The following is a 65,705-nucleotide window of genomic DNA, read 5'->3' as shown; positions in this document are numbered from 1 at the left end:
TTTGGACAACTTTTTAAATTAATATTCTATTTAATATTCAGTAATCTTTTAACATGGTAAGCTTGTTCACATTCTTCATCTGATTCAGGTCCATACTTATTCTGTTCTTCCTGTACACTTTGTTCTCTCATTGATATCCCCTTTCTCCTTTCGCCCACTCTTCCAGCTCCCTTCTGTACTCTCACAATGTCCCCTTTCTTCTGTTCTCTCTTTCTCTTTCATTTAGTTCTTTTTATGTCCCCAGATTAACAACAACTTAATAAAGCAAATATCGGTGTTCATAAATGATTATGCTGAAAGGTATCACAAAAACATCGATAAAAAAACATTTCAAGTGTTATTTTTACGCAAACAGCGATATTGATGCTTAAAATAAGGGAATTCCTAAAGGATCCGCTCCTATAGAACCTAAATCTCATTGGCTAGACCCCCCCCCCCAAAAAAAAAAATTATCAAGGTCAGTACACATGATGGATAAATTCATATTGTGATGTTGACATACACGAAAAATAACTGATATATGAAAATGTTCAAATGTTAACACACGACGCACTACACACAACACACAACACACGACGACGGACGAAAACGGATAGCAATAGGTCACCTGAGTGACACAGGTGACCTAACAATCTACGACTCACTCGCGTACGGGCTTATATCTCTCGGTTTATACGATACCCAAGAGCATTATTTCGTAACGGTATGGACAGTTTTCAAAACGAAGTAAGTTTTTGACAAAGAAAATGCTGAAGCAAGAATATCAGCAGTTTCGTTAAAAGGCTTCATTTCGTCAGAGTTATGGTCGGCACAATGACCTTGTCAGCCAGTACAATTTATCATGAAGTCATGTTGAGTCCTGCATGAAGTTTTTCATACTTAATTTTGGGCAAACTGAATTGACAAAAGATTTTTCCGTCCTTTAATGATCATGACAAGGAACACAAGGCGGGTGTGTCCGGTCGGCAGGGGATGCCCCATGACACATGATCCCACCTCTGATGTTTTACAGGTCCGCGTTTGCTCTGCTCCTGTTCTGCATTGTTTAATGGACTGTAACGTGTATGGGTCCGTGAATTTGAGTATAGATCCTTAATCAAGTCAATGAATTAAACAAATGATTATGTAGACTAGAGATAGATCACTGATTAAGCAAATGATTCGAAATGATAGATGACAAAGCATATGAAAAAAAGAACGAGTCAATATATACATATATCATTAGGATTTCCTATCCTTAACATAACAAAAACAACTAATGCCTAGGTCACATTTCCCGGCCGGTAGCCGTAGACCGGTGGTAATCGTTGGTAATCTGTGGTGTTAACGATGCCCTAACATCGGTCCACATCGGCCTAGTAGTCCTTACAGAATCAGTCACATTATCCAGCGATGGGTATTCGATGGGCAACCAATGACTTTTATGATAAAAATGGCGTGGTTGCCGGCCGGACTTTTAAAGGCCCAGCGAAGCATTGCTAATCATAAAACGATGTTACAGGATAATTGGTCGATGTATATTACATCGCTCATACGTTGGTGAACAGTTGACTACGGGCCAATGTTTGGTCGAACATCGACCGATGATCGGCCGTTATCTGTTGGACACCACTCAACCCCCCGATGACCTCAGATTCAACGGATATTGGACAAGGCTCGGCCATACATCGGGCGATCCGTAAAAGATGTGTTCATGATGGGTTGCCGATGAGGAGCGGTGTGAGGCATCGTTGGAGACATCGCTGAATTTTAACTACGAATTATTTCCTACCGATGACCCCACCGATTCGCAACATGGCCTCAGTCACCTTCCAATTACTAGTGATGCCCGGCCGGCAACCACACCATTTTCATCAAAAAACGCATCGGTTTCTCATCGTATACCCCATCGCTGGATAATGTGACTGATACTTAAGGCGTATAGGTCTTGTCCCTGATGTATGCAAACCCGGGATGTGTCCTGTACTCGGACACGTCTATGACAGGTACGTTTTAAGTTTCTGTCCTATACCCAGACAGATTTAAGTATTTATTATGAAGTAAATTATCACTATATTCCTTCAAAATATATTTTAAGCCCAGTATACTAGCCACCGTATACTGTATCCTCTTAAATCCCGTACCTTGCTATTTCGTTTTAGACGTCCTTCTGTTGTGAGCTCCGACTAACAACTGCCAGCTTTCAGCAAAACGCTCTTATATACAGTGATGATCACCCGGACTACCCTTGGCCGCTATCGTAGAGCAATACGATAAAGTCCGGGTGACATAATTCAGCAAGCATCCCGAGCCCAATCTGTCACAGGACTTTTTAGCTTGAATACAGTTCGTTATCTGAATATATTTTATAGACTGTTAATTAGCGTGATCAAATTTCTAACAGATTAATTAAAAATTCCTTTGTTAAAGGAATTTAAAAATAGTTCTAACATCTTTTCCAAATTAAGAACACTTAGAACACAAATGAAATAACATTTTTTTTAATTTATAATACAACGATATACGTGTGTAAACAATACAAATCTTGTTTCTTTAAAGTAAATTAACGTTCAAATATATTACCGAGAAGTTTTAATGATTAATGTCATTTATGTGAATTCTCAATTGTCAATAATTATGAACTATACAATTCTTAAAATGCTACTTTGGAAATTAAAGGTACTTGGAGACAGATTTGAAGTTATTACATGTATTTTCTCTATAATATTACGACTTATATATTTTAATAGTATTTCACACAAAAATTAATTAAAAATCTTATTTCGTTTAAAAGATATTGAAATTTCAATTTTTTCGGCGGGTTTGATTGACATATCCTTGCACTCTCACAAATTTAATTTTATTCTTAATCCTTAGGAAAAGTGGCAATATCGTTTTGTATAAATGAAAAATATTAGTACTATAATCCAGGGGCCCGTTTCACAAAACTATCTTATGACTAAGATCTGTCTTAAGACCGAAAATTATCGTAAGATTGCACCATAGCCGTTTCACAAAACTATCATATCTTATGATAATCGTAAGATCAATCATAATTTTAAGATAACTAGATACATGTCTTAAGTTTAAAGTGAAACTTGCAACAGTATATATTTTGCCTAAAAACCAAAGAATTTTTAAAGAAACGGTAGAGATAGAACAATCCTTTAGACTATATCAGGCCAGTCAGAACAATGTCAACCCCCCCCCCCAAAAAAAAGCCATAAAATATACGATAGGAAAAACTAAAATGTAAATACTTTATGTTTTCCCACTTTATTCATTTCAAGACATTTCTCTCCCAACTGAAATTGCACCCCCCCCCCCAAAAAAAAATTACTTTTGTTTATTTTGTTACATTGCGGCAGACAATATATAAATGGTTTTTATATGTCTCTAATTGTGATAATTTAATTTCAAAGTAAACATTTTATTCGGTCGTACAAAATTAGATAAAAATCAAATACATGTCGTTCAATTTCTGAGGCATCCTCTTAAACCACAGGAATATGTATGACAATTCAATATGCTGTAATATTTGATGCTGTATGTACATGCTCTCTTTATGTTTTTTATGATAGTATTGAAACAGCAAAATTTTGATTGGAATTTTTTCTTTCGTTTCTCTTCTTAGTCTGTTAGCAGTGATATATTGTTGCAGTAAGTTGTAGCGTTTCAAAGACACCTGTATTGAATAGATTTTATGAACTAACTTTGAACACGATTTGCTGTTTCAAGAGGAGTCATTGTTAAAATCGTTCATAATTTGCAAAGCTTCAGATATAGTAGTAGTTTTAATTAAAAGTAATCACATGCATTTTGTCAGAAACTACTATTTCCCGAGCAAGAAACATTTAAGGAGGAACAGGACTTTTAGCTTAAAAAAATCCTGTCAATGAATTTTTTTCGTATTTTTTATATTACTAATTTAATATATACTTAACATTTTAAAACGGTCCTGTCATGGGATTTCTTGACTTATTTAAAAGATATCGCCCGACAAATACCGCCTTGTGTAGAGTTTGTATGGAGTTTAGATACTTCAAGTTTACGGGCCCATAACGGAGTCCATCATGCGAATTTTTACGCACAAACGATAAATATTACAGATAACACTATATACTCAAATATTTCAGAATATTCATAGTATTTAAATTATCTAAAAGCAATTGTTTTAATTTTATATAGTATTTGGGTGGGATAATTTCTGCATTTTTCAAGGCAGCTTCAACGACAAAAACCTCATTGGGAAAAAATTCTGTCAATAAATATTTCTAAATTTACGACTGAATGTCAGTCCTTCATCGTAATTATTTACTGCATAAATATCACAGGGTGAAGCTTACCTCAATTTCGCACAGGACATCGTTGAATTAGACGTAAGCATGATAAAAACGCTTTACGTTTGTATTTTCCGAGTGCGGGAAATCAATTGTGACGTCACAGGAAAACATAAACATTCAAAATTATTAAATAGAGAGAATCTCTGCTACTAAACACGAAAAATATTAATTTAAAAAAATCTGCTTCAGAAATTTATCACGATACATTGACTGTGACCTGTTTATTATGAAATTAAACTGATCATGACGGGTGTGTGTACTTGATCTCGCTGCACTGAAAATTCAAACACTACGTCTATGACGTCACTGACGTCAAACTGCAGGGTAAAGAGAAACAAATGTGTGGATTGGGCAACTTCACAATATCTAAATGATGGCAAGATCTTTAAAAATTTTATGAATAAAATTAAACATGTTAAATGTTTAAACAACAATTTTAGAATTTAGAATAAACAAGAACTGTTGACTTTAACAACGTTTAACATGTATATCATCACCGATTATGACGTAATGTCTTTTTAGTCATGTGACATGTGCCCTGTCTCCCCTTAAGCAAATTTTATTTATTAATTTTTTGTAATGAAATTAATTCAATATTTAATTTAATGACCTCCTCCCAACACACACACACACACACCCTCTCACACCCTCCCTCACACACACACACAAAGTACATTAAAGTTGATGCAATAAAATGTTGTTTTTTCTGAGGGTATAAATGCAAAACAAACTATATGAGACACACATTATTTCAACATTTCGAAGAAAATTACAGAAAAAAACTTCGCGAAAACATATTTGTTTAAAAAAAAATCCCTGTGATACTGAATAATGGAATTTGTCTTAAGACTTGTCTTAAGATATCTTATACTTAAGATAGTTTTGTGAAACAGCAGTGACAAATCTTACGATTGTCATAAGTCAGATCTTATATGATCGTAACATCTATCTTAGGACAAATCTTACGATAGTTTTGTGAAACGGGCTCCAGAAAATTCAGAGTAGACACGTTCGAAAGCAAAACAAACACACAGTATATTGTCAGTCCGTGCAGTTGTGGTAAGCAGACTGTGACGATTGAACGCACCCGGTGAATTCTAAATATAAACAATAACAGATCTCGAGCCCTGTTTACAAAAACTGTGTACATAACACGAGTGTGCTCGATTTGCTAAACTCTGTACGCATCTCTTAGTTCGGAATGACAATACTTGTGAAGGTGTTTTGCTTTCTAACATTTCTACTCTGAATAAAATTATTTTTCTTGATAAAAGTTTTAATATTTCTCATTAAAACACATCAAAATTGCCACTTTTCCTAAGGATTAAGAATAAAGTTAAAATTTGTGAAAGTGCAAGGATGTGTCAATCAAACCCGCCAAAAAATTGAAAGTTTTAATAACTTTTAAATGAAATAAGATTTTTAATTAATTTTTGTGTGAAATGCTATTAAAATATATAATTCGTGATATTATACAGAAAAAATATTAACTTCAAATCTGTGTCCAAGTACTTTAAATCAGATTTGACTGAAGGGGCACATCATCATGAAAAAAATAAGCATCAGTTTACAAGGATGTTAATAAATAAGTTTATGTATGATAAAATGTGTCAAAATGAATAAACCTTTCCTAATGAACAAGGCAAGAGAAACCGCGTCATATAATATCAACTTCGACAATAGATAAAACATCAACAGGTTTAAATTATTCACAAGTTAAAAGTTTCATTGCTGGTACTCTAATTATTAAAATATATGATACACGAATACTACGCAAACAATTATTTTGTTGAGTGCATTTGAAAATTTTAATTTCATAACTTAAAGATGGAATTCTAGATAAAATAGCATATATCAATACCTTCTATCTTAATTCTTAAATGAAAATTATATACTACTTTGGAAATATAAATGATTGTAAACTACCTTCATTTGGTTTCTCAAGACCTTTTTCTAAATAATAATAATCTATTTTCACACCTAAATTAGCACTTCAATATCAAATCTGTCGTTTATAGTCGCACTAATTTTCTACAATCTCGGGGCACGAAATCAATTTTTTGTCCTGTAAGGATTGTGGGATACTGAGCGCAGGCGCAGACATGCGTCGTCCGCGCAGGCGTATTGCTCTGTCAATAACTGGCGGGACATCGTAAGTGATGGAGGCTCGTGAACCACGGCGACGATGCACATAAATAACAGTCGTTTCTGATTGGGATTCATCTGAATCCACGCTGTTCAAAGACAAGGTGCTGCTGCTTGTATTGGTACCAGTCCCACTGCCATTGTTGTTATTGATTCCGTTCGAAATACCAACTGACACCTCATTCTTATGATTCTCTGCAAACGCGCGAAAAGCTTCTTCCAAGATTTCTTCTGAAACCCCTCGGTTTGCCCAAATGCAGGTGACACCTAAAATGTCATATAAAATGATATCGGGAGAAAAATACACTTAAATGAATATGCTTTTTTTCAAATAATAATACTATATAATGTAGAGCTGTGAATAAATATTAAGCACAACGTTATATACGTTATAAGAAATTGATAAAATTACATGTATGTAAAGGTTTTTCTGTAATATAATATTAAATAGATATCAATAGAGTCCCCTCCTAACTGCAATATCCGTAGTCCAGGGGCAATGATATTCAAAACTGAGAGATCCACTGTAAAAATGCTCTTAATTTGCATTACACAGACGGGAAATTTTTTTTTATTGTGTGCACTATAAATTCATCAATGGCCCGCCCAGAAACCCTGATGAGTTGGCCATGAATTTTACCATTAGAATGTGGATGCAAAGGAACCCTTACTCATCATAAATAGCATTATATTAACACACGGATAAGACAAGGAGTTTTTAGAGGATGTATGTATTTTTGTTACAAATTTGATAAGTAGAGCCCCATTCTAACTCGCCCCAGAACCCCTAACCCTGATGCCATGATGAAATTTCACAATTTTTTTAGAGGGCGAAATGCCCTCTAAATTATCAACGCAAACACCTTGATGTATCGGGGGAAAGATGATTTTAAACATAGGAATATTTTTTACGGTTATAGCTCCCAATCCTCAGAGACCATGGAACTCACAGCATTGATACCCCTTTAGTCATTATACATCATGGTTGAAATTCGTCATGTGGTTAAGAGAAGAAAGCTGACGATGTTCAAAAGTTACATGTAACGAACGACAAAGAACAAAAGCAAATTGCAATACATGTAGGTGTTTCTCGAGATTCGGTTGACCTAAAATGCTGCATTTAGAAAATACTAATTTTATTATTTTGTTACCAAGAGTTACATGTATCATTAACCGAATATTAATCGTTTGTGTTTAATAGATTGCATCATTTGGTGTTGCAAAACAAATTGTGAGAAACAAATAGCGTTTATCTAGAAATTTATAAATCAGGGAATGGGGATAAATTTGTGAGATATAGACTAAATAAATACATGCATTATTGTTACCTAAGCAGGTATGTGCCACTTCTGAGAGATGATCTCGCTCGTCATCGAAAAACATCATGTCAGGAAAAGCGATCCCGCTGTCTTTTTTAATACTGAAACAGACAAAGAAATTTGAATTTCCACTCGTGACATTTCTGTCGGCTTTAAATTGCATCCCCCTCCTATCCTTGATTTTCATCAACAATCAAATCATTAGATTTAAATTAAAAAAATAATTTGGAATTTGAGCCATTGCTTCCTTTTTTTCTGAAATATATATCATTTTTAATCAAGAATTCAAGATATAAGAAAATTATATCTCTACACAAAACTGAAGATACGAAATTAAAAGAATGAAGTATGATTCCTCTTGATTCTGATGGCGTTTAACTTTTCAATCTTCTATTTCCCTTATTCATGTAGCAATGTTCCCTTGTCATCATATTTTATGTCGAACATCTTCTAAATACTGTAGATTCCTTATTTTTCGCGAGTACTTATTATCGCGAATGAGCTCCACAACGTTAAATCGCTAGAATAATAAATCGCGAATGGACGGTTGGTCAAGAGATTTTACTTAGATTTCAGCACCATAAAAATAAAGGCGAGTATTTTTATTTCGCGTGTGGTGCTTCTCGCGAAATTACGCGATAATTAATTCCACGCGTATATTAAGGAATCTACAGTAGATAGGAGTTATTTACACACAAGTTGATGAAACGTAAATATGAACAGTTTTCTTTAAGGTCATCATTTCGCGAATTCTACAGTCGATACATTGACTTTGTCAGAAAATATACAATATATCATTAAGCAAATGCTGATTTATAAATGTTTTGATTCCAATGGTTAGGCACTATTTACACGCTTAATTGCCTACAATAAAGTTATTATTTTTCAAACAATATATAGTGAATACCCTGTAACAGAAAAAATTATCTTAGTTTGTATCCATTTGTTAATTTATAAATAAAAATAGGAAGAATGGGTGGATCTTAATTCGTATAATAGACGTGTACATGTATGCCTGTCAAGATGGAATGGGTTTCCTAGCACATTACAATGTTTAGATGTTGCGATTCTATGTACAGATGTGTCCTTGTGATTTAAACACCTCAAGCAATTAATTAATTTATTTATTGAAATATTTTTATGATGTTTCAAATAGTAATTAACAATGTTAACAAAGATGTTTACAGATTTATTACAAATATCAACAAATATTAATGACCCCACCATTTGCCATTATGATGATCTGAGCTGACAAGTAGCTGTCGACCACATGCAAGAAGAATGCATACTACGTGAAACACGTAATAAAAAGCTATGTGTATTCATCTGGACGGGTTAGTAAGGTCAGTTGAGTTTACGCCAGGTAAACAACAATCGTTTTTAAATGGAAATGCCAATTTTGAAAATACTTTTAATTACCTAAATTGAGCTAACTGAGGTACAATTTTCTCCTTTCATATATAGGTAGTTCTTAATTTTTAAAAAAAACTGACCAGCAGAAAATTAAAAGTGAACTCCACTGTGCTCACGCTCTTTTATGCGTGCGTGTTTGGGGGGAGGGAGGGGGTCTGGACTAAAATGAATGGCAGTTGGATGTTAACTGATTTTAAGTTGTATATTTATTTTCACTTACTTGTATTCCTTGATGGTACATTAATCCAAGATTAAGTATACATGTATATACCAATTCAAAACTTTGATTATCCATTTTGGCCCTAACTTACCTTTAGGGGACATAGCTTGAGCAAACACTACCTTACATGTAGAACGCTTCAATATCAATATGTACCGTTCTTAAGAAAAAGATTTTTCCCTCTAGATTCCCATGTAAAACGGTGGCCCCACCTTGGTTGTCATAAATAAACTTGAATCTACATTATGTAATAAAGATTTCATATTAGTTTTAACATATAGTGTATCCAGCCCAATAATTTTTGAAAAGATTTTTAAAAGATGATACCGAAGTTTTACCGAGTCTAAATTATCTCCAATTGGAGGAAGGTCTGGCCCTTTATTTAAACAAACTTGAATCTCCTTCATCAAAGGATGCTTTTTGGCAAGTTTGTTCGAAATTCACCCTGTGGTTCTTGAGAAGAAGTTAAAAATGTGAAAAGTTTGCAGACGCCAGACAAATTGTGAGCAGAAAATCTCACTCGAGTTTTCAGCTCATGTAGGCTTTTAAAGGAGTATTGTGTGTTTCAGATAATAAATATGGATTGAAAGATAGAAATTGAAAAACTAATAATTATAATTATGTTTTTTTATTTTCTTGTTTGCCGAAACATGGGCATTTTTCACCTTTTGTTTGTCCGTTTGCCTTAATTCTTTTTCTCATTTTTCAAGAAATGATTTATCACTGCCTTATTTATCTCAACCATTTTCGTAGGATTTGAACATGCCTTAATACAGAATATATAATATTACTTACTTTAGGAAATGTGTTATTTTGGATCCAGGATAGATTTCTATGTAATCAAAGAATTTGTTCCATCCAAAGAAATTCACAAGGCGTTTCACCTCCTCCTTGTTGAAAGCTCTGAAAAAATAAACCAATTTTTTTTTTAATTAAACAATTTGTGTGATGGAAACGGAAATACTTAATCGTAATTCATTTAAATATCCTTTTTCGTATTTTCAGATCTTGAGTTTGTATTGGAAATCTTGTCTGTAGTTAAATGAAAATAGTTTCAATTTTTTGGGCAACCATAACGCTTTAATCTTGATTATACAAGGAAGTGTTCAAAAATGCCCATGAAAAAAAAATATTCACGCGATATGTACCAAAATGGTCATTTATTACAAATAATAATATTTCTATATCCCTACTTCTAGATAAATCCTGTTACTTCTACATTAAGCCTATAAAAACGTACGAGTTTTGGACAAATTATCTACCTGAGTAAGGATATAGTGATTATGAGGGATTAAAGAGGTTGGGTGGTTGTGGCCATTTTGATACTATTATGATCTCCTTTAGAAGAAGAGCTCCATATAAAGATATAACAAAATGATAAAATTTTAAAACTAAAATTTATGAATTTTTTCTTTGTCAAATGATAGTTGACAGCTTAAGATATCATATCCCAAAATTTAAGTTATATCTGGTGGTTAATAAACAAAAAATTTGTTGACCGCCTAGCCTCCTTAAGATTAGAAAAAAATTATTTAAGCTGTCATTTTTATATGAAACATGTTGAGTTTATCGATTATAAAGAGTTATTTGTGCTGTGTTTTTGGAATTCGGAACATCGAGTAAGTATCACCAAGTAAGTGTCGATAATGTATGTGATTAATTGATTTAATTTCAGGTGATGTATTAATCTTAACCTTTTTAATTTATTCCTTGACTTTGAAATCATTCATTACAATAAAGATTTCCTATTTAATTGAAAGTTTTAATTACAAATCCATTTCAAGTCTAAAAGCGCACCAGGTTTTGATAATTAAGAAAAAAGTGCATTTTCGTGAAAAATCACAAGATACATGTATTTCTGAATATGAGGGACTTACTCATTCTAATAAAGATTAAGCAGCAGCTTAGTATCATGAAGGGAAAAATTTATTTCATTTTTTTAAAAATATATAAATAAGTTATAACTATATCCTTGAAGGATGTCAGAAACTCGGTTATTTGGTTAAATGTCTATATGCTGCTGCAATGTGTATATGCTCAAATGCATGATTTAAGTATTTCCCTCTAACTGCAGAGAATAAAAGCGCATCTCTGTTTCACATCCAACTTCTTTCGCTCCCTGTTTATGAGTCATTTTCTGCAGAAACATATGCGAGTTCATCAATCACGGCAAAATCATCATTGATATTCATTGACAATGATTGCATACTTTTACTTTTCTTTTAAACATTCACAATTTGTTTAAATGCCACATCATAACATTTGCTATTTATTTAAAAGAACAAAATATACATTTGGCAATCCGAATGTTATATAATTCAAGTGTCATTTGTTTAAAATGAAGAGTGTACAAGTGTACTTTTAGATTTTTATGCCCTTCGTGACTATCAAGGGCATCTTTCAAAGTCTCTAAGCACAAGTAACGCATGTCTGAAAAAGCAACATCCATAACTTAACTGAGATGTAAACACTTCAACAGTTGTCCTATTGCCTCACTGATACAATATGCTCAAACAATCTTGTGTAATAAAACATAATGACTATGGAATAGCTGGTTCACAAATGAAGTTGTTATGCAATTTAGCGTATTTTTTGTGACTTGCTTGATTATTGTTAAGAGAGAAGATATTTTTCCCCAGAAGAACGCTGGTCATTTAACTTACTCTGATGCTACAGCGAGTTTGTAACCCTCATTATGAAGTCTGTGTAAAATTGGATCGATGTCTGGGAATGCTTTTACCTCTCGACTGCAGGCGTCAAATACTTTACCATCTCTGAAAAGACATGACACTTTACAAATGAACTATATCAAATATTGCAATTTCTCGAAATTTCCCTTAGAAAAACGAAGAGTTTATGCTCTTAAACATGTACAGGAATTGCTGAAAAATATGTTCTTCAGTTTAGTACAAGAACTGTGTAATTCTAAAGTCATTTTAAAGTAGGACAACATTTTTGGTTTTAGGGCATACAGGATTGTTAGGAACCCTTTAAGATAAAGTAACAAGATGTACAGCATTTTTTTAAACAAGAGGCCCATGGACCTTATAGGTCACCTGAGTATCATGTATCAACTTTCCAACTAATGAATTTGGTTTGTGATTTAAACTAGGTGCCATGAAATTCACGATTTTGAAATAGGCACGATTTTTCATTTTAAATATACACGTAGCATGTTTTAAGCTTGATTTCTTAATAACAGGAGGTAGAGTAGGGGAGCAAAGAAAAAATCCATTTTCATTAATCAGCAATACTAAACAATAATCAGTAGTGCCCTCACCCCATAGGAACCCCTGTCCTGGCTACACGTTTCAAAATTTGGAAAAGGCACTCTTGCTCATAGATTTCAAAGCATTAATTCATTTTCAGTATATAATCATTAGATCCCCCAACCCTCGGTACCCTTGACCTAGGGGTTTCGCTATTCATAATTCTGGAAGGGCCCTTGTTCATCATAAATAATATACTGAGATCATCACAATAATACCCAGGAGCAGAGAAGATTTTCAAAGAATTCATGCAGTTCCATTATACAATCATTAGACCTCTGCCATAACACCAGAACCCCTGACCCAGGGGCCATGAAATTCACAATTTTGGAAGAGTTAAACTTCTTCGTCATAACTACTGTAGACGTACTTTTACCGCAGGGTCATAATTCCGCGGAATCTCAATTTCTGTTTAATCCGCAGGTAGAAAATTAAGCGGATTTTCTAGATTGTCATTATATGCCTTACATTTATACTAAGTACGCTTGGACAAATTTCCGCGGAAAATTTGTGACCGCGTACATAGCGTAAATTGATACCATGCGGAAAAAAGTACTTCTACAGTATGTGCAAAGTTAATTTGTTTAATACCCAGGAGCAGAGGAGATGAATTTCAAATAATTTATGCATTTTCACTTAATCACCATTACATCCTCACCCTAAAACCAGAAAACCTGACCCAGGGGCAATGAAGTTCACTATTTTGAAAGAAGCATTCTTCCCTTTTTTAACTATGAAAATAGTTCATTGGTTTAATACCAAGGAGCAGAGAAGATTTTCAAACAATTCATGCATTTTCACTATATAATCATAGAGCCCTGCCTTAACACCAGAGCCTTAGGGGCCATGGATTTCACACTTTAGGTAGAGGGCTCAATGCATGTTACAATCAAGCCTATGCTTTGACTAATTGATGTCCAGGAGTAAAGTGGAGGTTTTTTTAATTAGATTTTTACCCCATCCAAAAGGCCGAGGGGGGGGGGGGGGAGACATGAATTTCACAGTTTTTGTTCTTCTTCACCCATAGTTGCTCTATTCCAAATTTGGTTGAAATTAATTCAGTGGTTCCAGAGATTGACGTTAAAATTTTTCGAAAAGTTTATGACCGATTAACAACGAACAAGGCATCGAACCTTGTTCTCTAGCTTTCCTTTCAATACTAGAAGAACAATACGCTTTTGAGATAAATTACATTCAAAACCCCCTCTTTGAAAATAATGTTTGCTGGAGAAGACAACCTATATCATGTTCTTCATTTGAACATCAAGGTTCTATTTGTAATTTACCTATGAAATTAAATTGAATATGAAGTCAAAAACATGATTAAATAGTAACATCATCGTCGAAAGTCCTGTCCAGTTATGGAATTCTCAAATCAGGTCATTAATGATCTGTTTGCACTGAAAAAACGAACCTTTCAGGCGTAATGTATTTTAGAAGCTCTGTAACTTTGCTATTTAGTTAATACGTTCATTTTGTTTTTCCGTTCATTTTAGTATAAAAATTATACAGATCAACCCGAGAGTGAGAGTTTTATAACACGCCTTACCTCGTTCTGTTAAAAGGTGGCTCGACATTCACTTTTCTATCCACCCAGAAAGGCCATAATGTGTAGTCTGAAACGATGATCAAACAATAGGAATACAATCATATTTATTAATTATTAAATATTTTACAGGGTATTGGATATAAATTGCAAAAAAATGATCTTCAGAATAATCTATTATCTTTCATGCATCTGCTTGAGGTTACAACCAAGAACAAAGGCATGTTTATTGTTTCTTGACATGATTCTTCTTAATTGTTTTGCTAACTTTGACTAACTATCCAAATAAAAACACTATCAAAAAATATGCATCGCAGTAGATGTGATAATTTCAAGATAAGTAAGCAGGACAAAAGAATTTGTAAAGTGTGTTGACCCGCTGTTAGAGTATTCCAGCATGCTGCAGTTCGCCCACACCTACAGTTGCCATCATCGTCTGCTAATCGTAGCCTTCTGGTAGTGATCATTTATACCAGTGGGTTGTAATGTATTAAGCTCATTTCGCCATACTCCTAATGATGGTTGTCTATAACTCAGTCTTCAATGTCCAGCGTAATATTTAGCACTAATTAACATTAAACTATGTTGCTTTCTAAGTTAAAAAAAAAATAGTCCTAATTGTATATATATTGTTAGTTTGCTTGACGAAAATTTTCCACTCGAATGCTTGCCGATGGAAAGCTGCAAATTTTAATCTATAATGGCAATTGTGCAGTAGGGGACCTTTTTCGTGCCAGCATATACTTTGACTTGGGACCTCGGAAAATGGTCTCATCCGTAGGACTATAACTATTTCGAAATATTGTGTGAATGATCAAGATCGAGATGCATCATAAAGACGTTTCATTGATTGAATCGGAATATACATACATGTAATACCTTTGAGACCTCAGCTTGTTTATTGAAAAAATCTCAAAACTTCAGAACACTTTAACAACTTTTACAAAGATTTTATATAATTTGGTTTAAGTGCAAATCGAACGTTTTTGATTTATATTTATGTGGTTTGAACTTCGATTGCCAAAAAGGTTAAACAAGCACTGTAGAGCCTTACCACAATTATTGATAATTCTATAACGCTAATATTTCAAAGTGATAAACAACTCGTTAAGCAGTTTCTCACAGGCCACCGGGAGATCATTGCATTGTTTACAGAACACTATGTGGTACTGCCGTTTATCAGTGGTATTTGAGAGAGCATATAACTTTGGTGGGAAGTACTTGATAAAAATAATTCTCTTACACATTTATGCCAGATTAAGTCAGTGGCGGATTTATAATTCTCACAATATTTGACAAATCGATGTTTTTTGGTGTGGCTGTGGGCCCCCATGCCTCAGATTTCTGGATCCGCCACTGTAAGTCATGTGAATTCGCGTGAAAATAACTTACGATACAACGATACTATATTTTCTAAATTGAAGTGAGCCAGAAAATATGATAGTATATTGGAAGGAAATAGGTACATATTTATGATGGGGAAACACCTCGTTTTATATGATGCATTGTAAACGGTTTGTGTCATAAAAATAAGATGGGCTCAATTTTCAAGACAACGAACAAATTACTAACATATGCTTATTTTGTCAAGGTACCAAACTATTCAACGTATGTCTTAGGGAATAAAAAAACAGAAGTCTCTGTCGAGACTGTAGCTCTACTGGTTTGTACTTATAACAAAGGATGAGAAAAGAAGCCATTGCCATTAGACCAAAACTGTAGAAGGTGTAGCGTTTTAAAGGAATTTCACAGAAAATTCTATTGTTAGTAACAATGGCAACACCGTTCATCGATGAAATCAAAGTCTGATGAATTCGCATGTTTTATTACTCATCTGCTACAGGTGTATGTCTATGTTGTTTTTGGAGACCAGGTTTTCCAACAATCTATTGGAATTCCCATGGGTACCAATTGCGCTCCGTTATTAGCAGACCTATTTTTGGAAGCAAAATTTGTGCAAAATCTTAGGCGTTAAAAGAAGAAAAACACTTGCTGTGGCCTTCAACTCGACAATTAGATATATCGATGACGTACTGTCAATTAACGATGGTAATTTCCATTCTTATGTCGCTACGATATATCCTGGTAAGCTTCAGATAAAAGATACCACATAGTTTAATAAACTTTTACACTAATTTTGTATATGTTTTATATATAATTAGTCTTGTTTGATTTTGATTGTACATATATTCATACAGAAGTTCGTAATGCTTGTAATATGTGTGAAATTTTCAATTAAAAAAAAAAGATACCACAGAGTCTGACATATCTGTTTCATATCTAGATATTTTACTTGAATGAAAGAAAAAGTGAGCAAGCTCACATACCCCACGCTCACCCAAAAGTCGAAGTGCTGAAATTCCCGGAAAAAATAAAGGAATCGGAATTTCCTGGTAATATGCACATCTACACATTGTGTCCTAAATATCTGCAAAGTTTGACGAAATTGTGTGCAGGAAATTGTTGTGCTGACAAACTGTTCATCTCTATATTCAAGATATAACCGAAAATCTAAGTGGAAAAATGCAGAAATTCGCAGAATATAAAGAAATCGAAATTTCCTGGTAATATGCACATCTACACATTGTGTCCTTAATATCTGCAAAGTTTGACGAAATTGTGTGCAGCAAATTGTTGTGCTGACAAACTGTTCATCTCTATATTCAAGATATGACCAAAAATCTAAGTTGGAAAGTGTGAAAATTCCCGGAAAAAATAAAGGAATCAGAAATTTCCTGGTAATATACACATCTACACATTGTGTCCTAAATATCTGCAAAGTTTGACGAAATTCTGTGCAGCGGTTTATGAGGAGTTGCGCTGACAAAAAAAAAAGAACTGACTGACTGACTGACTGATGGATGGGTCAAAAACATTATACCTCATGCAACTTGTTGCGTGGGGTATAAAAAGACTTAATGGTAATCTAACAACCAAGCTCTATGATAAACGTGATGACTTTTCTATCGTCAACTTCCCTTTCTTATGCAGCAGTATACCTTCATCACCTGCATACGGAGTTTACAAATCTCAGTTGATTAGATACGCAAGAGCATGCTCCACGTATGAACAATTTCTACAACGAGGTAAATTATTTGCAAACAAGTTGATGAAACAAGAATTTCAGCAAGCTCGTTTAAAGTCATCATTTCGTTAGTTCTATGGTCGATACTATGACCTTTTCAGCAAATACAATTCATCATTGAGTCAAATGCTGACTGACGTTTTTATACTAATTGTTAGTCCATTATTTATACACTGAATTGACGACCCCGTTATTTCCCGATCATGACAAGGAGCACACGACAGGTGTGACCGGTCGGCAGTGGATGCTCACTCCTCCATGGCACCTGATCCCACCTCTGATGTTTTAGAGGTCCGTGTTTGCTCTGCTCCTACTTTGTATTATTTTATAGACTTTTGATCTGGAATACTGTTCGATATCTTTATATGTTTCATAGTATAGACCAGTTAGCACTGTTTGCTAAATCGCTGCTGTGCATACTCTTGTACAGAAGTTTAATAGCAAAGTACTTTGTTTACATTGAAAATGTTATCATACAACTTTTAACATCAATTTTGAAGGAATCACATTTAGGCATTCCACGCAAATGAACAAAGACTGGTAACATGGATTTAAGTAATTCAATTACCGTCCATTTCCCATTTAGACACATTAACATCAAGACGAATCTTTGATGTTGTTTAAATCTGAAGACAAAATGCATTCTCAGAAACTTGTCTTTGAACTAAGCCATTGTTTAATAGATATCAAGGTTAAAGCTCTATATTTAACTTCGCGTATCTAGGACAATTATTTTGGATATCGGGGTGACCTAGAAGTCTAAATGTCCGTAGAAACCTAGATTTGAAAAAGCACATAACTCTTATGTTAATCGCGATAAACGGTAAGGAAACGTCTTAACAGGAAATGATAATTACACTTTATCTGATAACACGTTTCTATCAATAGTAATTTAACTAATTATGGATGGGTTTCATTTGACTCAGATATATTATGTTTTGATTTCTCCAATATTATCAATTTATCATATCGTATTTAGCCTCCACCTAGCGTGCCTCCAAAGATGCGGAATATGGGTCATTTAGTTTGAGTTTTAGAAATTATCAATAAAACTTAACAGACTGTAAAAAATTCTGAATGGATCGAAACTGTCACCATATGTTACACAGACTCGATGAGAATGTTTATTTAAAACAAAAATATTGATAAACAACAACAAACAAAACGTCATATACTGAAGATAACTTAATTTTCGCGACACCTTATTTTCGCGAGATTGTCATTCATTCTTTATTAGCGAGACAAAATTTTCGCGAAATGTGTCATTGCTCTATACAATCTTATGGAATTTTATTATACGTGAAATTTTCGCGAGCATTCCCTCTCGCGTAATAACGCGAAAATAAAGTTCTCGCGAATAAAAAGTGATTTACAGTATAACGGTTAAAGAATTGTACATGTAGGACATTCATACTCTTAAGACATCTTCGCTAGCCAAGGGTTTAGGTCCGAAGCGGTGCGGACCGAAAACCCTTGGCTAGCGAAGATGACAAGAAGACTCATGGCAAATTCAAAGAAATTCATATACGAGTTATTAACTATCAACTTTCTTAGTTTAATACTCATCAGAACATTGTTATCTTTATAAGTAAGAAAGAGGCTTGTAGTATGAATATAATAAGTAACAACTTCTACTTTGTCTCTTTATGCCTGTGAAAACGACATCAAATATACTTGTCTAAAACATCTTTTTCGTCGAGTATGTGCCTGCGACCTTTCTTTTTGATTTTGTTAAGTTAGAACTTGAAAAATATTTTTGGAGATGTATAACACAATTGCAAAAGGCCATATATACAAATGATAATGTCTTTACAGTCCCTTGAAATACGAAGGCGACCTACTGCTGTTTTCGTCCAATTCTTCCTGTACAATTTAACTTTCTGGCTTCTTCTTTGGAAGTACCAAACCTTACCAATTTCAGCATGTGGCAAAAACCATCTAAGGGTGAAAGGGAATACTATACCTCAGTATTAACAAGGTCCCCGCCCCACCCCTAATTTGAATCCCTTGCAGAACGTTGAAAGTGGTTCTTTCAATGACACCGTATAAGTCGAGGTCTAGGCCCCTATAGCTAGTTTCGCAGCAGGTAGTTGTCATAAAAAAAGATCTTTTACATGAACTACTAAATAGCCCACCGAGCCGAATATTAGTTTAAGTTTGCAATCTACCTACGACAAGTGGTGATGTCTCCATATGAGTGAAAATGTTTAAGAGGGAAGTTTAACAACAACCAAACGACACATTATAACCAAATGTAATGTTTTTAACGCAATGTCTTTCTCGAGATTGACAGAAGGTATTTCTCTTTGGATTGACAAGAAATCGGTAGGTAACTAATAACAGTTTACTACCAGTACCAAAATTCCAGACGATGTTGTCGAGGTTGTTGCAATGTTCCCTGCTCGGCTTTATCCTCTAAATGACCCGTCAAAAGCGCTTATGGGCTTCTGTTGGAGAAGTGAGGGTACGCCACGTGCTGAATTAGTTTTTCAAATTGGGCAATAAAGAAGGCATGTGTGTCTATGTTATCTATGGTTTTGTCATAAAAACTCTTATCTTTTATAGATTACATGGATAATTCTAATGGTATCGCAATGAGTGTCTGATTTAATTATGACCTTTCCGACAGTTCATGGCGAACAGGTGACCTTAGAATTTTGTTTTCTTAGTTTCGAACTAAAAACAATCTTCCTTGGCGCCATTTTTTTTTTTAATATTTCAAATGTAAATATTAAAAATAACTTTGATTTTTTTTAATGCCGGTAGCAAATAGACAATTTTTTTCACCGGTTGATTATGGTTCGAGAAGAGTTTGGGGACATTCCAACTGATCGCTTCTCAATACATCTCGTTTAAGTGTTTTCGTGAACATTGCTGAATCTTCCGTCTCATATTTGCCGTTCATGGCCAAAGGTAATTTGTTTGTCAGCAAACACATTAAACGATCATCATTGTAATAGACAAGAAACAGTTATTCTGCCTTCAGAAAAGAATCCAAAATACTTTTGGAATGAAGATGGCTATTCCAGAACCTTTGATTTTTCAATACCTTTAAGAGTTTTCCGATGCAAGAATAGCAGCAAGATTTTTGATCGATGAAATAGTTGTTCATTTTAACCTTTCTTCCATATTCTTCATGTTGGTATTGCTTTTGCTTGCCGACGGATTAAAAAGTTCAGGGGAAAAATTTTGTTGCTTGCCTATAATTATATACAAAGAATAATTTACATATATGGCCAAGAGGAATGATCGATTAAAAAAAAAAACAATTGAGGCAATGACCACGACTAGAAATCAATTGAGTTAAAAACACTTTGGTATCCATTTATCATTTAAAGAAGTATATTAATATTCATCTTTATTATATGTATATCTGTTTATTAGTATTTATTTCACATATTTTCAATGATGACAAATATACAGAGGAACACTTTAATGGTGATAAATATTTTGCCCATTTTATGAATGGGGAAGTAATTAACTGCTACGTACCATGTTCTTAATTCCTTTTAATAAATGTGCAACTCAAATTTAGTTTCACAACCTATTTTGAGTAAATAAACAATCCTTAGATTAGCATAAGAGTGCAGCAGGCATTTTTAGCTCTACTGGTCAGAGACCAGAAGAGCTTATGCGATAGTAATGCGTCCGGCGTCCGTCTGTCTGTAAACAATTTTTCAAAACGCTACTCCTCCTACAATTTTAGTCTGATTTCAATATTACTTGGCACACAAGTAGACTACACTTAGATACATAGAATAGTGCATCGGTTTTTAATTTCGATGAACGGTGTTGCCATGGTTACTAAAAATAGAATTGTCTGTGAAATTCCTTAAAAACGCTACTCCTTCTACAGTTTTGGTCTGATTTCAATATAACTTGGTACACAAGTAGACTACACTAAGATACATAGAATAGTGCACGTTTTTTAATTTCATGAACGGTGTTGCCATGGTTTAAAAATAGAATTTTCTATGAAATTCCTTTATTCCTCCTACAGTTTTGGTCTGATTTCAATATAACTTGGCACACAAGTAGACTACACTAAGATACATAGAATAATGCATCGGTTTTTAATAAAAAATAGAATTTAAATTCCTTTAAAACGATTTTTGGTCTGATTTCAATATAACTTGGCACACAAGTTTACTACACTAAGATACATAGAATAGTGCATCGGTTTTTGATTTCGATGAAGGATGTTGCCATGATTACTGAAAATAGAATTTTCTGTGAAATTCCTTTAAAACGCTACTCCTTCTACAGTTTTGGTCTGATTTCAATATAACTTGGCACACAAGTAGACTACACTAAGATACATAGAATAGTGCATCGGTTTTGATTTCAATAAAAATAGAATTTTCTGTGAAATTCCTTTAACACTACTCCTTCTACAGTTTTGGTCTGATTTCAATATAACTTGGCACACAAGTAGACTACACTAAGATACATAGAATAGTGCATCGGTTTTGATTTCGGTGAACGGTGTTACCATGGTTACTAAAAATAGAATTTTCTGTGAAATTCCTTTAAAATACTACTCATTCTATAGTTTTGGTCTGATTTCAATATAACTTGGCACACAAGTAGACTAAAAAAAATTTTATTCAATATGTGCTCAATAAAATAGTTGATTTCATTTCTAGACACATTTTATTTAAAAAAAAAAAAGAAGATATTTCAAATGGCCATTTTTTTTTTAATTCATTATCGCGTTACTCGATACTAAAATATTTAGATATTATATTTATCTCATTTAACTATATTTTGTAAAGATACTTAATCTTTTTTGGAACAAGGAATTTAAGATGTTTACCAACACGTGCAATAAAGTATCTTGATGTTTCCCATGTGCAAAATTTCTTATGCGTCTTAAAGTTATTACCAGTTATCAAATAATTTATAGTTAAAACTAGTTACAGAGCTGCATGTTCGTAATTGAAACATGTAAAGGATATAGAGAATCACAGGGAGCATTCTGCAGAAGGTGAGGGATCTATCACCAATCCTGCACGGTCAAATCGTTAGATCTGAATCGTTTATGATAAGTAGGTAAAGCCCCTCTTTTCCTTATTCTTTAATCATCAAAAATAATCAGTTTCCCCTTTATCATTAGCAACCGAAACAGAATGAGGCCCAGCTGTTGTTAATTCGTGCTTGGATGAGGACGTATTCGCGGCTATAGTCTCCTAAATTATGTAATACTTTGCAGTAAAAAAAAAATATTTTATCAAATCAAGCCTACATTTCTATACTCTGTTCATTTTGAATTTTTTTTTTTACAAAAATGTTGCTTCTGGTGAATCTAATCCTAGCCGATAATTTGCGATGATGCGACATACCGGAATGTAATGACCGTTACGACTCTGAAGGATAAGCACGCTAGTCTCTATAAATTGTATGCCAGAAAATATCAATTTAGGTCACAAAATCAATTTCTGTACATTGGCGTCGGAAGCAAATTGAAAGTGGGGGGGGCTAAGTGTAATAAAAAAAAAAATTTTTGTACCTCCAAAAAAACCTGACAAGCAAAAAAAAAAAAAAAAAAAAAAGGGGGAAATGTCTATTTCCCAAATACGAAAATCCTATTTCGTAGGGGGGGGGGGGGGGGGGGTCACTCAAGCAATAATTTTCTTCCAAACACCACCACTTTCCCCTTTTTTAACCTATACTAAGACGTATCAGTGGAAAGTGGGGGGGCTAAACTTACGAAGAAATGTTCAATGTCTATACTAAGTACATATTTGAAAAAAAAAGTGGGGGGGCAACCCCCCCCCCCCCCCCCCCCCCCCCCCCCCGGTTCCGACGGCTATGCTGTATCTCTGACAAGCTGAAATCAACGATGTACAGAAATTAAGAACTTACAATATTTTCCATTATAACATACATTATACAAGTCTAACGCGCACTTTGAAAATTTGAATTTTAAGATCAAATTTAAAAAAATTACCTCGACAATACAAGTACCAATCTAATTAAAATTAGCTCGCTAGCGATCTAGTTGGAGGGGCTCAAAGATCTAATTTTAATTAAAAGTGTACTACTTAGTGGTTGTATTTCTCCCCAGAACTTCGCACTCTCCAAATAAGTAAGGAACCGGTGTTCTTTACATTCCAACGAGATTTTTCACTCGTGTAGAACGCCAGTGGCCGGAGGAAGCGAGCATAAGCACCAATACTTGACACTTATAACCAATGAGGAATGAAGAATCTTGTTTTATGCCAACATCTACTGCAATAGGAGTTGTCTTATCTTTTTGTACAGTGAAATATGTGGAGATTGTGCATTTCGAACCAATGTGCTATATCAAGATCAACACTCTAAGACGAAACTCTCCAACCACTGCACCACGTGTGAACTGATAACATAATATATATGTATAGCAAATATAAAATTTATGTTATGAAAACGAATGTCAGGTATAGATTTTATTTATGGCAAAACTATGTCTTACTCTACGATAGAGAGACAGACAGCAAGGGTGTATGCAAACATGTAGGCTAAGACAAGGACAAAGCAATTCACTGTCAATCTTAGTTCACCTATATTCCTAGACAGAGTTGTATACAAGAAGATACTAAATGCCATTGTTCATAAACTTTATACAAGGGAAACAAGAATCATAGCATACCAATATCAAGAGGTACAACAAAGTTTAACGATAAAAAAAATTCATCTTTAATATGATTAATTGCGAAAAATAAATAACTTACCAAGATCAAAGACAATCAACTTCGGTTTACGGACATTGTTGTTTTCTTGGTCCATGTCGAAATTCTGTTTAGATTATTAAGTCTGTACAGTCATATAATTTTACTGCCTATGTTCCAAAACACTATCTGCAAAAACAGACCATAATACAGCAAAGGTTAATTATTGATGGTCCTCCGAATTTTTATTTCCCTTCATATCCAACATTAAACTTTAACACTCAGGTCCGTTGATGACGAGAATACGAATTTTCTGCATGACAATATCTGTTTCCCCCACTGCAGTGACTGGAGTTTGAGATGGCGCGAAAATGAATATATCATTGAGGAATTGATTGAACACGTGATCACTAGAAGCGTTATGTCCAAAACAAACTTCCTCGCCGGATTTGTGAATGAAAGGAAAGAAAGTAATTATAAAAGCAAGAATAAGAATAAACATGAGCTCTGTTTTTAGTAGCATAGCCACAAGTAGTACTGTGGTCTTTCTGTTCAGAAACATTAACTTATAATGTTAAGTCGAATTTATGAGTAAACTAGTGGCTTTTTGTTTTCTTTATAAGAATTGAATATGTTCATTTTTCGTGATCCCGTAATTTAAATTTCAAATTGATGAATATTACTTGAATCTTTTAGTAAATCGTTCATCTGGAAAAGCGAATCTTACTTTTTTTTCGGTCATTCTGTAAAGGCAAAGCCGACAACGACCTCTTATTCCTGTGCTTAAATTAATTTTTCAAGGTCATTAACTGGTCCTGCAATCTCTGCCCATGTTGAACTTACTGTAAACAAGTCTACCGATAAGAATTTATATATCTTGCTGATTGTAAAATTGCTTTTATTTCTTCAAACGACTACTGCTTTGAATATTCTTTTTTCGTCTTTCAACAGTTTTAAAGATTAAAGGTTTGCTATGGTTCCTTAACAGTTTTGCATTGTTAAAGGAAAGATTTTCAACAAACCATACTTCAAGTTTTAAGACTGTTTTCTGTATAAACGAAAGTGAGAGAAAAAGATGAAGAGAAAAAGCAGTTTTCGTTGAATGAAAAAAATTGAATCACACTGATTTTCATCTGAAACACACCAGTGTTATATCAATATGCTTACTTTTAGCATTTCAAAATTAATATGAATATTAATTTTGTTTTTCGTCCGTTTTGGCACAGTAGTTAGAGCCTATCGTTTAGAATTGATCCTTCACGTCACGGGTTCGAATTCCACTGTGACACGCGTCCTTCTAATGAGACCATTTACATTTGTAAACCGAGGACCCGTGTTGCAGTAGCTGCTGGCATGAAGGGATCCCTAATTGCTCAATGGCTGCAAGTGCTGGGTATAGGACAAAATTTGCACCCCATATGAGTAAGAATTTCTATAGAGGTACGTTAATTAAAAACAAACGTATCACATTAAACGAAATAAATCTTGAAATTATCCTTGAATTAATATAACTCTTTCTTTTCAAGTATAATACTATAAAATAAAACTTTAAATTTAAGGACAATTGTATAAATAATGGACCTTTAAAAGAATAAGAACAAATTGCTGAACGGTAAAAAAGATTTTTTTACAATTTATGTGGAAAATTTCTCTGGAAAATCTCCTCAAGAAAACAAATTAAGTTCAAAACTATTAAGAACGGTGCCTCTTTCTAAATTTTGAATGCCATGGCCTTTGGGTAAAGAAACGTTGCACTGTACTGACAACACCCACTAAAAATCCATTATTTTATTGAAAATTTCCTCAGCAATAAGTATTATGCAAATGAACCAAGTGTAAAGTTGTGATGAACAATGATTCCTCTTCTGAATTTCATGGCCTCTATGTAAACATTTCTACTAATTGTTGTTGTTGTTTTTTTTTTTTTTTTTTTTTTTTTGGCATTTCACTATTTTTATCTTAAAAATGACATTCATGGGTCGGGTGTGTTGGTGGAAGAATAGGGCTATATATTGATTGAATAGTGAAATTCCATTAATGATTTGAAAGTCTCAGCGCCACAGGTACTGTACCTCTTCCAGAATTCGAATTTCATGGTCTTTAGGTCAGAGTGTACATGTAAGGACATGCAGTTTTTGTTAACTTTGTACTAAAAATGTATATTTTCAATGAAAATCTTCCGTTATGTATACCGAAATATTAAGCAAAAATACAAAATGCATTGTTACGAAGAAGGTGTTAATTACAAAATTGAACTCAGTGGTCCCTGGGTCGTGGATAAGGATTTTGCAATCTTTAACATACAGTGCAATTCTTTTTTGAAAATGTTTTACTTTAGTGCATACATGAAAAAGATACGCTACAACTGCAATTCCAAACAGACGTGTGTACTGTACTGTACTTCCAAAATTGTAAGTTTCACTCGCCGTGGATACTGGTTGTGTTGTTAGGGACGGGCTGTTTTGAATTTATATTGAAAATGCAGTATTTATTTGGAAATCGTCATCTCATTTCCGTGCATGAGTACAGTGTATACATGAAGGAAACAGAGTACAAAGTTGTAAAAAGCAAAAAACATTTTTACTACGTATAGAGACATTGAAACAAGGGGGCCATGGACCACATCGATCACCTGAAGACTTTGACTAGTTCAACATTGGATTTAAATATTCAGGTGGTTTCTGGTTCGGGGAGGGGGAGTTTTGAACAACAAAAACTTTTGATCTAATAAGACAAATAGGTAATGCCTTTGCTGTTAAGATTTTTTAATATCATTTATATTTCTTTGTATAACTTACTTGTATGATCTCCCGTTTTGGCAAGCTATTGACAAATAAATTGATACATGTATAAAATATCAAATGTCATTTAAATTGACGCAAATTTTGCAAATTTTATGGTCAATATAATGGCTTTGTTAGGAAATACAATCTTTCATTACGTAGATGCCGACTGACGTTTTTCAGACAAATAGTTAGGTCATTAATGATTATGCAAACACCGATTTGTCCACAGATTTTGCCGGTTGCCTAATCATGACAAGAATCTCGCGACGGATGTAACCTGTCGAAAAAGGATGCTTGTTCCTCACTGTTATTTGATCCCACTCTCTTTTTTTTTAGTTTATTCAAATTTTTAACCCCCTCCTAAGATTCAAGTTTTTAAAAATTATATTCTTCCGGATCCCATTTTGTCTGGCTTTATGATTTGGTTGTTGAAATAATTCCGTTATGTTGTTCGTAATTCCTAGTAGCCAAACTTTACATCCGTAATGATTATAGTAGTAATCTTACCTAGTAGAGGTAATTTTTTGATTAACTCTTAATATAGAACTTTCATGATATTGAAACTAGTTTGATCTACAAATTTTTTTTTGTTGAAAGGCAAAAAAAAAAGCAAAGAACCAAACGTAAAGAATATTCACACAAGTATATTTATGACCCTGGCAAAGAATTCGAATGATATAAATACAGTATGTTCAAAACATGTTATTTCTGAGGACTCATGAATATTAGACACTCTTGCATATATGACCTCTACGCCACGAAACCAGTAGACATTCCAATTCCCTCTCGTGATTTACTTTCACGATTTCCCTTCTGTTATTGATGCTCATATTCTGACAAGAGAGACCATCTGCTTTCAGGAGTCGGGAGAAGTCATTATTTTAGTAAGAATGTGGCGTAACAACTCTATATATAAAAGGATGTCTCCTTGACTTCATTCCGAAATTTGTTTTATTAAGACTTTTTTTCTTGTTTTCTCTGAAAACAGGGAAAAATTGTGAATGGGCATGTGTTGCATGTATAAGTCTAATTATTTCATAGAGTCCTATCCTCTGTGATTGCTTTGATTAATGGTTCCGAAGTTGCGCTCGTGTTTTTTTTACAAATTTATTTCAGAAAGGTAAAGTACGAGAGTTATTATGCACTGCTCACATCCTCAACAATGTACCCCTTGACTGCATGGTGCCATTAATGTAGCAAACAAAACCTTGTTTTGGTACAAAAAGGGTGGGAAATTATGAGAGGGAAGTGAGGTATACATCTGAGAGGAAGTGTTACGTTTGTAATTACGTGATTTTCTTCGACAAAAAGAAATTGGTATGATTCCGTGTTTAAAAACTCTCTTTGATAAACACAATGAATTATCAACATTTAAAGAAGTACAAACAATTTATCATTTTGTATTTACAAAGGTAGACATTTATGAGAATTGAAGGGGGATCGGTATACTTCAACTTCGTGTCGTACTTCTTCTGTTCGAAAACCACAATGTCTGTTTCTTAATGGTGGTCTCCACTTCGTTCCTGGAACAGGCGGGAACACACGTCTGTTTGGAATTGCAGTTGTAGCGTACTTTCTGTTAAACACAATGTTTTCTTACATCCTAATGCAAATTCTGTGTTAAACAACTAAATATTGCAAAATCGCTATCTTCTCTGCGACATCTTGCGAAAAAAAATGTTAGAAAGGGGCTATGCATTGATAGAGAGGGACTACTATGAATTGCTATAAATAGAAAATATACGAGTGTTGTTCGAAAAGTGCGTGGACAACTGTTGTATCTTTTTTATTTGACGTCATATATTATCCAAATTTGGTAAAAATATTTTAAAAATAAATCCAAATGATTTGTATTACATTTTCCCCCCAATATATTAAGATTTATTCAAAACTTGTCCAGATTTTAAAAATTCAAAAATCGGATCGCGGGGCAGGTCAAAATTTAGAAAGTTACAGACAATACACTAAATAATGTCTGTAGTCATATTCTTTGTAAAATGGATTAAAAACGAAAAATAACCTAAAAATTCAAATTAAGAATTGTTACATCGATTCGTTTACCAAATTATGGATATATATTTTGCTTTGTTGAAAAGAAATCAACTTGAGAAGATAGGTACTCTTCATTGAAAACGACAAAAACGGTGACGTTTTAGAACGTCTCGGAGCAGCAAATAAAGATGCAATTTGTGTTTTACTCAGGAAAAACACTGAATAAACTTTAAAGATGTTGGAGTAATTAAGAAAATATGTCACAAGCGAGTTATGCATGTTTGTATAAATAGTACAGGCAGTATTTGAGTGACAGAGACTCTATATATCAAATGAGGACAATCTGTGAAAAAACCCTTTAACTGTAAAAATCTCACCGAAAATTTTTAAAAGTTGGAACGTCAAGGAAAGACAAAGCGCTTCAGAGTTGCTTATCCTGTGAAGAAATTAAAACCTGAACAAAGGAAATTATACATACTCCGAGGAAACCTACATGTATAGTCCCCTCTGGTTTCACCGGTTGGGGACTAACAAATACTCTTAAAAATTTCGTTTAATCGCATGTGAGCAATACCAGGAAAGTTGACATAGCGTTCATCAATTTAATAAATTAATTATATCTTTAGGTATTCCACTAAAAAACTAAACCGATAACCCCCCCCCCCACACACACACACACACACACACACAAATCTGTATGCAAAAAAAAAAAAAAAAAAGATGAACGAACAGAATCTATTTTGTGACTTTTGCGACAAAAACGCCTACCCTTATGCAAAGTATAATAGTATTCTTCTGATCTGTTCCACCTTCTTCGTAAAGGGGATTTAGTGCAGTACAGAAAAACAATTAAGTAACATGTAGCGACGTGACATCTATATCCGGTGAATCAAGTGTTTCATTTTCACCTGTGATATTCTTATCAAAACATCGATCTGAATGCATTCCTCATTTAATTTTGAGATGTTGGGTTGACTAAAATATTGCATTTAGTAAAATAAATAATATATATGTTCCAATCTTTTCAAATGAACATTGAAGGCATGTTTCGAGACATAAAGCTCAGTGAAATATTTTATATATTTTTTTTATAAATTTATTTGTTTCATATCTCAAGGTATCAACGTGAATCTTAGGAAGCTGTGGGTAACGATCTTTAGTTTAATAGATGAAGCATACTGCCTTGTACCAAATCTATTACGAGCAGTGTCTAATCATATTATTTTTCAGATAATATAGAATTTTAGTCAAAATTCGTATCCTTCAAACGTTTAAAGAGCAATGAGAAAGTTAGCGCACATGTTTTTCAGTTTTTAGAAATTTATCATTTTTTTTATGCTGTGAGAAATAATAATAAGCAATACTTGTTTGAGAGAATCATTGCTCAATTTCTGTAAAGAATTGAAGGCTTCTGGATTTCTTTTTTTTTTTTTGGTTTGAAAATTTGAGTAATGTCAAAGGTTTAAACCTTTAAACCTTTAATATGTTAAGATTGTGAATTTCCATCGCGTGTAGATAAACTCTTAACATATTTTTCAAGCTATGAAGTTAATGATATACATGTATACAAGAAATAAATTTCCTTATTTTATTATACATATTGTATTTTTTCATACAAAAAAAGTACAGTTACTGTAATGAGTCTAACAAATGTTTATCAAATTATGCTACTTAAATGTAACTAATACATAGAAAGTTTTCTGAATGTCGAAAAGAAGACGCAATCATATTTTGTTTTATTTTTGGGTTATGATTTTCAATTACTTTAAGTATGCTATGTTTTTTTTTCTTTTACATTAAATTTTTGCTATGGTAGCCAGCATCCGAAAAAAATAAACAAGACGATGAATGATGCAGATAACCTATGTCGGTTTTCGTTTGTCCGACAGGATGTCTTGAAGGCTTGTCAACGCCTTGGCTGCCCTCTATTAGATTGCTTGTATCGATGACAGACCAGGAATGCCAGCAATGGGGTGGATGTCCAGTTTCCAGACATAACGTATGCGTTAACCTACTTTTCTCTATGTGATCAATTACTGGGTTAGGCACAGACAATGTTTCGTAAATCATAATTTTGTAAGGGAGGGGTGTGAATGAATGCATACAATATTAGAAAAGTACATGTACACGATTAAGCAATACCGTTTGGAAAATACTAATTCAGCTGACCTTTTAATTCAAAGATTAAAAAATGGATAATTTGTCAAAGATTATATAAACTCTTCAAAACCAATGATTCAGGAAGATCAGGAACAATATCTGTCTCCATATTCTGTTGAATTAAGGATCGACTTTCTTTAAGATTATATCTCCTCCGAAACTTTAAATTGCCGTGTTTTGCGGTATGAAATATTAAGAAAACATCATCAAATGATAAAAGAACTATCTGCGGTATATTGCATATATTTGCCCCCCACAAAAGTCAAATTTTGAAAACTTCCTGAAATGCGCTGAATTCAATAAATTGTATGAGAAATATAAATAAACAGAACATACTAGTATTATAGTTTCAAAGCAGTTAATTCACAATTTTTGTTTTTATGACGTCACAAACTAGTCCGATTTTATATCATTTTTCAGTGGACAAAATTTCAATTTTAGCCTTAGGCGCAAGTTTGTTCAGGACAATATTTACATATTTCATTGATATTATCATTCTACACATTATATCAAAATATCGAAACACACATTTAAAAAAATCGACGTATGTACATTTTTCTGTGTTTTGAAATTTACGGTTTGTGATGTGCATATGATATTACTTATGAAAATATTCAGTTCTTCGATAATATATTCCCCTGTTTAAGAACTAAAATTAGTTTGATTTGGGGGGCAAATATTGGTTATAACCGAATAAAGTTCTTTGGAGTAAAGATAGGCATTATTGTTATATATGACTCAAGTAGAAGACTAGTATAAAATGCTTTTCAAACGGTTAAGAAACATTTCATTGCTTTAAAGAAGTAAACAACACAGACTTCCCTGCTTTCATGAAAAGAAATTTAGTGACATGTTGATATTTATGCTGAAATTCTTTGCAATTTTGCTACAGATGTTTCTGATTACAAAACTATTAAGATCATTAGATTGGCGAAAATGTGTCTTATCTTTCGTCTGGTCCCTCAAACAACATATTTTTACATGTCTAAATAGATATCAGAAGTCAGTCTCAGCAACACCCAGACCAGATTATCTCCAAACTCCATTCACAAACCTCACTTTATTGTGAAAGCAAATACACCTACTTGCTTTTGTTCGCAGAATGTTTACCATGCACAATGGATGTTTCCGTGTCTATGGAAGCCAAAGTATACCCAAAGCGTTTCGTTTTTCCTGTTGTTATAACCTAGAATTATGTTCTATTTTCGATGTCATGTCTTAGAGACCTATGTGTTCATGTCATCTGACAATGTCAAGATTTTTTTACTACTTCGTTTTGAAGGGATAGTACCTGCAAAATATTTTAACAAAACTTTTTCATTCTCTATTTAATTTAATTGCTTCTCCTGCTTCCCATCAGCAATTATCAAAATTCACAGATTTGTAATGAAAATAGTTTTTGTAAAGGACAGGACAATTTAGTTTGAACTGAACTTTATTGTCTTTTCCCTGGAGTTGATGAGTTCCACTAACTGAAGGAATTGTTTGTTAAATTTTAATGTCTATATATACATGCGTACACTTCTTCCAAAACAAATTTTGATGAACAAAACATCTAGAATATATGTAATTTTTGTGCATTATTCTTTGAATCATACAAGAAAAAACATATTTTTTTCAAAAACCCTGGTAATGCTTGCCGATTTTTTGTTTATGTTTGAACATGTTATCGATAGAACTACAATCTTTAATTAAGAATGCCTTGAAAGATTATAAGTAGGTAAGGTTAGTGCATAGCGTATGTTCTTATATAGCGATTGCTGTTCGTTACCATCTTTTTTTCATTATACTGTGAAATATCATATTTTCGTTGGGTCAAATTTTCGAGGTTTGAGGAAGAAATACTGTTTTGTGGGGATTTTAAATTTGTGGTTGGAAAATGTTCAGAAGTATAAATGCATAATTATTAAATTGTACTTTTCGTGGTGGTCATAACTTCTTTGGTCTCTCCATGCTTCGAACACAACGAAAATTAACCCTAACGAAAATCGGTGATTTCACAGTATTATGCGAGAGAATATGAATTGAAGATGAATCAATACATCAATTTTTTTTCTTTTGTAAAAAAAAATCGAGAAACAAATATTAAATCAAATGAAGATTAACGATCTAAAGATTAGTCGATAATCAGAAATTAAAACTTGAGCAACACTCTCTCATGTTAATCTTAAAATTGACAGCCCCTTCCCCAAGTCCTTTGATATTGTCAGTTTAATACAAATAGTGTATAATAGTATGTATGGTATCCAATAAGTAGCACAAAACCTATTTCCGAGATGCAGTTATGAATGAGTATAATGATATTTTACACAAAGAGGCTAAATATCTCGACAAAACGTGCTTATACACACCTAATACCGGCGCTTTACTGTTTACAAATGTTTTCGATAAACATCTTTGATCCATCAAAGTTCACAGCAATTGTTTTCTGGCCAAGAATGCCAAGCATCTTGTTGGAAGCCGTCAATTTTCGGATCTTAGCAGTTATATTGAGAGTTGATGGTAGATTTTCTTGTAATTTGACATTTAAAATATACAAAGAGATGTACACAAGTCTTCCCTAAATAACAAGATTCCAAGGGCCTGTAATTTCAATTCTGGCATTGGCCCAAACTAAACATATCATTCTCCAAATTGACTTCCAACGGGACATTTTGTCCTGTTTCATCTTTCAAAAAAAACTTGAATGCTTTTTATAGGACCTTTTAATATCCACATTTTGGATGAAATTAGAAGAGCAGATGGTTTACTCTTAATTAAAGGAGTCTTCAAAAGCACTGATTTACTAAATATAATTTCTTTACTCACGTGCCTGAAATGAGACAACCAATTTTAGTTCAATTATTTTCAAAAAAATGTTAATAAAGGTTATCATCACTAGATGATGTTCAAAACCTGCTTACTTCTTACTATCGGAACCGTTAAAGTAAAATATTAAATCAATTAAGGTCGCTCTACACAATAGTGAAACAAGCATTCCAAGAATATTGCATTACCAATACTAGTCCCCTACCAGCATCTGTAATTGGGTTTCCATAAATTGAAAATGTTTTAAGTCATTGAAGTATAAGGAACATACTTGCAAGCTTAATCTATAACTTTTCAAGGTAAACTTGCAAACTAAAAATGAGACCAGTCTGCAGCGTTTAAGAACAAGAGGCCCACGGGCCTTATAGGTCACATGAGCATTGTGCAACAACTTCCAAGTGATTGAATTTGATTCATGTTTTAAGCCAGATGCTATGGCATTTACAATTTTGAAAGAGGCACCATTTATCATCATAACTATACACTTAGCAGTTGCTTAGTTTGGTTACTTAATACCTATAGACAGGGTAGGGGAACAAAAAATGCATTTCAACTAATCAGTAATATTCAGCAATAATTAGTAGTGCCCCTACCACACATGAACCCCTGTCCCTTAGGCCTTGATCCACACATTGCACAATTTTTGAAAAGGCATCCTTGCTTTTCAAAAGTATTTGATTAATACCAAGGAGCAGATTTCAAACAATTCATTCATTTTCAGTATATAAGTACAGCCCCCCTCTCTATGGTACCCCTGACCCCGGGGCCTTGAAATTCACAATTCTGGAAGATTAGGGCCCTTGCTCATCATAACCATATAGGTAGTTCATCTGCTTAATACCCAGGAGCAGAGAAGAAAATTTTCAAAGAATTCACGTATTTTCACTATATAATCAATTGAGCCCCGCCCTAACACCAGAACCCCTGACCCTGGGGCCAAAAAATTCACAATTTTGGTAGAAGCACTCTTGCTCATCATAACTATGCACTTATTTAGTTTATTTAATACCCAGAAGCAGAGAAGAAAATTTTCAAAGAATTAATGTATTTTCACTATAGAATCAATAGAGCCCCGCCTTAACACCAGAACCCCTGACCCTGGGACATAAAATTCACAATTTTAGTAGAGGCACTCTTGCTCATCATAACTATGTACTTATTTAGTTTATTTAATACCTAGGAGCAGAGAAGAAGATTTTCAAAGAATTCATGTATTTTCACTATAGAATCAATAGAGCCCCGCCTTAACACCAGAACCCCAGACCCTGGGGCATAAAATTCACAATTTTAGTAGAGGCACTCTTGCTCATCATAACTATGTACTTATTTAGTTTATTTAATACCCAGGAGCAGAGAATAAGATTTTCAAAGAATTCATGTATTTTCACTATATAATCAATAGAGCCCCGCCCTAACACCAGAACCCCTGACCCTGGGGCCATAAAATTCACAATTTTAGTAGAGGCACTCTTGCTCATCATAACTATGTACTTATTTAGTTTATTTAATACCCAGAAGCAGAGAAGAAAATTTTCAAAGAATTCATGTATTTTCACTATATAATCAATAGAGCCCCGCCTTAACACCAGAACCCCTGACCCTGGGGCCAAAAAATTCACAATTTTGGTAGAAGCACTCTTGCTCATCATAACTATGCACTTAGTTAGTTTATTTAATACCCAGAAGCAGAGAAGAAAATTTTCAAAGAATTAATGTATTTTCACTATATAATCAATGAGACCCGGCACCCTGGGGCCATAAAATTCACAATTTTAGTAGAGGCACTCTTGCTCATCATAACTATGTACTTATTTAGTTTATTTAATACCCAGGAGCAGAGAAGAAGATTTTCAAAGAATTCATGTATTTTCACTATATAATCAATAGAGACCCGCCCTAACACCAGAACCCCTGACCCTGGGGCCATAAAATTCACAATTTTAGTAGAGGCACTCTTGCTCATCATAACTATGTACTTAGTTAGTTTCTTTAATACCCAGGAGCAGAGAAGAAGATTTTCTCAGATTTAATGCATTTTCACTATATACTTATTTAGCCCCGCCCTAGCACTAGAACCCCTGACCCAAGGGCCATGAATTTCACAATTTTGGTAAAGGACTCAATGCTGCTTACAATCATCCAAACAGTTTGACTGCTTGATGTCCAGGAGTAAAGAAGATTTTTAAAGCTTGCATTAATTTCAGTGGTTTTGGCCCCACCCCTCAGGCCCCAGGGGGGTAGGGATCATGAAATTCATAATTCTTGTTCCATTTTACCCATAGATACTGTATGCCAAATTTGGTTGAAATTGGGTGAGTGGTTGCAGAGAAGAAGCTGAAAATGTTCAAATGTTAACACACGACGGACGACGCACGACGACGGACGAAAACGGATAGCAATAGGTCACCTGAGTTTACTCAGGTGACCTAAAAATAAAATGAAAACCCGTTAAAAAAATGAAAAGTTCCGTCAGTAATCATTAAGGCGAAGAGAATTGCAAACTTTATTTGTTCCTTTTTTAGCCAAAGATCAGCTCAAAAGGATTTGCAAGTTTTTTAAAAAGAATTCTGAAAACCTACTGACACAGACGGTAGGCAGACAAACAAACGAGGAGGAAACCTGACACAGATATCCCAGACTCACCGGTAAAACTACCAAATTTTTTTTTTACATATGAATAATAACAATTTGAACTATTTTCATTAAAATACCTTGAACTAACATTGACAAAAATGTATAATTATGTCGAAAACTTAGCGTTTTATTTTTAACGGGGGGTTTAGAGACAAACTTTTTTCAATACCAACTTCTTTCAGTAACAGTTTTTTTTTTACTTTCATTGCTACATTTCCTATTATAGACTCTCTGTAGTATCAAGAGGGGGGGGGACAACCAATCTTTCAATGAACATTTCCAAAAGTAAAAGTAATTTTGGGGGGAAAAAAAGTGGGAGTGGTCCTGGCCCCCTGTTGTTACGTGCCTGCATAGGCCATATGGGTTGTGGTATAAAATATCATTGAAAGCGCTCAAAGTTTTCTCGAGATACCGCTCGGAAACGAGTGTTTAAACAGAAAAAAATTATATGCTATCCATTGGACCTCAAAGTCAATAGGTGTCTTCTTTAGACCCATAGGGAGTTATGCAAAATTCAATGAAAACGCTCAAAGGCTTCTCGAGATATCTAGGCTAAACGAAAGTGTTAAAGACAGAAGGACGGACAAAATTAATATCCCCGAAAGCGGGGGGCGGCAATAATGTTTACAGGTTGTGTATAGGTTGGGTATTTTTGGAGGGTGGGTGGGTGTTGTCTTAAATTTACTCATTTGAAATTCAAATTATGTCAAACTGGTGATTGATAGTGACTAGAACATTTAAATCAAGTGCACGTAATTTCAATATCCTTCTGGCCTGAGACACATACGTATCTAAAAGTGTAAACTAAAAGTAGCTAATTTTTGAAGCTATCTTTGAAAACGAATCTTTGCGGTAGAGGTCTGTAAGGTTCAGTGACAAACTCTAGACAAAACAATAGTACATTGAAAAGCCATCTCTCTAAAGCAAATTATCAGGCTCCAGATTTAGACAAAACTAATTTGACAAATAATTGTTTGATACTCTCCTCATTTTTTCGTTAACTGCACATGTCTATAGATTACCAGTTTGCATTCCTCGTGTTTTGTAGTTTGAAATTTGTGATTTCGTAATTTAAACCATTTCAGTCCTCCTAAGTTCGTCTTTTCTATCGGGTTGTGTTTGATTCTATGCCATACGGTTTCCTAAATCAACCAGACCACATGTCTCCCTAACGACTTCTATTTTTTTTCCTTCTGTAAAAACATCTCTGAAATGTATTTCTAACTCCATCCTCTTTATATCCAATAAAACGGATTTAGATTACCAGCTATTTCATTTAAGTAGATTTCAAAGTCAGTTTTTTGTAATTCTTTTGGATTAAAGATGTATCCTTACATTTTTTTTTGTTGAACATAATTAGAACAGGATGCTGATGTTTTTTAATTTTCTAATCTTACAGGTGTACAAAAGCAAAGTTTAATTTCAAAGAAAGTTCAAATTACACGAGATAATTTGAATTACAGAAAGGACTTCTGAAACAAGTGCCATTTTAATATACCTCTGTTCATTTATGCGATTGATAGGGATATATTTTAAAGACAAGAAACATTAGCTAAATAATTATTTACAAAAATATTAAATCAAAAAAATTTTTGCTGCTTCAGGGGTCTTACTACATGTGGCTCGGATGCAATTAATTATTAACGTGGAATTTTATTATTTTATCTTCCTTCTCCGCGGTGACTTGATCGAACATTATGCAAATATAATTTTTTAAAATATTTTATTATAGAAACCAAACAGTTCATTCTTCTTCTGAATAACTATCATTTGTAATCAGCAAGTACGGTATATAAAAGATGGAGAATTTTTGTGCACCTACGGCGACAGTAGTTTAATCGTTCTCCTCCGTAGAACTGCTCTTCACGTTCTGCTGCATGTGGAACTCCGCAACTCTATAGCAAAGAGCCCTATCACTGTAAAACACAGTCAACAGTTTATACACTACAGAAGAAAAAAGGTGGGGTACAATATGCCACCTGATCTCTAAAATTTATCAAATTATACACTCATGCACTGTCATCATTGTTAAATACGAATTAAAATGGAAACTAAAAAACATCCAAGTCTCTTTTTTGGTAGAAAAAACCGAACTGCGTTCAGAAAACATAATTTAATCTTAAAAAATATGACAGAATCGCTTTCATTTTAAACAAAACATCCTCAAAATGTAAAAATATAAATATCTGGGATATGTTCGACGATTTTTTATCATTCGGAAGTATTTCCGTCAAACCCTGCAGAGAGATTTAATGCAGGGTCATACTTAAGTCAGATATGCGTTTACGTACTCAGAGGAATTTGTCAGTTAACGACTCTTTTTGCCAAAATTCCACATTTAATTCATTTTTCACGTGTAAATGATGCATGTGTGTGCGGTATTTAAAAATATGATTTGACCGACTTATCTCTGTTGGCTAAATTCTTTAGATATACATTCTGAGCTCCATTTTTTAAAAATATTAAACGTTTTTTATTGGTATTTTACGTAAAATCGGGACTTTCAAGATTACTTGATCCGCATCATGATAGAATTCTTCAATTCTCCCCTCATTACTATAAATCAAACCAGAAGTCTCTGTCGAGACTGTAGCTCTACTGGTTTATACTTAAAACAAAGGAAGAGAAAAGTAGCAGTTGGGACTTCAGACTTTAAATCAGCAATAAATAGAAAAATTATCTTTGCCACTCATCAAAATAAAAACCGATGCACAGAATTATGTATCTTAGTGCAGTCTACTTGTGTGCCAAGTTATACTGAAATCAGACTAAAACTGTAGGAGGAGTAGCATTTTGAAACAATTTCACAAAAATTTCTATTCTTAGTAACCATGGCAACACCGTTCATCTAAATCAAAATACGATGCACAGAATTATGTATCTTAATGTAGTCTACTTGTGTGCCAAGTTATATTAAAATCGGACTAAAACTGTACGAGGAGTAGCATTTTGAAACAATTTCACAAAAATTTCTATTTTTAGCAACCACGGCAACACCGTTTATTGAAATCAAAAACTGATGCACAGAATTATGAATCTTAGTGTAGTCTACTTGTGTGCCAAGTTATAATGAAATCGAACCAAAACTGTAGGAGGAGTAGCATTTTGAAACAATTTCACAGAAATTTCTATTCTTAGTAACCTTGGCAACACCGTTCATCTAAATCAAAATACGATGCACAAAATAATGTATCTTAGTGTAGTCTACTTGTGTGCCAAGTTATATTGAAATCGAACCAAAACTGTAGGAGGCGTAGCATTTTGAAACAATTTCACAGAAATTTCTATTTTTAGTAACCATGGCAACACCGCTCACTAAAATCAAAAACCGATGCACAGAATTATGTATCTTAGTGTAGTCTACTTGTGTGCCAAGTTATACTGAAATACCGGTAGGACCAAAATTGTAGGAGGAGTAGCATTTTGAAACAATTTCACAAAAATTTCTATTTTTAGTAACCTCGGCAACACCGTTCATCGAAATCAAAAACCGATGCACAGAATTATGCATCTTATTGTAGTCTACTTGTGTGCCAAGTTATATTGAAATCGGACCAAAACTGTAGGAGGAGTAGCATTTTGAAAAATTGTTTACAGACAGACAGACGGACGGACGGACGACGGACGCATTACTATCGCATAAGCTCTTCTGGTCTCTGACCAGTAGAGCTAAAAATCGACAAGCTATATTGTTAAAAACTGTTAGATTGCAGTAAAATTTAGATTATGTATTTCTGGCTCAGAACAAGCAACCATCAGTATGTAATGTTTAAAATTCAAGAATTCAAGGCAAGGTCCTTTGACCGTTAGGCATAGTGATTTGCATTGTATATCCTTAATAAACAGTATGGAGCGAAGATTTAAACTTATGCACTCTCACTATATGGTCATAAAAGCCTTAGTTACCCAAGTGCCTGAACCCCTGATCTTAGAGACGCAAATTTCACAAATTTGGAAGACACTCGTGCTCAACTGATCTAGGCGCCTAATTTTAAGCATTTAAATTAAAATTATGCATTTTTCAATTAAGACATAAAAACGATTAATGTTAAAAAGTTCACTGGGAAATGAACTTTGTTGGTCACGCGATCAAATCCTGTGATCAGCATCTAGCTCTACCCTAACGCCAGAACCTAGGACTGGGGGCCACAAATTCTTATGAAACCGTGTACATACATTTACCTATTTAAAATTCAGGGGGGGGTGAAAAGAATTTTATCATTTTCACTATATGTATATATGATCCTTCAAGCCCCGTCCTCACACCAGATCCCTGTCCTTGAGACCACAAACTTCACAAATAATATGGAAGAGGCACATTTGCTCATCATAATCCTGCATCCGATTTATCTGCTAAATATACAGGGGGAAAGAACACGTTAAAATAATTTACGCATTACATCCAGAATTTCACAATTGGTAGATGACTCAAGCTTAAAACAATAATGTCACTGTTTAACTGCTTGTTCATTTGTATGTTGTTTAATATATCCCTCCGGACAATTTTTCACTCATTCGGAGACGCTGACATTTGCTGCAAATTTTGTCCTACACTTTGCATTTGTGGCCATAGAGCAGTGAGGGATCGTTTTCGTGCCGGCCGACACATACTGCGAAGCGGGACCTCGGTTTAAACGTTTTTTCCACAGGACCGATCTCCACGTCCGACAGTGGGATTCAAACCGCGACGTAAGAATCAACTCCTTATTTCGCGACTCTAGACTCAGATTGGTCCAGAGGAAGAGAGAATGTGCTCTGGACAAATAATAACGGACGGATAGACAGTCATATCAAAATTGAATTCGTACTGTTGAAGTGTATTTTTCAAAGTAGATATTCAAGTTATAATTTTAATTTCTGAAATTCTGATCCTTTTGAAGGTAAGTGTTCGCTCTTCTCCTGATTGGAATTGTCTAATTGGATTTTTAATCCTGAATACTGTTTATTATCTCCGTATTTTATTTTCATTGATAGTTGCCAGGTGAAATAAACAATTCTAATACTAGAATAAAATTTAACAGGAGAAAGTTAGGGGAGCCTCAAGAAAGTGACACTAGAGAGACGTATGGTTTGTTTAAACATTTCAGACGAAATCAATTTCATGGGTGCAAGAATGCCACCTTGAGATGCCAACACTTTATTTACTGTTAGAAATCTTCGTTGCATGAACGTTTACAAACATCATTAAGCTAATATCTTTACAGTATGGGCATCAAATCTAAGGTCACGGTAAAAAAAAGATCTAAGATCAAGAAATCCATTGTCCAAGGAACTATCATTCGTTAAGTCTCGTGAAATTTTCTGAATTACATTACTTTCTTTTCTAATGTTTAACTATCTTATTTTCACATTCTTTATATAATACATGTATACAAGGTAATAAGAAAATGTCTCAAATTCTTTCGGTAATCGATGTTTAATAATTGTTTTGGCGTGCTTTTTGGGATTGCAACAATTAATTATTTCACCTAATAAAAGAGAGCCGGATTTTCTTAAAAGAGAAAATGTGGGTATACACATGAAAAAAATCAAAGTACTGAAAGTACTGATAGACGGAGGCTTGGAATGAACATGATTGTTTGTCTTTTTGGGAATTTTTTATTCATATTCTGACCCAAACATTTACCTAAGGGTAGTTGGCCATATCTTTTGAAAAGTAGATACCAGAAAATTAATACTTCATATATCTTTTTTTTTGTGGAAAGACTTTTCATTGGATATTAACAAACTTGACCTTTTGACCTTGACCTTCGATATTCTATACTTCTGAAAAAACTTTAACCTTGGCCATGACTTTTGAATGGTAAGGGATATATGGGGGGGGGGGGGGGGCAACAGTGTTTCACAAACACATCTTCTTCATTTATGTTACCGTGGTCTAATGTTTAATTATGTAATTTACTGAATTCCTATTTTTCATCAAAAGGACAAACCAATCTAATTGCAATAAACTATATCAATTTCAATTCTTTAGTGACTCGTGGTAAGAGCTTCCTGAAATGTGAGAAAGCCAAAAAGTACTTTAGTATCTCTAACTCTTCAGGACTAAAAGGAGCTGAGATACAAGCATTCAGATATAACAATGCATAGATCTACATGCACATTCAACTTTTAATTAATAGTTCTGTTGTGTTGGGTATGAACATAAAGAAGATCCAAATATTTCCAACATTATGAAAAATATCAAGCAGAATTAACAAACGCCTGTTTGGGTGCAGATCTTGAAATGTACTAAGCTCTACAGGTATTTGTTGTCCAGTGCGCATTAATCCTGACTTCCAAATTCTTACTTGACTGGTGATACCTTTAGAAACATTTGCATCTAGGTGAAAGTTGACTCCGCAAAATATGCCATCCCATTGTTCAAGTTTTATAAAGTGATTACACCGCCTTGACTAGATATTGTGGATTCAACGATACCCTAATATCCAGTATTATACGCGATTTTACGGATAATACCCATTTTCGTTGAAAATCCTTCCCGTTTCAGAGGCGGATCCAGCCACTCTTGAAAGAGGGGTTCCAGGGTTGTACTGTCCATATAACCCCCCCCCCCCATACACACTCTCAAGCAAAGATTCACACACACGTATGGAAGATCTTAGGTTTCGGTAAATAATATCTGTTTACGTCCATTTATTTCTTTGGTCCCCCAGTCCGAATTTAAAGAAAAAATAAAAAAAACTGCTGAAGCCTTAATTAAAATTGAATGGATTTGCAGCATTTCCAAAGAGTACAAAGAATTTTCTTTTGGAGTTTGAAAAAAAAAATCGTGGTGGGTGCGGGTTGGGTTTAAAACAAAGAGTTGCATGACTGTTAGTTCCTTCAAATGATATGATTAAAACGGTTCATATAATATAGAACCGTTTTAATCATATCATTTGAAAGAAAAGTGAGTGGAAGAAAATTAATGTGTGAGAATCTATCTATTCAATACATAAGTTAGACGTACAAATATATGTATTTTTATTTATTCTCGGAAAACGTTTCATTCTCTCTCTCTCCACTAAACAGAAAATAAAGTGGGCTTCCAATTCCCGGACCCCCCCCCCTCCCTTGGATCCGCCAATGAACCGTTTACAAGCATTCACCCATCCTTGACACTTTTTCAATATCTATCCAAGGTTTGGGAAATCTAATAAATTCAACTCCTTGCATATATTTTTTGTGGGCATACTTTGAGTCACTATTGCAGATTCCATGACAACATTGTTTTATTGCATCCTTTTTTGCACAGGTTAGCCATAATATTACTAAATTTACACCACAAAGTAAGATTCAAGCCACTGTTTTGGTTTTGGTCATGTAAACATAGAAACATGTGGGTCAGTTTGTCCCATCTAACTTCTGAAACATGTGATAAGGAATTCTAAAAATAGATGCAGCAGAGCTATAAACAGACAAGCCGCAGCTCTCTGCTGAGTCAGTGAGTGAACATTTAAAATATGTCAGTTTCAATGAAACAATGATGCAGATTTCTTCTATCTAGGTAATGTAGGGTATTAATGTGATAGGACCTTCGCAAACTAATTAAAATCCCCCAGGTGAGGTGAAAGGTGTGAGATAATTATAGGTCCATGAGAAAAAAAAGAATTATGTATTGTGTGTGGAAAATATTGTGACCGAATTAGATTAATTGCATCAAAAGCAGATGCAGAGAACTGCACTTGGTGATCTGTTTTGGTTTCCCCGACAATTTAAATTCTATGTCAGTGAGAGTTTTTATCAGCCAATGAGCGTGTCAGCAGCGGACTCTAAACATTACTGATCACCTGTCTGTATACAGCACATATCCGATATCAGACAGGCAGGCCAGTTGATCAAAGTTTAGCCTGGTTCCCTGTCCCTGTTTTGCTTCATGTACTCCTGCCTTGGAAAGGATGATCCGGGGGACCAAGCTAATCAAAGTTAACGTGATTAGCCGCTAGATGGCGATCGCAAATTCCCTTCCGCCGCAGCTGAGCGGTACCAATAGAGCGGAGGCTAAGCCTCCGTCTAATTATTAGATTTTAAATTTAGAAAAAAAAAAACCGCTGCATGCTTTAAACTGATTGGTAGAATATTCAAGCTTTGTACAAATAGGGGTCGTTTACACTTTATTAAAGTATGTCCGCAGGAGAAGTTTTACGTAAAACAAAATGTGAAAGATGTGATAATTCAAATAATAGTCCTAAGTTATTTTTGTCTAAATATTTATCTTCATTGATTCATTCGTCATCCAACTTGTTAAGTAGCTTTTCTTTGAAGTCAGACAGCTCTATTGTTTGTTACATATATTTAGAGGGATATGCGAAAACAACAATCTACCTTTCAAATATAATTTTGGAAATTTAATCTGTTGCACAATGTTGATAATATAGTTCTGGTTAAAAGCGCCTTTAAATGATCGATTGATTGTATGCTGCTTAACGTCCCCCTCAAGAATATTTCACACATATGGAGACGCCACCACTTGCTGATGTATACGCGGCACTGAGGACCATTAAAGCTGACATGAATTCTTAAAAACGCAACATTTTCATCTACGTACGACTTGTTTCATACCAACTATAGCCGTATTCCGCCATATTTCTTTCAGATACCTTGTCTCATTGTAACGATGTATACCCCAATGCGCTCGTTACACTTGAATGATTTTTTGGATTGGGTATCGACTTGTGCACATCTCCGATGATAAAGCATATGAGAACACATGAGGTGATCAAGACATTTCAGAAACAAAATAAACAACATAATAATCATATTTTTGAATGATTATTGATTTGAATCAAAAGAAAAAAAATGCAAGTTTGGAAGAGAAATTTAGATGCATGAGTACGTATTTTTACAGTGCATCAATTTATGCAGAATAAACTTGAACTAAAAAGCAGTAAAATTTGCAAACACATTTTGAAATTATATCATTTGAATGGAACAAAACAACCAACGTCTTTGATTTGCAGGTCCTATGCAATTGATGCATATCGAGAAAACGCCTCGAACGCTGTAAACGTACCCATACCTGGTAATAAGGTTACTGCATCGGTTCGAAGATGTGCACAAGTCAAGTGAAATACGCCCTGAATTCCATTTATTGAAATATGCATCACAAAAAAGAAATAAACTCCATAAAAGCTCAATAGTAAACACACTGTCATTACTCCGTACACATTAGCACGACGATACACTTAGTCCGTGCTGATCAGATTTTGGTCAGGGAAAATATCAAAAGTGGAAAGGAAAGTTATTTGGTATTTGCGCGGCTGAAAAGGGGGGGGGGGTATTATAACTGATGTTCATAAGCTATAATTGTGAATTGTTTATCTACATGTAGTTCTAATATACATTCTATACAAAGTCATGTATATAGTCTGCAGTTGGTTTGCGTTGCAAAATTCATTTGTCAATTATAACTGATTATTTTAGTACTAATCTCAAATCTAAACAAAGTAATTTGATGTACGGCTATAATTTACTTCAAATCTTAAAAGCAATTAACCAGAATACAAATTTTTATGTGTACATCTATACATTCTTTAACACATACACACACGGAGAAAGGTCATCCCCTTTTCAGATTGACATTTAGGCATTTGATTTCTTGGACGGGGGGGGGGGGGGCAAACAAAAAAAATTGACATGACCGTTATTTAAATATTCTTGTGAAGACAGACATTTCTGCCGAATTCAGTTTTGAGATTTTTTTTTAAAATGTGTCACTCCGACCACAAAGTATGTGCATTTTGAGGAATGTAACTGTTTTATAATTATGTTGTTAAGTATTTCGAGATTTCAGTATCCCTGCCTGATAGTCTAGGTATTTTTTATATATATATAATTTCTGTAGGTGAAATTGGGAGATAATTTTAAAAGCTAGGGTAGGGATACTTGACACTGGTTGAATACGGATAATTATTATTGATTCTTTTGTATATTGAACTCTCTCTCTCTCTCTCTCTGTCTGTAACCACCCGTTGGGGCAATGATAGGTATAAAATCCTACGCACTTTGTGCTGTACCATTTATTATGCCTTAGGACAGATCAAGGATTTTTTTCAGGTGGGATGTCGAAACTTCATATATTGAATGATAATTTACTTTGGACAGGAAATTAACCCAAACGCCCAAATTGAAAGAGAAACAAGACGTACATTTATTATGAGCAATGAACTCACTAAATGATACCCCCTGCCTCCCATATGGTTATAATGGCAAAGTCCATATTTCGCTAAACCCATACGTGTCAGATCAAAAAGTAAAATAGGAGGTGCATAATGGTAATATGTAATAGGGCTGGGACGATACAACTTTTTCTATATCGATATGTATCACGATATTTGAGCCACGATACGATATGTATCACAATATGTTTAATTGCTTATAAAATCTGTTTTTGCATTGAAATAAACAAATTATTACTTTGCAAATAAGAATAATTTATTCAAAATACTTGTTTATAAGATGTAAAACAAAATTTTTTTACTTAAGTGGTGTAAATTATTATTTATTTCACATCTATATTTATATTTAGCTTAATTATTTTATGTATTAAACCCCAAATGTTGAATAAACAAAGAAAAACAGAAGTAAGATTTTTTTGGCGATATTTCGATATTTCTTCATATGTATCGATATGCGTATCGTCCTCACATGTATCACGATATATCGATATCTCGATATATCGTCCCAGCCCTAATATGTAATAAACTTAAGATTCTTTGAAAGTTTCATTAAATTTCTCTAGGTGGTGTAAGAGGATTTGCGGATAAGAGATGGGTACCCCAAAGCGTAACAGACAGACGAACGGACATAACGATTACCTCCCACTTTTCAGGCGGGGGATATAATAAACGTGAAATATAAATCACAGGAATGGGAACATTGGGAACTTTCTCGAATACCTTCTCAAACGTATGTGTCGAACTTGGACAACAGACAAGAGAATTTTTAAAAAGCTAGTTTTAGGTAGAATGTGGAATTCTCACGAGGAGTTTACTCTCTTCCTATATGCTTTTTCTAATAATCATTAATTATTTATGTCTAGAAATTTAATTCACATTAAATTCTATTTTCATTATCATTGTACAAAAGAATCAAACTCGTTTATTATACCCCACGCGTGAGGTATAATGTTTTTGACCCGTCAGTCAGACTTTTTTCTCATAAACCTCTCAAAGTTTTGTCGAACTTTGCAGATATTTATAGGAGACAATGTGTGTGTAGATTTGCACATCACCAGGAAATTCCGAATTCTTTATTTTTCTGGAATTTCCGCACTTTTACATTTAGATTTTGGCCATATATTGAATATAGATGTGAGCAGTTTGTCAGCGCAACTCTTCATAAACCGCTGCACACAATTTCGTCAAACTTTGCAGATATTTAGGACACAATGTGTATAGATGTGCATATTACAAGGAAATTACGATTCCTTTATTTTTTTCTGGGAATTTCAGCACTTCGACTTTTGGGGGAGCGTGGGGTATGTGAACGTGCTCACTTTTTCTTTCATAGTGCATGAATTTATAAATAACTTTAAATCAAATTATATTAGGTCTAATAAAGCCAATACACAGTATTTATTTGATAATAATTGATCATAAAGAAATCCAATCTGTTTCAGACGTTTTTCTTACATTATTTTTATGAGAGTGTTATGCAAGTTTTATTACAACCCCCCCCCCCCCCTCTCATATCACGGGAAAATATCTTCAAAAGGTGAATGATTCGTAATAATGCCTGCTTTTTTATGAATTTGATGAAGTTAAACCATGTACCTAATCGTAAATTTTATTTACAACATGTACAGACAAGAGTAATGTTTATTTTTGAAAAAATCACTTGCATTTTTTTTTCAATCAACCCCACTGAGCTTTCAACCTTTGATATTTTCCCTGCCCATATAAAATGATCGGCACGGGCCACGTGTGTCCAAGTATCTTTACTGTTGAGTTAGCAATGGATTACATGACTTCTGAGATGCATTTTTCAATAAAAGTAAAATAGGATAATTCTTTCGACATATGCACATCCCTGTAACGATAGCAGTAGTCAGGTAAATGTTTTTACCACTGCGTTTGACGCGTTTTCTCGACCTGCATGGGTGTTTGATGTACTTGTATGTATTCCGTGTTAGTTTATTTTCTATATTGCAGCAAATGCATTCAAAAATAATTTAATTCTCGGTATAGTTCTATTTTTTGTTGAATTTTTACTTTTCAAACATGTATTTGGTCAGTTTCTGGACTTCTAAAAACTTTGTTATCGGAGATGTGTACATGTCGACAGTCAGGCTAGAAAATCACTCAAGTGAAGCAATCGTACAAGGCTATATATAGCAGGTACAGGTGACCAAATATTTTCAATTAAATATGGCGGAATCGAAGAAATATGGCGGACAAAGGCGTACAGGAATGTAGTAAGTCGTACGAAGATGAAAAATGATGGCTTTTTAAGAGTTCACGTCAGCTTTAAGCAGTGAGGGGTCTTTTTCGTGCCTGCACCTACTGCGACACGGGACCTCGGTTTATACATCATCCGACGGACCAGCTCCACGTCCCTCACTGGGATTCGAACCCACCACGTAAGGATAAACTCCTTCTTTCGCGACTCGGGAACAGATGCTGTAACCACTGCGCCACACGGGCTTAAATGTCTGTCATGTGCTAGTTTATGCAAGTAAATATATACACTGAACCAAACTTCTACGTGTTCATCTAACATTTTTTAAGTTATAAAGAACAAATGCATACAATAAATAATTTCTTTAATTCAGAGTTAATGATGCATATTTCAGTTCGATGTTGCGAAAATTTCATGTAAGCATATCGTCAGACTTTAAAAGTGTCAAGGACATGATGTACCCATGATGCTAAGTGTCAAGGACATGATGTACCCTCAAAATGAAAATTCACATAAAATAATCTCTTTAGAATAAGACTTCCAATCGCTTTCATTACTGCGAGGCATCCTTTTCTCATGGATTCCATTTCCCCCTGAACAGGAGGTTGACCTACATGTATCTGCTGTATTATGGTTTTGCCCTGTCGGTCTGTTTGTTTGCCTGTTTGTCTTCAAAAACTTTTTGATTTCTGATTGGTTGGAGCTATGTCAATGACTATCAAGAAAATTCCTACACATGGTTTTCCTTGCGAAACGTGAATGCTAGTTTTACAGGTTTATTATAACCTTTCTTAATATTACCAAATACATGTAATGTCAAATAGCGTCTACAACTATTTTAGTTTATGAGATACATCGATTGTCCGCTGATGCCCCCATCAAGTCCTAGAAAGTTTGTCTGATTCCAAATTTACACAAATCGAATATCACGAAAAAAAAAATGAAACTTATTAAATTAAAAAATTAATTCAATCTTTAAAAATCTTCTTTACTCCGGGACATCAAGCGTCAAGCTGTCAGCATGATTGTAATCAGCACTGAGTCCTCTTTCAAAATTGTTAAATTTGTGGCCTTTGGGTCAGGGGTTGTAGTGCTAGGGCGGGGATTATATAAGGAATATAAGGAATATGTATTATTTCTTCGAAAATCTTCTCTGATCCTGGGCATTAAACAAAATACTTGCATACATATTGATGATGAGGAAAGGTGTCTCTAACAAAATTTTGAATTTCATGGCCCCTGGGTCAGGGGTTCTGGTGTTAGAGCGAGGCTCTAATGACTATATAGTGAAAATGCATGAATTCTTTGAAAATCTTCTCTGCTGCTGGGTATTAAGCTGATGAACTACTTAATATTATATTGCTATGATAAGAAAAGGTCCTTCTAGATTTGTGAATATAACAAAGCCTCAGGGTCAGGGGTAATATAGAGGGGGCTCTAATTATATACTGAAAATGAATTAATGCTTTAAAATCTGCTCCTTGGTATTAATCAAACATTTATGAATTGAGCAAGAGTGCCTTTTCCAAATTTGTGATATGGACCAAGGGTAAAGGGCTTGGGGCACTAGTTTATTGCTGAATATTACTGATTAGTTAAAATGCATTATGTGTTCCCCTACTCTGCCTATGGGTTTTTAGTAACTGAACTAAGCATGCTAAGTGTATAGTTATGATGAGCACGGGTGCTTCTTTCAAATTCTGAATGGCATGGCCGTTGGTTTAAAACATGAACCAACTTCAATGGTTGGAAAGTTGTTACATTATGCTCAGGTGACCTATAAGGCCCAAGGGCCTCTTGTGTATCCATAACTTCTCTTACAGCACTGAATGAAATTTAGACTTTCTAATCTTTGTTACATAGTATCCATTTTGCACCAGTGGATCCTATACTGCATGTTTAAATGTCAAAGTCAGTCGTCAACTGTAAAATTCGGGGCTTATTGCAAAAATCCATAAGGAAGAAAAATACTAAAACTATATGTTTATATGATTGTAATACAAAAATCTCTACTATCAGCTTTGAGAGAGGAATGAATGACAACTCTGTCAACGGAGTTCGTAATTTAGCATCACAAATGAAATCGAACTCGATGTAAATTAACTTTTTTTACACAAACACTCATTAAAACTACTCACCAATGCACATGCGCGTAACTACAAATCATGAATAAGTCTATCCCCTTCTTATGGAGTTGCCAGAGAATAATAAGAAAAAATAGAGTACAGCGTAAGATTAAGTGACACCTTGAATAAGATTGATTGTATGTTGTTTAACGTCCTTCTCTAGAATTTTTTCACTGTTAAGGAGACATCACCACTTGCTGGAGGAGAGTAGCAGATTTTGTCCTATACTCGGCATTAAGGGCCATTGAGCAGCGAAGGATGTATTTCGTGCCAGCACCTACTGCGACACGGGACCTCGGTTTATACGGTCTCAACAGAAGGACCGGTCTCCACGTCGAACAGTGAGATTCGAACCCGCGACGTAAGGATTGACTCCTTACGTCGCGACTCTAGAGCAGACGCTCTAACCACTGCGCCACGCGGGCGACCGTGGAAATTAGAAATTACTCGTGAAACTTTAAAGTTGTGTTCATCAAAAGCGACGAGTAATTTTTCAACCCATGAAACGTTCTTTATTAATACAAAGTCAATTACATGGTACGCATCAATGAACATTCGCGAGTTAAAGAACGTCGCGAAACTCTCTGATATTTCCCGCACGCGAATTAAAGTTGGTTTATACCGGTAGTAACCGTTTGCTCCAGACCATTATATGTCACCCTTTGATTAATAGTTCATATCGTTTTACCAATTATTTTGTATCTGACACATCTGTTTCATACTTGGATATTTTACTTGAAAAAGACGTTAATGGTAATCTAACAACCAAGCTACATGTATATGATAAACGTGATGACTTTAACTTTTCTATCGTCTACTTCCCTTACTTATGCAGCAATATACCTTCATCACCTGCATACGGAGTATATATATATATATATATCTCTGTTGATTCGATAAGCAAGAGCATGCTCTGCGTATGAACAATTTCTAAAACGAGGTAAATTATTGAGGGGCAGGTTGATGAAACAAGAATATCAGCAGTCTCGTTTGAAGTCGTCATTTCGTTAAGTTCTATGGTCGATACAATGACCTTGTCAGCAAATACAATTTATTACTGAGTCAAATACTGACTGACGTTTTTCATACTAATTGTTAGTCCATTATTTATACACTGAATTGACGACGGATTTATCCGTTATTTCCTGATCATGACAAGAAGCACACGGCGGGTGTGACCGGTCAGCAGGGGATGCTCACTCCTCCATGGCACCTGATCCCACCTCTGATGTTTCGGATGTTTGCTCTGCTCCTATTTTGTATTGTTTAATGGACTTTGAGATTGAAAACTATTCGTTATTTCCATATCCTTATCAGCAGGTCATTTGCGCTGGGAAATTAAAAAAATAAATTTAGGGGAAAAATATGTATTTATTATTGACAGCCAGACATTGTGTTTAAATTGTTTAGATATTATTTCCTTTACACGTTCAATGACATTCCATTGATTGATTCATTGAAATATTCATAGAAAAAATAAAAAGTATTATTTCTTAAACTTTGTTTAATGTAAAAAAATGAGAAATTACGCGTGGTTTTGAAAGTAATATAATAGAATATTATTACTAGTTAGATGTGTACAAATGCATTGCAAGAGAAAATTTTGCCTACTTTTAATCGTATTATATAAATTCTTAACAACACTGAATGACGTGTTAGCAATTATGATACCTTCATTTGGACAATTACTTACATGTAAACATTACATTATATTGACGCCCTTCTGGCCCCGTGCTTGAGAATACACTTTTATAAATAGGGATTCTTTGAACCTTCTTCAGCAAAAAACCCCTAAGAAACCATAAAACTAAAAGCTTACATCCATTTTTAAATATTTGTTACTGCCTATTTACATCTCCCTATTTTTCTGAGAGCATTACATAAGTCTGAAGCTTCCACTTCTAACAAAGACGTGGATCTATCACCTACAGGATTTAGGAGTTCGTCAATTCCAAGATGTTGTTTTTCACTCTTATAACAGACGTTTCTAATGTTACGTTTGGCTGGGGCTCGTTTATTACCAGGTAAACAACATTTGAAACAGCAACCCTAATTCTGAGACAAAACGTTGTATACCTTTTCATTCATCTACAAAACAAAATAAAGAAGGTTGGCGCTCTTTGTCTTCGAAAGTCGTCACCTGTTCTAGAATTTAAAGTACACCTAGTCTGAGAAAATCGTGCGGCAAACATGTTGAATCAATTAAGGAATCTTCATTTTTAGTTCGGTTTTCTCCCAATAAGTTGAGGGGATGTTTTTTCAAGGTCAGACTCTAAATTGCTTTGTATGTATATTTTTACATTGGAATTCTAATACATGGCACCTGATCCCACCTCAGATGTTTGGGGGTCCGTGTTTGCTCTGCTCCTATTTTGTATTGTTTTACGGACTTTGAATACTGTTCGTTATCTCCATATCCTTCACGCAAATAACTTAAAACTTCTTTGCGAAATGTGTCAATTAGGAGTACCAATTTGTAGTGAAAAAAAATAAAGAAACAAAGAACATTTTTTTTTAATTTATCTTCATATCTCTTGATTCTTTTAATTGACAAATGGTTTCTACAAACATCTTACCCGTTGTGAGTCACTTCTGATACTATAAAGGAGAATAAATTCCGTTTTTGTATATACGGGTAGTTCATTTTCTAATACCTGACAGATTTCGACTTTTATTTGTCTGGTCGGCTTTATACTAAGACAACAAAAGGTTAGTTCGCAAAAGGTTTCAAAAAGAAATCTTTAGCATGTACTTGGATATTTTTGCTGTAGCCAAGGGTTTCTGATATGCTACTCTAAATTTTTCTTATATAATCGTATGTTAAACCTTGATCTTCCCTTGTTGCCCGCCCTCCCCCAGGGTTCATGATTTGTACAAACTTGGTTCTACACTACCTGAGATGTTTCCCCGTAAGTTTCATCTTACCTGGCACGGTGGCTTTTGAAAAGAAAAAAATAAAATATGACATCACATTTCACTTTATCTGAATTCCTGGTATCTCCCCTGGAATGAAGGTGTGGCCCTTCATGGAAAAAATTTGAATTCCCTTCACCCAAAGATGCTTTGTGGTAGAGAATTGGTCAAGTGGTTCTGGACAAGAAGTCGAAAATGTAAAAGTTTACAAACGGACAGACAGCTAAACGGACTACAGACAAAATGTGATCAGAAAAGCTCACTTAAGCTTTCAGCTTAGGTGAACTTATAAGCTGAGATATCTGTGCCCCCGTAATCGAAGATTCGGGAGTATATAGTTTTTGTCGTATCTGTCTGTTTTTAGCTCTACTGGTCAGAGACCAGAAGAGCTTATGCGATAGTAATGCGTCCGGCGTCCGTCCGTCCGTCTGTCTGTAAACAATTTTTGGTCCGATTTCAATATATCTTGGCACACAAGTAGACTACACTAAGATACATAATTCTGTGCATCGGTTTTTGATTTCGATGAACGGTGTTTCCGTGGTTACTAAAAATAGAAATTTCTGTGAAATTCTTTCAAAATGCTACTCTTCCTACAGTTTTGGACCGATTTCAATATAACTTATCACACAAGTAGACTACACTAAGATACATAATTCTGTGCATCGGTTTTTGATTTCGATGAACGGTGTTGCCGTGGTTACTAAAAATAGAAATTTCTGTGAAATTCTTTCAAAATGCTACTCCTCCTACAATTTTGGACCGATTTCAATTTAATTTATCACATAAGTAGACTACACTAAGATACATAATTCTGTACATCGGTTTTTGATTTCTATGAACAGTGTTTCCGTGGTTACTAAAAATAGAAATTTCTGTGAAATTCTTTCAAAATGCTACTCCTCCTACAGTTTTGGACCAATTTCAATATAACTTATTACACAAGTAGACTACACTAAGATACATAATTCTGTGCATCGGATTTTAATTTTGCTGCACGGTATTGCCATGGTTACTAAAAATAGAAATTTCTGTGAAATTCTTTCAAAAGGCTACTCATCTTACAGTTTTGGACCGATTTTAATTTAACTTATCACATAAGTAGACTACACTAAGATACATAATTCTGTGCATCGGATTTTTATTTTGCTGAACGGTATTGCCATGGTTACTAAAAATAGAAATTTCTGTGAAATTCTTTCAAAATGCTACTTATTTTACAGTTTTGGTCCGATTTCAATATAACTTGACACCAAAGTAGACTACACTTAGATACATAATTCTGTGCATCGGATTTTGATTTCGCGGAACGGTGTTCCGTGGTTACTAAAAATAGAAATTTCTGTGAAATTCTTTCAAAATGCTACTCCTCCTAGAGTTTTGGTCTGATTTCAATATAACTTGACAAACAAGTAGACTATACTTAGATACATAATACTTTGCATCAGGTTTTATTTTGGTGAGCGGCAAGGATCAGTTTTCTTTTTATTGCTGTTTTAAATTTTCAAGTCCCAACTGCTACATTTCTGTTCCTTTGTTTTACATGTAAGTATAAACCAGTAGAGCTACAGTCTCGACAGAGACTTCTGGTTTCGCAAAAACTTCAACCTTGCCCATAACTTGTGATTTAGAGGATCTATGACTTTCATATTTCACATTCCATGGGTGACAAGAGCTTTCTTTGGGTACCACCAAAGTTGACCTTTTGACCTTGACCTTAAAAGTTTGACACAGTTTTACACTAAAATTTCAACCTATAACTTTGGTCATAACTTTTGAACGGTAGAAACTAGGACTTTCCTACTTCACACATTTGATTTTTGTGATACATGTAAGACCTTTCATTGGAAACCAACATCTTTGACCTTGGAGATTAACGTACTTTAAAAAACCTTTAACCTCGGACATAACTTTTGAATGGTAAAAGCTATCATGGCTTTCATACTTTTCATATGTAATCCTTTGACAAGACCTTTTATTGGATACCAAGAACTTTAACGCCTTGACCTTGGAGTTTGACCTATGTTTTCAAAACAAACCTTCACCATAACTTTTGGAGGGTTACGGCTAGGGCTTTCATACTTCACATAATTAGTCCTTTTTGAACAAGTTGTGCTAAGGCTTTCATATTTCACAATTGTATTTCTTGTGAGAAGACCTTACTTTGGGTACCAACATATTAAATTTGCATTTTAGAAAAGTTTCATCTTCGCTATGTTGCCCTACGGGGGCATCAGTGTTTCACAAACGCGTATTCTTAGCTCACCTGAGCCAAGGGGTCAAGTGAACTTTCTGATCAAAATTTGTCTATTGTCTGTCGTTGTTGTTGGCGTCGTCGTCGTAAACTTTTCACATTTTCATCTTCTTCTCAAGAACAAATGGGCCAATTTTAACCAAACTTGCAGCAAAGTATTCTTGGGTTAAGGAGATTCAATTTTGTTCAAACGAAGGGCCATGCCCTCTTCCAAGGCGAGATAATTATGAATTATTGAAAAATGAATGGTATTTGAAAAAATCTTCTCAAGAACTAGCTGCAGAACTCTAGCTCTCCGAAAATATATATATTAACAGACCGGAGAGCTACAGTGCCACCCATTGAAAAAACTTTATATTTATTGCACACAAAAAGTTGTGCTTGGTTCTGGATTCTTCAAAATTCTTACCTCAATTGCAAAAAATCTAGATTTCAAAAAAAAAAATCTTTACTCCTCTATCAAGTAGTCGTAGTTGATATCTACATGAAGCTCGTTGGACCGAATTATCTTTCAAACCAAATTGGCAGTAAAAATTAGACGAAATTTTCGGTAATCTCAATTTCAGGGGACAGGAGGGCTATTAACAACAATTATACGGAATGTTTTGTTGTGGAAACAGTGAAAGAGTATGTTATGAACACACGGTTAGTACTATTTTGAGATGAAATTTTTAAAACCATGGATAAATAAATCGAGAAACGGCGCACTTTTTTATGCGCAATAAATATACAATTTTTTTAATGGGTGGCACTGTAGGTCTCCCGTCTATCCCGTCTGTTGTATTTTTTGCCAAAAAGTGATATCACCTATTCCAATAAGTGATATCACCTATTTAGATTTTGAATAGGTGATATCACTTATTCGAATAAGTGATGTCACCTATTCAAATTGAATAGGTGATGTTACCATATCATTTTGAATAGATGATATCACTTATTTGAATACTAGTAGGTGATATCACCTATTCAAATTATTTATGAAATAACAACAGCTCGCAAGACTATAGGTCCTTAAATCTTATTTACTTTTACTTCCGTTTTATAATTCATTATTCTAGGAGACAATAGATTACAGTTTTGCATTTAATTTTAATCAACCCCAATAGAAATTGTTTGTTTTGCTCACAAATAAATTTATTTCACTTATCTATCATGTTAACTTCAAGAAAAATTGGAAAAACGGATGAAAACTGGGTAGTCCGAATTTCCTTGGTTCCAGTGGTAATCTATATATTATAGGGAGCATTCATTATTTCTTGTTGTAAGAAATTCAAATAGGTGATATTACCTATTCAGTTGACGATATCACCAATTCAAATTGAATAGGTGATATAACCTACTCGAATAAGTGATATCGCCTATTCAAATAGGTGATATCACTTTTTGCCAGTAATTACCAAAACGGCGCCTCATAAATATATATATTTTCGGAGAGCTACAGTTCTGCAGCTACTCAAGAACCACTGGGGCAGGAAAAATAAAACTCAGATGGATGCATTCCTAGGTAGTGTAGATTCAAGTTTGTTAAAATCATGACCCACGGGGGTAGGATAGGGCCGCAAAGGACGGTCTAACGTTTTTATACATATGATTGTACAAATATATTGGGAAATCTTTAAAAATCTTTTTCTCAAGAACAGCAACGCCATGATTGGTCATATTAATGTGAAAGCAACCAGGTGGTGTTGATTCAAATTTGTTCAAATCACGACCCCCGGGAGTTGGGGGGGGGGGGGGCAATGGACGGTTAAAGATTTACCGAAGAATAAAAATCTTTTTTTCAAGAAGAGCAAAGCCATGATTGGTTATATTTTGTGAAAGCATCCTGGTGTAGATTCACATTTGTTCAAATCATGACCCCTGGGGTTGGGGGTAAACGATAAATAGATATATGTATCATATTGTAGTCTAAATAGGATAAGTACGATAAATAGGGGTGCTTCTTACATTTTTTTTTTGGGGGGGGACTTCGTGGTCCCAGGGTGAGGGACTTTTGTTTCTCATTTGGGGGAGGGTCTGTTGATGATTAAGGAAAATGTGATATCTTTAACATAGTGCAGAGTTATGATGATGAGGGTACCTCCAAATCTGTGAAATTCATGACCCTGGTTCATGCGTTTTGTGAGCTGTGTTGGATCTGTCGTGAAAATGCATTATTTCTCTGAAATTTTTCTCTGCTCATCGTCATATTAAAAGCAAACGAAGTAAATTTTTTGATAAGCAAAGAAATTTTTTCCTGATTTTTTTTTTTTTTACATCTGTACCATTAGGTGAAGTGTTCTGGTCCTGGCTCTATAAATTTATATTTAACTGAGAGAAGTTATTCCCTTTGCAATTCACAATTGATAATTTATCACTGTAAATAATGTATTTAGAAAAAAATAAAAGAATAAGAAATTATGCAAGAAATTTTATTTTATAATACAAAAACTACTTTTAATGATCAAATACACTTGTAAATAATAGATAAATAAAAATGATGAAAAAAATAACATTAAAATGTTCTTCAAAGACCAAGAGAGGCTAATGTGAGACATTACATGTTAGGGATTTAATATTTGGTAATTTCATTCTTCAACAATGCTTGATATACATGGAATACCTTAATAGTCTTGGTGATAGTGTTAAATGGGGAACAGATAAGAACTTGATTTGTGAGATGTTACTAAATATTAGACTAATTATTTCATTGATCCTGGTCATCCTATTTCTCTTGCTTTGGAAAAAACGTCATCTATCTTTTTATTTTATATTCTATAAATCCACTAAGTTGTTGTATTATACCCAGGTGACCATTGAGGCCCTTGGGCCTCTTGTTTTTCTTTCTTTGCAATTATTATGTAAATAGGAAATATGGGAAAGGAAATTTGATTACTTGTGTTTTGTAACGTCTTCAGCCCAATTAAGCAGAAGAAAACAAATATATTACATTTTCATCATTTCTTCTTTTTAACTGGTATTTCTAATTTTCTATTCATTTTCACTGTAATTTACAAGTGCTATATGCTAGCGTATTAGATTCTCAATCGGGTTACAGTGGATATCCAAACGTATGGGCGTATGAAAATTTACGCGTTATCTTATACAAAATCGTTAACACTTTCAATGGGGGCCATTTGCATCTTTCAAAGGGGGCCTTTGGGGTGGAAGAGTGGACATCCCCTGCCGACTGGTCACACCCGCCGTGTGCTCCTTGTCATTGACAACCTGTTTTTTTCTACTTTATTACTATTTCTGACTCTGATTTACATTTTGATGTCGAAATCAAGTTGTAGCAGTTTTATTAGGTCACCTGAGTCACTCAGGTAGCCTACCTCTCTCTGTTTTGTCTGTGGTTATGTTGGGAAAAAAACGCGAAAATCTGTAGACACAGTCAGCATTCGACTTGATATTTTATGTAGGTTGTGACAAGATCGTCAATAGCTTGCCTCGTTTTAGAAATTGTTCTTAGAGCATGCTATATTGTGTCATCTTAATTTTGGAAAATAAAAGAAGACATATATACTTTCCAACATTTCAAGGAGTTCTCTAATTTTTCTTAAATGCCATCTCTTCACTCTGAATTTAACTCCTTCTAGTTTCTTTTCAAACCAATCATTTCATTTAGCAGATCTTGCTGAATGCTTGAGAGAGAAGATAATCCCAGTTGACTGCAGTCTCAATTGGCCTAAATGATATAATTCCTGTTTTTCTAATAGCTGCCTGTAGATTATCCACATTAAGCGCTATTGTCATACTAAGAGATGTCTGAAGACAAAGCACTGGTTTGATTCTGACATTCATTGTTGTAAATCCTGTTGAAGGGTCCATAACATCAAACATCCAGAGGCTGACTGGTTTGGGCTGGTAGAGTTAATAGGATGAAGTTGTGTTGTCTCGCCCTGTCAGTCAAGCCTAAAGACAAGTGTACCTTGTGGCCATCTAGAAGTGAAAAGAAAGTTTTTCCTCCCCTTTGTACCGAATACTTAAAGTGTCCCTCTAGATATTGTTGAATTAGACCATCTAGACTCCGATACTGTTCCATCTGCCCCAAAGGGACTTTCCTGTCAAAAGCTATGGGCGCATTCTTACTCCAGCAGAAACAAAGTAAATTCATGTAGTGTTCCACAACCTAATATTGTGTTAATTGAAGGTTCTTGTCACTTCATGGATTATTCTTTTTGATCTCCTACAGTGCTTTAAAGTAAGAAGTTGCTGTCGCTATGTTCCAGCTTTTGCTCTCTGAATCTCCATTGTCATTGATATACTACCCATGTACGCGGAATTCCTCCCACCCGGATATAAGTCCCTTTTGTATCACCTCAGCGTCAGTCGGTTATCCCTGTTGCGTTCCCCAAACTTCTAACGAAATCATTGACCTGGCTCCAGGATCATGAAACATCTAAAACTTAAGTCAAAATATTCATGTTGTACCAGAATTTTTATTAAGTCAAATACTACATAAAAAATTAAAATATTATTTAATATATCTTCACAAAAGTGTTGTTATCTGCAAGATTAGAGATTCGTTCTATAATTAAAAAACATTTAATTGGTGATTGCAAATTTGACTTAAGTCTAAGTCTGTTTCATGATCCTGGAACCAGGTCTATAACTTCTTTCGTGGTACCTGTATACCCATAGCTAAACTGAGCCATTTTTTCATATGGTCTTCCAGTTTTGGCTCCTCTTGCATATTTAAGAAAGGAGCCCTGTAAGATTTAATTGTAATCAATGTTCTTTCTCTTAATGCTCTCACTGGTACCCATATTGTCTAGCTGCGCCTCGCACTGTTTGATTCATCTTTCAGAGCTAGATGAGCATAAGTCATTATAGTTGGGCTATATTGCTGATACCCTTATTAAACTAGCTTTGGTTTAACCTATTTTTTTTAAACATCAAATATATATTATCTTGAAATTATCAACAGCAGCAGCAATTAAAATAGTATATTAAGATAATGATTGTAAATTTGTTTAACATCCATCTCGAGAATTTTTCACTCATATGGGGACGCCACCACTTGCCGGAGGAGAACTGCAAATTTTGTCCTATACTCGGCACTCAGAGCCATTGAGCAGGGAGGGATATTTCTTCGTGCCAGCATCTACTGCGACGGATCTCGGTTCATACGGTCACATCCGAAGGACCGGTCTCCGCGTCCCACAGTGGAATTCGAACCGGCGACGTAAGGATTGACTCCTTACTTGGCGATTCTAGAGCAGACGCTCTAACCACTGCGCCACGCGGGCAACTAGGTTGTAGAGAATGTTACCATTCACAAAATACAAAATAATAAAGTCATCATTTTTATGACGCCATAGCCACACATTTACACCCTTTTGTAGTATTAGTGCATAGTGGAAGAAAAAAATCCTAAATCACATTTTCCTGCTTCGTTCCACTTCTTTCCTTTTTGCAGTACAATTTAAGCGTTAAAAACTGTAGTTAGAAAATAAAATTTAAAAAAGAAGAACAAAGCGACTTATGGAAATCAACCCCTTCCTTTCTATCTCTCTTCGAAGAAAATGTTTCAACGTGAACAAAGAAAGATAACTGAAAAAGTGGCACAACTGCATGGAAATTCTGTTTCTGCAGTTTAGATTTTGAAACAATCAGTCGGCAGAAAGTGAAAATAGTGTATATTCTAAAATAAAAACAATACAGGAACCGATATAGCAAAAGCATGTATTACTTTAATAACGTCAGTTTTTAAAGTGGGAGGCGTTTGAAAATAATGTTACGAGTTTTCACTCATTTCAGCTTTCTGTACATCAGATAAAAAAGACAGTTATACAACATTGACGCGTTACAGCCAGGTTTGAATTATGTTAAAATGACTTCCATAAAAATAAGAGAAATCATGGCTTTGCTATTCTATTCTTGAAATGAAAATTTGTAAATCTTTTATCGTCCATTGTGGCCCCATTCTATCTCGAGAGTCATGATTTGAACAAACCTGAAATTATTCTATCTGAGGATACTTCCATGTTATAATATAGCATGGCTTTGCTTTTTGTTAAAAAAAGAATTATTTTCAAGGTTTTCCCTACGTATTCCAATGTAAAACTTGGATTATCTATTGTGGCATCACCCTACCCTCGGGGATCATGATTTAAACAAACTTGAATATATACTACCTGAAAATGTTTCCACATAAGTTTCATATTTTTGGGCCAAGTGGTTCTGGAGAAGATTTTTTCAATGTATTTCCATGTAAAATTTTAATCATTAATTGTGACCCCGGGGTTATATTTTGTACAAATTGAAATCGACACTTCCTGGGGATATTTGCACATGCACAAATTTCATAGTTCTTGAACCAGTGCTTAAGGAGAAGAAACCTTTTATTTGTCATATTGTAAATTTTGAATTTACTCGGGTTTCAGAAATGCAAATTACAGTATGTTTCGTAGTTCCCGAAAATATTTGGTGCGTTTCCCACACTAATTTTCTCAAATTAGATTGTAAAATCCTGGAATAAGTGGAAACTCCGTCTCCGTTTTTCATGTTGGATATTTTTAAGAAATCAAAATAAGATAAATATTGTACAGCAAATTGCAATGTTACTTTTCTAATGACAAAATAAAATTTACTTATGTGAGAGCCCAGTAATAATTAAATAAAAGTGATTGCCGGAAAGAAACACTGTAATCGATGCCTGAATCCAGCATCAACCTGTGGCTAGTCAAAGAAGCACGGCGCTAAGTACACGTTATAGGAGAAATGTAATGTCTTTTGTCTAATAAATCGCTTCCGGGGGAAAGGTAGATATTCCAGCTTCGTGCCTCTGAATGGAAAAATCTATCGGTGATTGATCTCTTGAGTTTGATTTATACCCCGTCTACACTACCTGACTACTTCCTAGGCAATGTTTGGCTGCTGGCCATTAAAAGGTATAATAGAATTCCGATACAGAAAATAAGCATTAGAGAATTGGTTTATTGGGAGTTCTTTTGATTTTTCATTAACGAATTTCTGTTTTTAAAAAAATATCCTAGGAATATTTAAGGCGAATCTTTTGCCTTTTTGCTTGTTATATTAATTTGTTTTATTAAACCTTTTCCTTCATCTATGGAGTAACAATAGTCAGCTAAATCCAGGAATACTCCACTGACAGTAATTGTTCACAAATAAAAGTTTCCTACGTCCTTAAAGGCAATATGACGAATCTTGAATTAGGGATACTTTTATTTGATCATTTAATTTTATGTCGAGATGTCATTTTTTGAAATCTGCATGTCATGAATTTATTTTAAGTAATTATAAAAAAAAGATATGAAAGCGTTTATGAATTCACAGAGAAAAAAAGGAGTAAACTTATTGATTGGGTTCATTAAAATTTCATACTTCTCAAGAGCGGTTTCAGAGTTAAAACCTGTTGAAACATCACGGTAATTTGTCATGCAAGAACCATATAACTCTCATGGGAGAAAACAATCCCTCATTTTGAAATTGAATTGACAACTCTGTATCCTCGAAATAATTCATTATTTCTAATTTGTTCAACGTCTATCTCACTATGTCTCGCACAAATAAAGGGTTTACTGAAGAAAATATATTTTTCATTATCTTTACATCGTTTGGTATCACGTTACTACTGAAGGGACTACACACAAGCACACTCATACATATAAACAAACAATGCAGGCTATGACTCGAGCATTAATTTCTGTGTTAAAGATTAATTAATTTTTTCATTACTTAAATTAAATGTATAAGGAAAGCATGGCAATGTGAAAAGACACATTTAGTATTAAAGTAAAATTAAATTTGATAAAGCTATATTTCACTATTGTAACAAAGAATTGTGGACCCACGCTTTCTGTATCTCAGTGGTTGGGATTTAATTATTTATGGCATGTTGTAAGGTCAAACTTCAAGGTCACTGAGTTAAAATCATGGTATACTTGGAAAGGTCTTATCATAGGTAATGTGAAATATGAATGAGAATGTACTATTTATATATTTAAGATTTTTTCAATATATAATATAGGAAACCATATAAATTGCCATTTGAAAAACGGGTTTGCACTGTTAAAAGAATACTTTTTTGAATATATAATTAATCTTTTTCAAAATGTTTTTAGTTCATTATTTCTGATACCGAGCATCAACAGACATTGTGCATTGGTGCATCTATGGGTCTTGGAACATATTCATGAAAATATAGGTCACATATACCTACGTCGTGATTTTTCCAGGTTTTCATTTTCTTAATTTTACACTATTAAGTCCAGGGTCATCCAAACCTTGACAGTTGATGCATGATGAAGGTCACGGTAACCTATTTCTTTATCGAAATTGTCGCTTAGAATATAGAAATGAGTGTTGTTCAATTGATCATATGAGAAAGACCAGATCTTTCGGTCTCTTGTTCCCACTAAACTCTCGATTCTACTAGACTACAATTAAACCAGGATCTGTGCTCTATTTTGCAATTTTCAGAATCAACATAACTTTGTTTAATGAAAAGTATATCTCACAAGAAATATTTATACGTCGTTATGAACGTACATTACATCATTATATGGTATACTAAGTAGACATTTAAATCAAATGTTAAAAAGTTCCACTATAAATCGAAGAATTTTTCATTTTGAACCTGAATATTATAGAAACTATTGAATAAGCTTCATTTATTCTCTATTAATGCCGTCCATCAAGCGAAGAAAAGCAACAGTTGATCATTGTTCATGTTGTCGATAAGTATCTGGTGTAGTGAAAGCGAACCTCTTGCAATATTGGAAAATTGAAATTGATGTGTTTAGCTCTACAGGTACCTACCTGGAGATCGAATTTTCAATTTTTAACGGTTAGGTGATATTTAACAGAGGATCGATGTGCACACAAAAGCTGGATAGGACCTCGAACGGTAAAGAACCAACTTAAACAGATTTGGATCGATATGGCGGACACTGTATCTCGGTATACAGGATTCAAAATGAGATCGAGCTAGAAACGAAGATGTACAGCAAAATTTTGATTCAATGTTTTTCTTTAATAATGTATTATTAATTATGATATAAGTTTAAATGCATACTAAGTATTTATAATAAAGATTTTGGAAATTTTTAATAAGCTTGTGGAAAAAAAAATTAACTTTTTCACTATAGTTAGTAAACTGTTTGTGGTACTTCTGGTAGCGACTTATCTACAGTATTTATTTTTTTAAAAACTTTGATTTTTTTATGCGTGAAATAAAAATCAACATGTTTTATACTGGTACCTAATATATAATGGCATAATACATTTTAATCGAAAAAATATGGGGCGGAGGGCGTCGTTCTGTCAGAAACAGTGATATCTATTAATTAAAACATGAAGACAACATAGTTCTTTTTTAAAGTTGTTTATTCAACATTAACGTTTTAAAGACAAAGGTAATACTGATAGCGGCAATATTGCACATGTTCCAGAAAAACAAATCCTCCAGTTAGGATAGAGGAAAAGAAGAAATAACAAATAGGAGTTAAATGTTAAGTTGGAAATGTAATTAATATACAAGGTCATCATAATCAATAAAAATATTTAAAAGAGAACTATTGTTGTAAAAATTAAACACACAAATATGTAAAAATTCCGCACCTGTTTGAAATAAAATATTTCTAATGATAATAAAATAAAATTAATTTTAAAGCTGCCGAAGCAAACAACAGCATGTACGAAGTCAAGTATCTACAAATTCACAACCATGACGAGA

The 65,705-nt window shown here is 34.2% G+C and overlaps 2 protein-coding genes across 2 annotated transcripts in view; both read right to left on the bottom strand.

Annotated features, from left to right (window-relative positions):
* Window positions 1-5,839: 5,839 nt before the first annotated feature.
* LOC134266743 (magnesium-dependent phosphatase 1-like) lies at window positions 5,840-24,374 on the bottom strand. Its single transcript, XM_062748967.1, has 6 exons — window positions 24,033-24,374; window positions 14,238-14,304; window positions 12,083-12,193; window positions 10,215-10,322; window positions 7,796-7,887; window positions 5,840-6,734 (listed from the first exon to the last, which is right to left on the bottom strand). The coding sequence occupies exons 1-6, from the start codon at window positions 24,085-24,087 to the stop codon at window positions 6,346-6,348; spliced, it is 822 nt and encodes a 273-aa protein (XP_062604951.1). The 5' UTR covers window positions 24,088-24,374; the 3' UTR covers window positions 5,840-6,345.
* Window positions 24,375-65,380: 41,006 nt separating this feature from the next.
* LOC134266738 (transcriptional repressor scratch 2-like) overlaps window positions 65,381-65,705 on the bottom strand; it is a 4,234-nt gene continuing 3,909 nt past the window's right edge. The window contains exon 2 of the mRNA XM_062748961.1: window positions 65,381-65,705. This exon is cut by the window's right edge and continues 1,458 nt beyond it. The gene's annotated coding sequence lies outside the window, so the exon portion shown is untranslated.

Source organism: Saccostrea cucullata, unplaced genomic scaffold (genome assembly GCF_032062105.1).
Source record: "Saccostrea cucullata isolate Sc308-1 unplaced genomic scaffold, CSIRO_AGI_Scuc_v1 ctg271, whole genome shotgun sequence".
NCBI classification, from domain to species: Eukaryota; Metazoa; Mollusca; class Bivalvia; order Ostreida; family Ostreidae; genus Saccostrea; species Saccostrea cuccullata.
Note: the sequence above shows the minus strand (reverse complement) of the source record. Positions and strands in the feature narration are given on the sequence as shown.

Coding starts and splice junctions, on each gene's coding strand:
- LOC134266743 (XM_062748967.1), bottom strand. CDS start 24,087: ATGGACCAAGAAAACAACAATGTCCGTAAACCGAAGTTGATTGTCTTT. Junction 10,323..12,082: donor AAACTCGCTGTAGCATCAGA/GTAAGTTAAATG, acceptor TTATTTTTTCAG/AGCTTTCAACAAGGAGGAGG. Junction 7,888..10,214: donor AAAATAACACATTTCCTAAA/GTAAGTAATATT, acceptor TGTCTGTTTCAG/TATTAAAAAAGACAGCGGGA.